The sequence below is a fragment of the Bos indicus genome, chromosome 2 (genome assembly GCF_029378745.1).
Source record: "Bos indicus isolate NIAB-ARS_2022 breed Sahiwal x Tharparkar chromosome 2, NIAB-ARS_B.indTharparkar_mat_pri_1.0, whole genome shotgun sequence".
In the NCBI taxonomy this organism is placed as follows: domain Eukaryota; kingdom Metazoa; phylum Chordata; class Mammalia; order Artiodactyla; family Bovidae; genus Bos; species Bos indicus.
Window position 1 is genome coordinate 118,670,102 of NC_091761.1, and position 72,089 is coordinate 118,742,190.

At 45.6% G+C, this 72,089-nt stretch overlaps 1 protein-coding gene across 5 annotated transcripts; it reads right to left on the reverse strand.

The window, feature by feature from the left end:
• Positions 1 to 567: 567 nt before the first annotated feature.
• GPR55 (G protein-coupled receptor 55) lies at positions 568 to 55,873 on the reverse strand. 5 transcript variants are annotated; one of them, XM_070773803.1, is made up of 3 exons: positions 17,573 to 18,650; positions 7,220 to 15,820; positions 568 to 4,057 (listed from the first exon to the last, which is right to left on the reverse strand). In XM_070773803.1, exon 3 carries the CDS (start codon positions 4,047 to 4,049, stop codon positions 3,003 to 3,005), a length of 1,047 nt encoding a protein of 348 aa, XP_070629904.1. In that variant the 5' UTR covers positions 4,050 to 4,057; positions 7,220 to 15,820; positions 17,573 to 18,650; the 3' UTR covers positions 568 to 3,002. The 5 variants fall into 5 exon arrangements, with proteins under 5 accessions (XP_070629904.1, XP_070629916.1, XP_070629896.1 ...); XM_070773815.1 differs by having other exon boundaries at positions 15,620 to 15,820; positions 17,719 to 18,649; XM_070773795.1 differs by having other exon boundaries at positions 15,620 to 15,820; positions 17,573 to 18,649.
• Between the last annotated feature and the right edge of the window lie 16,216 nt (positions 55,874 to 72,089).

Below are 72,089 nucleotides of genomic sequence, written 5' to 3' on the forward strand. Positions count from 1 at the left end.
CATAACTCCACCCACCCCGGGCTCTGACAGCATCCAGCCCAGTGTCCTGCTGATGCATGTCTGGCTTTCTGAGAGTGGCACAGGTGTGCCTCCGTCCAGGATAGCCATGGGACCATGTAGCCCTAGGCAGGAGGAGCAGTGTTCAGGGCTTGGGGCAGCTGGGCAGTACTCATCTTGGGGTCCACAGAGCCCTGACACTATCTGGCACCCCGTGCAGCCCCGTCTGAGGGCCAGAGTCTCTGGTCCTGGGCATGATCACTGCTCCATTTCTACCCTTTCTTCCTCACCCTTCCCTCCAGCCCCACGGAATGGGACCTGACCACTGACCACAGGGGAGGCAAGAGAAGGCGAGGCTCCTGATCGTCAACTGCTCTCGGTCAAATTGAGGGTTCTCAGGCAGGAAGACACCCTGCCCTCCATCCTTCCTGCCACTCCCACCCCCCACCCCACCCCTCGAAGAACCCCAGCACTTCAAGACTTGGGCAATTACCCAACCTCCCCTCCTCCCCACTCAGGGTTTTATCTAAATCGCCCTCTTCTCCCCCACTGCACTCCCCCCATCCGCTCCCCTCTTACGCTGCAGGTAGAAGGTGGCTTCTTTTCCTCCTAAAGACTTCTTCCCCTCTGTGCACATCGTATCATTCGTCACTTTTCATCCCACTCACTCCATCTTGCAAACCACCCTATAATTTATCCTGATAATCATTTCACTCCCCAGAGCAGCTGAGTCATCTGCAGGCTTTCAGCTGTCACCACAGCACCTTGTCTAGAGCATCAGAGAAGCCCAGTCCAAACCCTGAGTCAATCATTTACAGTTTCCAGCCAGGAACTGCCAGGAGCCCTGTTTCATTGTGATGGGTCTTCCATCCCTGTCCCTGGCTCTCTCATCTTCTCCCTCCCAGCCACAGAACAGGGACAGCTCTGTGAACAGTGCCACCATGGCCAGCTGCCTAGCCAGGACTCTGATGGGCAAGTCAAACACCTTGCTCTTCTCTGGCTGTACCAAATCAAGCCAGATTCCTTCTCATCATTCTCAAGGAAACGAAATCCAACTAAATCTAAAACTAAAACTAAACCAACAACGTCCCAGCCTGTTCAACAGAGCAGGCTGGTCACGTCCGGGAATTTTCTTCTCCCAGGCTTGCCACTACTGCCTCTCCTCCCCGCTGGGCCAGTGCTCAAACTCCACGCAGCAGATGCTCAGATAGCAACGAGGAATGGGCTGTCCACTTCCAGCTCTTGTTCTGTCGCCTACCTTTCCCAGGTATATCCTGTCCCCTCATGGCTCTCAGGTGCCACCAACAGCTTTTCACTCTGTCCCCACTGCTTCCACATAGTGTCCACAGCTTCACACAGCCTGGTCCACACCAGTCCCCCTCAGTCCCTCTGCAGCTTTCTCCTGGGGACAGGAAGGTTTGCGTGACCTCTCAGGCCTTTCCAAGGCCCAAAGAAAACTTGGGGTTCTCTGTGCATACTTGCTCTCCCCAGTCACCCCCTCTGCTGGCATCTCTATGTGGTCATTGGTCAACAGAGCTCCAGAAGAGACCAGAAAGTCCAACCACTCCACCCCGGGATCCCAAACTAAAAAGGAGCTTCATCAGTCCCTCCCACTCCATCTTTCCTCCATGCCCAACCCTCCTGATTCTCTCTCCTAACTCTCTTCCTTCCCAGAATCTTCTAGCCTAACAGAAGGACAGAGGAGAGTTGGAAAACAGCCTTATTCAGATGGTCTCTTTCTCTCAGTTCTTCTGCCTCGTGTGTTTGTTGTTCAGTTGCTGAGTCGTGTCTGACAGTTTGTGACCCCGTAGACTGCAGCACCCTAGGCTTCCCTGTCCTTCAGTAACCCTCAGAGTTTGCTCAAACTCCTGTCCATTGAGTCAGTGATACCATCCAACCATCTCATCCTCTGTCGTCCTCTTCTCCTCCTGCCCTCAATTTTTCCCAGCATTAGGGTCTTTTCCAATGAGGCGGCTTTTCGCATCAGGTGGCCAAAGTATTGGAGCTTCAGCATCAGTCCTTCCAGTGAATATTCAGGGTTGATTTCCTTTAGAATTGAATGGTTTGATCTCCTTGCAGTCCAAGGGACTCTCAAGAGCTACTCCAGTAGCACAATTCAAAAGCGTTAATTCTTCAGCACTCAGCCTACTTCATGGTCCAACTCTCACATCCATGCATGACTACTGGAAAAACCACAGCTTCAACTCTACTGACCTTTGTCGGCAAAGTGATGTCTCTGCTTTTGAATATGCTGTCTAGGTTTGTCATAGCTTTCCTTCCAAGGAGCAAGCAAGCATCTTTTAATTTTGTGACTATAGTCACCATCTACAGTGATTTTGGAGCCCAAGAAGATAAAATCTGTCACTGTTTCCACTTTTCCCCCATCTATTTGCCATGAAGTGGTGGGATCAGATGCCATGACCTTTGTTTTTCAAGTGTTGAGTTTTAGGCCAGGTTTTTCACTCTTCTCTTTCACCCTTATCAAGAGGCTCTTTAGTTCCTTTTTGCTTTCTGCCATTAGGGTGGTATCATCTGTATATCTGAGGTTGTAGATATTTCTTCTAGCAATCTTGATTTCAGTTTGAGCTTCATCCAGTCCAGAATTTTGCAGGATGTACTCTGCATATAAGTTAAACAAGCAGGGTGACAATATACAGCCTTGATGTACTCCTTTCCCAATTTGGAACCAGTTGTTTCATGTCCAGTTCTAATGGCTGCCTCCTGACCTGCATACAGGTTTCTCAGGAGGAAAGTAAGGTGGTCTGGTATTCCCATTTCTTTTAGAATTTACCAGTTTGTTGTGATCCACATAGTCAAAGGCCTCCTGCTTTGGAGACTGAGAAATTGAGAATTCACCTGGGTTCTTCAGAGTTCCCCAGATACTGACACTGAGTGGCTTATGTCAAGTTGTCTGGGTTCAGGGGAAAGGTTTTGGGGCCACAGCGAGCAAAGATGGCATTCAAGTGACCATCAGAGGGAGGGCACACCAGTAAATGCACCACTTGTCAGCCCACCACATCAGGGCCCTGGGAAGGGATATTCACTATGGAATTTAGGTTGAGGTTTCCTTCCTCCAGGCATGACTTTTTTCCCTTAGCCATGGTGGTCAGGGTGTCCTGGTGGACTAGCTGGCTCCTGGAAGGCCGGTGGGCCATGATGTCCATGCGGAATTCTTTGATGACAAAGTAGTAGCAGAAAACATCCAGGCAGCAATTGAAATTGGAGAAACACATGGACAACTGCAGGAACAAGATAATATTCTGCTTGGCTCTGCACTCCACGATGAAGCCATTCCTCACCAGGAACTGCAAGAAGAAACTCAGGTGGACGGGGAGAAAGGAGACCACAAAGACAGCCAAGCTGACTGCAATAGTCCAGATGCAGGCCTTCTGCTGGACCCAGTCCCGGGTGTGGTCCCGACGAGCAACCAGAATGTGAATACTCCTGGAGGAGCAGAAACCAATGATGCTCATGGGCAGAAGGAAGCCAAAGACCTCAAAAGGGAAGAAGACCTTGGCACTCCAGGTGCCATCAGTCATGTTATTGAAGCACGTGTAATTTTCCACTTTGCCATGGAAGCTATAGACAGGAGTGCTCCCGACCCACACCAGCACCCAGATGATACAGCAGATCCCAAAGATCTTCCTGGGAGACCGGATGTGGCTGACCAGGATTGGGTACCGGATGGCCAAGAATCTGTCCAGGCTGATGAAGCAGATAGTGAAGATGCTCCCATACATGCTGATGAAGTAGAGGCACTCCACCAGAGTACAGAAGGGAAGGAAGGAGCCCTGCCTTCGGGACAGGAACATCTTGAATGGGAGGGAGAGCACCAGCAGGAGGTCAAAGACTGCCAGGTTGATCATGTAGATGGAGGTGGCAGTGTAGCAAGGCCACCTCTTCTTCAGGAAGGAGCTAAAGCCTCGGATGGCGAGTACATTGAGGAGCAGACCAAGAATGAAGGTAGGGATGTGGACAGCCAACTGCACAGTTTCCATCAGCTGTTTCACATCGTTGAAGGAGCAGTTTTCGCTGTGGTTCTGCTGGCTCATATTCCTTCCTACAATGTCAACAATAGATGAGATGAAGCTCCTCTTACTCTATAGAACTAATGGAGTCAAACAACTTTGTCGAGACTCATGAACACATCCCCTTTATCACACAGCAATCTATGCTCTCCAAACAACAATTAGAAAACACAGGAAGGAAAATCACCTTCTAATTCTGTTGCCCAGATGTAATCACTGTGATATATATATATATATATATATGTGTGTGTGTGTGTGTGTGTGTGTATATATATAGATAGATAGATAGATATGTACATACTTGTGTGTATGTGTCTTTATCTTTTACAAAAACAGAATATGCATGACCCTTTCTCTGTTCCCTTTTCTCTGATCAGAAGTCTTTCTGTTGAAAGTATCAGCAAGACCATAAGTCCTGACCCAAACTGGTTTCATCAAAGAGAATTTCACAGGACTGGAAACAAGAAAACTAGGGCACTGCTGACTTTAGCTGCAGATTGTACAGCTTCAAATGCTGTTTTCAGAATCCAGTTCCTCTTTGTATGTTGCCCCTCTGCTCCACCTCACCCTCACCCCTAAGGTTGGACAGAGCTGACCCCACCCCTAACTGTCCAGTTGGTGGCAATCAGTGCATCACATTCCCCAGGACACTGTCATTGGTTCATTTATAGGTCCAGGGGTGAATATTTGACCCAGAGCAGATGAAAAGTAATGAACCTCTTGCTTGGGTTTCTAGGAAGGGTGTTGGGGCTTTTTCTTTGGGATTTGAAATTGGGAGGATAAAGCCTGAAGCTGCTAGAGCCTCTTGCTCTCCAAGAAGAAAACCATACAGAGACTGGAAAAACATGGAAGAAAAAACATGCCCAAAGGGAGTGAAGTGAGGGCTTGTGCATGTGTGTGTGCTCAGTCGCTATATCATGTCCAATTCTTTGTGACTCCATGGACTGTAGCCCACTGGGCTCTTCTGTCCATGGGATTTTCCAGACAAGAATACTGGAGTGGGTTGCCATGCCCTCCTCCAGGGGATCTTCCCCATCCAAGGATCGAACCTCCATCTCCTGCATTGCAGGCAGATTCTTCACCACTGAGTCACCGGGAAGTGAAGTGAAGGCTTGAGGTCTCCCTAAGGCAAAGAAAGGCCTTTGAACAGAGAGAAAATTAGAGCTGGCTTCAGGAACAAGAGGTCTGAGGTTGCAGGTGTGGCTGCAGATGGTCGCTGGATACCAGCAGACAGATAGAGATCACAAGCCCTTGGGAAGGCAGCAGTTGAGTATTTTTAAGACCCTGTATAGAATGCCATTCCCAAATCCTCTCTAACTGCTGGCAAAAACAGAAATATATGTGTGTATGTGTATATATATATATATATATATATATATATATATTTAATCTCTCATCCATTGAGCACTATATAGTAAATATATAATATACATTATTTGGTGCCTTTCCAGAAATTCAACACTTTCCTATGTGCTAACTTTTCTTATAGGTTTATGTCATGGAAGATCTAAGAAAATGTACCGACTCATATCAGAAGCTTCAGACTCCTGTGGTCTGTGTGAATGGCACCTCCTGGAGTTGCGCAGTGTAAGTCCCAGGTGGAACTTAACTGCCCCAACCCTAGAAGCCTGGAATAAATTAACTGTAAGCTGGCGGGTTGCCCTCTCCCAGCTGAATATCCCCAACTATGCAACAAGCTTATCTCAAAAAAATAGCTAGAATAGTTTGGAACCAACAAGATAAGTTTCAAAAATGACAAAAAGAACAGAAAAGAACCCAATTTGGATCTAACTGAAAGTGTTGCAGCACCAAAAAGGAAGACTCATTTGGCTAAGAGAAGTCACCTTCAACATCAGAAACAACAGAAAACCAAGAACCACAAAGATAAGAGCAAATACAAGCTTGTGCTTAAAGAGATTCGACAAGACTGCAAAAAAACGGAACCTGGGGCATCCGTTTGGGGCTGGGTCATGCTCACGCAGACTCCATGGGTGAACCCAGCTCATTGCTTCTGATTCAAAGATTAGAACTAAAGTGGCCAAGGAAAAAAAATTAGTGATGTTTAAAGATAAACCCAAATTCAAGCCCAAAACATGGGTGAATTGAACAAATTGATGAAAAACTAACAGAAATGGTAAAAAAAAAAAAAAAAAAAAAATGGTTCTAAGATTCCAGTGCTTGTCTGAATTGACTGTACCAATTATTCGTGTACAAGTATTCCTGTGGAAAAGATAAAAGTCAGCTATCAGTGTCCTCCAGCAGGGAAATCCTAAAGGTCACATTTGAATTGCTGAACGACTTCAAATGTGAGCTTTTCAAATGTTAATTTTTGAAGCTAGAAAAGCACACCATGGATTGGCAATAAGAAACCAGGTTGAAAAAAAATACTTCCAGCTAATGGTAGAGTGAGCAAAGAATCTGAAAAATTAATCCCCTGAATTCCCTCTGAAAGGGAACAATCTTTTTTCTAAAAAGATCAGGAACTTCATTGGAATAAGATTAAAAAAACCTCCAGGCTGCAGCAAGATGTAAAAGTCATTTTTTTTTCCCCCAAAGATGGGCTGCAAATAAAAAGCAATCCACTTGAAGTGGTGGCTAGCAACCTCCCACTCTAGACCTGTTGTCTGGGGCTGTGGATGGCACCTGTTCTGGCCAGCTCTGGGATCCGCTCAAATCAACTGAATCAACTGACTGAATCAACTGTAAGATGGTGCAGGGGGGAGGCCGAGAAGCAAATGCTGAGACAGTTTTAGGCATTTGACAGATATATTAAGGGAAAGGCCAGTGTGATAAAGGGCGAGAGACAAGAGTGTACGGGCTTCCCTGGTGGCTCACTGGTAAAGAACACATCTGTCAATACAGGAGACTGTGGGTTTGATCCCTGGATCAGGGAGATCCCCTGGAGGAGAAAATGGTAACCCACTCCAGCATTCTTGCCCAGAGAATCCCATGGACAGAGGAGCCTGACAGGCTACAGTCCATAGCGTCACAAAAGAGTCGAACAGGACTTAGTGACTAAACAACAACAAAAATAGGAGTGGACAGGAAGAGCCCTCAGACCGCAAAGCAGTCTGACACCTGTGTAAGGAGAGAGAGAAGGAAGAGTTGGGTAGGAAGAACTTCAGACCATAGTGCAGCTCTAAGAATGATGAAGACCTCTTCAGGTCGTCGAAGATACTGGAAGCACAAGTCACCTGTTCAAGTTCCATGTCCAGCAGGAATCTCCCAGGACCAGTGCCTCCTCAGAGCCCCGTCATTGGCTAGAACCAGCCCAAGGTGGGCATGACCCCAGTTGGACTGTCAGTCACCAGGGCCCTGGTCCCAGCTTCATACTAGGAAGGAAATAACATGAATGGGGAAAGGTCATGGATCAAGCAAATTGAGTCTGTGAACAGACCTGAAGGGCCCGAGAGGAACTTTGTTAACCGCAAGCAGCTGATGCCTGAGAGGCAGGCTGAATTACACCACAGAGAAGATGAGAACTTGGATTAGAGGAACCATGTTTTATGCAGTTTTGGGAAAGAAAGCCACTCTCAGATGTCCCACTTACATCTTTGTGCTTAGTCGCTCAGTTGTGTCTGACTCTTTGAGACCCCGTGGACTGTACCCCACCAGGCTCCTCTGTCCATGGGGATTCTCCAGGCAAGAATACTGGAGTGGGTCGCCATGCCCTCCTCCAGTACTTAACATCTTTAAATGTCATTAATATAAAAGCTTACAAACTTTGTGAATAAATAAACCAAGTTTCCTGGAAACCTCTCTGAAAAAAATAACACCAGAAAAGTTTCAAGGGGTTAAATTTGAGCATAAGAACTTCATGCCCAATTGGGTGGCTGTTCAGGTGTGAAGATCATAAAAAGCCAACTAGGTATGTATGGCTTTCAGAGGGGATGGGGGGAAACTGCCTCCAAGAGGCAGAACTTCAGCTCTCCAAGAGATGCCAACAGTAAAAGATGCAAACATCAAGATGGGCAAGTTCAGAGAATCAGAAGCAGGAAACTGGAAAGAGACCAAAGCTATGATGTATATAGTTACAGATTTAGAAGAAAAAAAAAGTAAAAGAGATCTTGCGTGCATGCTAAGTTGTTTCAGTCGTGTCCAACTCAGAGCCACCCTGTGGACGTAGCCCACCAGGCTCCTCTGTCCATGGGATTCTCCAGGCAAGAGTACTGGAGTGGGTTGCCATGCCCTCCTCCAGGGGATCTTCCTGACCCAGGGATTGAACCAGCATCTTTTGTGTCTTCTGCATTGGCAGGTGGGTTCTTTACCAACAGTGTCACCCGGGAAGCCCTAAGAGATCTTCCATGTCTTTAAAAAAGACAAGCTGTAATACCTCAGATAAAGTAATGAAGAAGGAAGATATTCTTGGGTTGCAGAGGGCAAGCATGACAGAGAGTACTGGGACACAGGAAAAGAAAACATTACATAAAAGGGAAATTAAAGGTCATTGTTCTGTCTTCTTTTTTAACTTTGATAGTTACAGAAAGCGTAAGATTTTTTAAACCTTGACCTAACAACTGACTATTAAAAACAGGATGCTTATCCTCAAAATCACTAAAGTTGATAAAGAGAAACAAATCAGACAAAACAGTCAAGGAGTAATAGAATGGGAAAAAGTAACCAAGCATAGAAATTACATCAATAAAATAAATTACATTCTCCAAATAAACTTTGGAGATTTAAAATTTTTTAAATTAACCAATGTTTTCAGTTCAATTACAAAATAAAATGCAATTCTTTATTGCTTGTAAAGGACACACTTACTTAATGACAGAAATACTCAAAGTAAAAGTCCCAGGATGAGATATCGGACAAATATGAGCAAAAGGAAAGTCCGAGTGGCAGTATTCATACCTAGCACTGTAGAATTAAGAATAAAACTACACATCAGGATTAAGAGCTTATTTTATATTAATGAAAGAAAAATTGTGACAAATATAGTAATTTATGCACTAGATGATGTTGTATAAAAGTACATAAAGTAATACTGTTAAAATTCAAGAGCCATTGGCAAAAATATGGCAGTTTCAGATTTTAATGTGGAATAGATTTGAACAGATCAAATTGGTAAAGTGTAAATTAGGATACAGAATTATATAAATAATGTAATGAATATAATTTAATTAATATCTTAGATTTTATTTTAAATAAAGAGTCTGGTTTTTTCTCAAGTATCCGAGAAAAAGTTGTTAAGATAAATTACCTGTCTAGCAAGGACAAAGCTTTCCATTAAAAGAAAAGCAGAAATTTTGTGGGGTATATACTCTGACCACAATACACAGAAGCCTAGGAAATAAACAAAATTGGCTTTTTAAAAACGAAGTAAAGCCAGGATTACAAAACAAAATGCATGGGGCATAGTCAACAATGACAAGAGCTTTCTGGATTGATTGTTTAAAAAAAATTTCACAAGATGCAGCTGGAACTATTCTCAGAGATAAATACATAGCCCAGACAGCTTGAATTTTTTTTTTTTTAAGAAAACTAAATAAATGATTGAAACAGTCAACATGGGCATTTAGGGAAAAAAAGAACACTAAAGTAATAGAGAAATTGAGGAAATTTTTATAAAGATAAAAGTGAAAATAAAAGAATTAGCAAAGAGGAAAATAACCAGAATCTGTAAATTTAATTCTTTGGCAGAGAGAGGGAGGTGAAGAGTAAACTAAACAATACAAACACCTCTAATAATTGTGATCGATAAACAAGATTCAAGCAAAACTAGAAACGAGAAGGTGTTCTAAGACTAATAGAGGAGAGAGAAAAAAATAAAAAGAAATTACCTTATTACTAATCCACTTAAAAACCATGAAGTAGTTGACAATTTAAGGGCAAAACATAACTTACCACAATTAATACAAGAATTAACACAAGTGGTATTGATTAGATCAAAAGCCATGAGTAAAACTGAGAATGTTATCAAAGAATAAATAGATTTTAATATATCTAGAGGTGGGGGGCTCTAGCATATTTTAACTTTCAAGGACCAGATAATTCCCATACTCTATAAATAGTTTCAGATACACAAGATAATGATAATCAAGAATTTGTTATAAAACTAATTTACCCAAACACCAAAACTTGACAAATGTAGCACAAAAGAGGAAAACTGCTCAAATGCATGTATGAAAATAGATGCAAATATCTGAGTTAAAATATTACCAAATAGAACTCAATATACTAAAATTATAACTCATCATTTTACCAAGTCATATTCACCACAGAAATGTAAGACCTTTTTTCAGTGTTAGGAAATTTGCTAATATTGTGCGTTACATCATTAGGACAAAAATGAAAAGCCATCGCATTGTATGATAGTTTTTCCACAAGTCATTTAAATGAAGGAAGAGAAGGATACTTCTTACACCTGATAAAGAGTAACCTGTTCACATTAACGGCCAACTTTGCATTTAATAGTTTAAAAAAAAAAAAAAACCAAAAAGAGGCATTCTTATTGAAACTGGACACTTGCCGACACCCAGAAGTTCCAAACAACATGCTAGACAATTAACAGAAACAATAAGAAGAAATGAGGTATTCCCCTGAATTAATACAAGTGTCCTTTTGAATCATGGTTTTCTCAGACTATGGGTTTCCTTGGTGGCTCAGCAGTAAAGAATCTGCCTGCAGGGTCGACCCCTGGGTCAGGAAGATCTTCTGAAGAAGGAAATGGCAACCCATATTCTTGCCTGGGAAATCCCAAGGACAGAAGAGCCTGCTAGGTTACAGTCCGTGGGGTCTCAAAGAATAGGATACAACTGAAAGACTAAGTCTTAGGGTATATGACCAGTAGTGGGGTTGCTGAGTCATATGGTAACTCCATTTTTAGTTTTTTAAGACACCCCCATACTGTTCTCCACAGTGGCTGTATCAATTCACATTCCTACCAACAGCGCATGAAGTTTCCCTTTTCTCCACATCCTCTCCATCATGTTGATGGGCCTAGAGTCTGTCATACAAAGTGAAGTCAGAAGGAGAAAAACAAATGTCATATATTAATGCATATATGTGGAATCTAGAAAAAATGGTACAAATGAATCTATTTCCAGGGCAGGAGTAGAGACACAGATGTAAAGAATGGACATGTGAACACAGAGGAGGAAGGGGGAAGGTGGGACGAATTGAGAGATTGGGATTGACATATATACACTATTGCTGCTACTGCTGCTAAGTCGCTTCAGTAGTGTCCGACTCTGTGCGATCCCATAGACGGCAGCCCACCAGGCCCACCTGTCCCTGGGATTCTCCAGGCAAGAACACTGGAGTGGGTTGCCATTTCCTTCTCCAGTGCATGAAGGTGAAAAGTGAAAGTGAAGTCACTCAGTCATGTCTGACTCTTTGCGACCCCATGGACTGCAGCCTACCAGGCTCCTCCATCCATGGGATTTTCCAGGCAAGACTGCTGGAGTGGGGTGCCATTGCCTTCTACCATGTATAAAATAGATAGCTAGTGGGAACCTGCTGTATAGCAGAAGGAGCTCAGCTTGGTTCTCTGTGATGACCTAAAAGGATGGGAGGGTGGGGTGGAAGGTCCAAGAGGGAGGGGATATATACATGTATACACACACACACACACACACACACACACACACACATATACATATATACATGTATACAGCTGCTTCATTTCACTGTACAGCAGAGACTAACAGAACATTGTAAAGCAAATAAACGCCAATAAAAATTTTAAAAATCAATCAATAAAAAGGGAAAAGTATAAGAACAATAAATAAAAAATAACTCAAATAGAAAGCTTAGTCAATAAATGATGTTAAGACTATCAGTGAAGAATTTGGGGGCTAAAAACTAACTTTCGAATCCTCATCTCACACCTAGTAGAAAAAGAAATTCCAAATTCATAAGCGAAAAAAACTTCAGGAGATCAAACCATAGTAAAACTACATGAAAACTTAGTGGCCAATTCATAAAAGCCAGTGGAAGGAAGGAAAAGCTCTTTGCAACTTAAAATAATTGAAAAGCAAAAGAATCAGAAAACAGGTAGAACAGGTTTGACTGTACAAAAATTAGAAATTTTCTTTTTGTTTAAAAAAGCTTAACATCTAAGAATATACTGAAGGAAAGCAAATACAACAAATAAGTTAGATAAATGATGTTCCTTTGCTATGAAGAGTGTTAAAAAATGAGTAATATCAAGACACACAATAGATTAACAGAAAAAGACACAAGTGGTTCCCATAAGATTTACGAAGAAATACATTTTTTGCTTATATTATCTAGAGATGCTGACAAGGATTCCATAAAATAATCATCAATATGCTAGTGAGCATACAGATATGTACCCAACTTTGGGAAATTGATAACTTATATTACAAGCCCTAGAAATCTTTTTTAAGGTTTCATTCAGTGATTCTAAAAATTTACCTTAAGTAAATTATGCAAAAAAAAAAAAAGGAAAAAATGTGTACGGAAATATGTTCACTTTAGCATCTTTTTCTCATAGCAAAAAATACATGCATTCACTTAAATGTCAACAAGAGCTCAATTTCACTACGGTAAATCTACTCAATGGAAAATTTTTGCCTGACTATATTATGTCTATGCTGACTACGCTAAATAAAGAACCCACAAACTACAGAACTATACATTCAGAATGATTTCAAATATGATTAAAAAAACCCACACACAAGGAAAAAACCTAGAAAAAAAATTTCCATATGCCAAACACTGGTTGCATTCAAACGGTTAAATGGTGAGTGATTACTAAATCTTTTATCTTTATCTCTCTTTTTCTTCTACGTGTGTGTGTGTATTTTTCTAATTAATAATGAAATGAAAACAATTTTTAAACGGTTTAATGTACTAAATGCTGGGGCAAAAGAAGAAAAATAGCAACAGCTTTTGACTTTCCTTTCAAAGAGGCAACATCTGAGTCTGTGTTGGAGGCACGGCGGGGGTGGAAGGGAGGTTTACACAGAATTTAAAGGAATGCATTGAACTGAAAGATACTCAGCTGATGAGGCATACATCTTGCCAGGTCAAAGATGTCAACATGTAGCATCAGAGGAACTTGAGAACAAAGCATGATATGACAAGGAATTGGACAGGCGAAAAGCCAGTGCCACCTAAGAGACCAGAGAATAGCCACAAGAAACCAATCCATGATAAAAGCAAGGTTTCCTCTGCCTGCATGTCAGTCATCACATCATCAAAATTGTGTGTAACATAAAGGGAAGGACTTCCCTGGTGGCTCAGATGGTAAGGCGTCTGCCTGCAATGCAGGAGACCCGGGTTCGATCCCTGGGTCGGGAAGATGTCCTAGAGAAGGAAATGGCAGCCCACTCCAGTACTCTTGCCTGGAAAATACCTGGACACAGTCCACAGGTTTGCAGATAGAACATGACTAAGCAACTTCACTTTAAGGAGGAAGGAACCATGTGAAAGAGACTCAAACTGCCAGATGATCATTCAAGGGCCAGAGAGTGGGTGAAGAGGAGGGAAGATCTTTAAGCACAATTCTCCCAAAGTTGAGAGAGCTATTAATAGAAATAAATGTAGTCGTTAAACTTGACTATTTTCTAAAGTGGTTATTTAGGCTAAATTATCTTGTCTATTTTAAAGGGACAAAAGGAAGAGAAAATTCACTATAGAAACAAAGTGAAAAAAACTGCAATACCTCAATATAGAGAGCAGAGGGGCAACCCCATGGAAGTTTAGACAAATGTAACAATTACAATCAAATCATAATCAGTTCAGTCAGTTCAGTTCAGTCACTCAGTCGTGTCCGACTCTTTGGCACCCCATGAATTGCAGCACGCCAAGCCTCTCTGTCCATCACCAACTCCCGGAGTTCACTCAAACTCGTGTCCATCGAGTCGGTGATGCCATACTGACTAATAATTATATTAACTGCAATACTCCCTGTCAAGGGGGGAATCTGATCAAAAAAGTTAAAACCCAATCATCTTGTGTTGATAAGAAACACCCCAAAAAAAGGCATAAGCTGAGTAAAATGATGAGATCATCTATGGATTATCAGATACACAGACCACTAGAAAGGAAGGAAATGTGACAGTGTCATTTTTTTTTAATACGGAGACCCTACAAGGTAAATGCTATAATAAACAATTAAAATACAAAATTTATGTTCCATGTACTTCTGTACATGATGGGAACAAGCAGAAATGCAAAACAGTAGAGAAAGAAATACAATTGCAGATAGAGACCCTAATGCTCCCCTCTTAGAATATCATTGATCAAGCAGACAGAGCTGTTTGGAGCTCTGAGCAGCTCAATTAATAATGTAGAACTAATAAATTAGTGAGGACCAAGTCATAAATCGGGGGAATACACTCTGTTATGGAGACGGCAAGTATCTTTCACCAAATTCATCCCATTCCCGGGCCCAGCCAAGGACTCCAAGGCAATGGCAATTTCACCCTTCAATTTTCAGATCGTTTTTCTGCAGACAGTAAGAAAACACAAGTATTTGCTGCAGCACTGACGGTATTAATCATAATATACAATAGGCATTTTCATGCATTCTTGTTAAGGAGTCTCTTAAGTAATGTGTCAGAGATAAAGTCAGAAGTACAGTGCCGAAATATTGGAAAGGAGCAAATATTTACAGATGAAACACCAGTGAAGTCACAGCTGAAAGGAAAATCATTTCTAAGTATTCTTGCAGACAGGAAAGACAGTGAGAAATGAGGTGAACCCAGTTACACACAGACACTCTAGAAGAGGAACATGGGGGACATGTGACAAGTGGCCCTTACACTGCACCCAGGCCCCAGAGGCTGTCAGTCTGCAGGGGCGTCATGTGGAGAGCCTAGGATGCCCCAACACAGGAGGACATAAAGGAAGGACTAGCGTTGCTCATAAGCCATAGAAGTATAGATATTTTTATAGCTATTCTAGAGATGTCATCTGGAGATGCCTCCATCATTCTGGAGATGTTATATCAGCATCTCCAAGGCTCAAGATAGGCTCCACTGTATGACTCCATGGGGCCATAACAGGAAGTTTCAGATGCTGTAGGAAGCAGACCTATCTTCCACTGGAAGTCAGAGAGCAGACCAACTGGCCGTGCAATGAGCTCTCTGTCCCCAGAGATATGCAGGCAGAGGCAGAATATCTGTTTATTTGGAATGTTATATAAAAAAAAATCCACATATGTGAAAGGCTTAAAAAAAAAAAAAGGCTGAGATAGAATATTCTGGCAATATGTGTTTTTCTAATGTTTGGTGAAGAGAGGAAACATCTTGTACATGAAAGAGGATGGGCCTGGGAGCCCTGAGGCCCCTGCTCTGCTTCTGCTTCTCTCTGGCTGTGGGGCCTCTTTCTGGTCTGTCTGGCTTCTCTCATCCACACAGCACCGCCCAGCTCTGGGGACAGGGGCCCATGGTGGCTCTCTGACTGCCAACTCGACCCCACGCTGGGCTGTGATTCTTGCAGCTGTCAGGACCCAGAGCTACCCACACCTTCAAGGACCCAGCACCCCTCTTGGGGCAGCCCTGATCCCATGTCTCCACAGCAAGAGCATCTAAACCCAGCTGTGTGGCTCAGACCAAGCCACACACTTCTGGAAAGTCCTGGCTTTTCCAGAAAACACCAGCAATGGGAAAAAATGCAACCTTAGGTGGTTTGCAGGCTAAGAAGCTTCTCTTGTGCTGCCGTGATCCTTCATCCACACAGAGAGCAGAGGTGTGAGCCAACTCAGAGGTGGGAGGGCCAGCTGGTGGCAGAGCGGCATCAGGACAGCTGAAGGGGTGTCATGGCAGGAGGAGCATCCTCGCCTGAAATTCCAGTTTTCTCTGGGGAGGCAGTGGTGAGCCCTGAAGGCAGAAAATAAGCATTTATTTGAATGCAGTTATCTGCTACTAACACCTCAATGTGAGTAAACTCATCAGTTAACACCTGAGCTGGGCTTCTGGGGATCATGATTAAGAAAGAACAGGACACAGGGGATGGAGCACACAGAATTTCCGGGAGTCCAGAATTTTGCTATAGCTGCACACTAAGCTTGGTGAGGGTGGAGTAGGGGTGGGTGGGGGAGTGCAGAGACGAGCTCAGGGATTTGAGATGTGGCCAGCTCTGTGCTAGGTGCTCTACGGAGGGAACTCAATACGTTCATTCCTGGGATGCTATTATAACTATGCCCATTTTACAGACGAAGACAAGGAGGATCACAGAAACCAAAGCACTCCCCCAAGCTCAAACAGGTAGTGAGGGGCCTCCAATGGACTCACATCCTGGACCTCTCCATCTTTCCTTTACCCCACGCCCACAAGCATCACCAGCAAGTTGTTGTTTCGTCCCTAAATTGTGTCCGACTCTTTTGGGACCCCACGGATTGTAGCCCACCAGGCTCCTCTGTCCATGGGATTTCCCAGGCAAGAATACTGAAGTGGGTTTACTTCTCCAGGGGATCTTCCTGACCCAGGGGTCTAACTTGCATCTCCTTCATTGGCAGGCAGATTCTTTACCACTGAGCCACCTGGAAAACCTATCACCAGCAAGAAGACCTGGTAAATACAGGGGTTTATCCATCTGGTAAACCCCTTTCTCACTCCTTTCAGCAGCTGGCACCACCCAACAGTCTGATCCCCTCAGACTCACCTCCCATCCTAAAAACCCCATCCCTTCCTTCAATCCACTTTCACAAACCACCAGCATCATCTGATGTGATTTCCCTGCTATGGCCGGGTAGGGCCACCTGCCACTGGGGCAAGTCCCTGCTTTCCTCCAACAACCCCAGGACAATGACCATATATCCTTTGCACTTTATACCACCTCATGAGGCAAACGCAAAACAGACCCTCAACAAGGACTTATTCAATGAAAGAGGGGCCGAGTGAATGGCCTGGTCTGCAGCAGCTCCAGGGTGATAGGCGTGCCCTGTGCAGCTGGGATGACTGGCCAGATTCGAGAGCACCAAGCCTTCTGTGGAGTCCAGGGCTGCCCTGAGCACACCTCCACCCCTGTCTCACTGCCCCAGGAGCACACAGCCTATTCCAGGCCAGTCCTACAGACATTCCTTCACCTCCTGTTCTCCGCTTCCACTCGTAAGAAATGCTGTAACTTCCCTTCTAGCTTCTCCAAGAGACACTTGATGAGGGTTGGAGAATAATCTAGTTATAAGATATAACAGTGGCCAAAGCTTGCTGAAAGCTTACGGGTGGGCAGCTGTGGGACAAGCACTTCCATCACTTACTGCTCTCCAGAGCTCTGTGAGGAAGAAATTCTTATTGCTCCCATTCCCCTGAGAGGTACACTGAGACCAGGGAAATTACCCAGCTGGCAAGGGGCTGGCCTGGGCTCCCGAGTGCAGCTCTAGCCTGCCGTGAGCACTTTGCTCAGTGGCTGCAGGGTGATTCCTAGAGCTTGTCATCTTGGCCTCTTGGTGCTTTCCCGGCCCCAATTCCGGGGCAGCAGGCAGCCGACCCGAGGGAGGGAGGTGGGGACACGCAAGTCGAGCTCCCTTGGGGACGGCTCCTGGGCTGCCTACAGCGAGGTTTCCCCACCCAGCCCATGCTGCCACTCTGAGTCAAATCAGGAGGAAGTTGAGGATTCATAGAAAATGTCACCTGCAATCAGGGACAGACCAGTCCTCCCCTGCTGCTGCTGCTGTCACGAAGGCTGCCCGGGGGGGCTGCTGCTGTCCCTGACGTCTAAGACGGCCAGGCGAGTCGGGGCAGTTGCCGATGGAGCCCAGACCCCGAAGGAAAGTCACCTCGCGGTCCCCGAGACCAACGTCAGTGGGTGGATTCCGGGTGCATCGGGTTTTCTGAGCCGCCTGGGGGCTGTTACCTCCTGGGAGTCCAGTGCAGCTGAGCGAGGTGTGAGATGTTATTTCCCAGCATGGTCACCACCTTACTCTGGGGAGAGGCACTTCCCCTTCTGGGGCTGAACTTCCTCGTCTGTGAAATGAGGGGGTGGGATCACATATATCAAACCGTTTTGCATCAGTCTCATCTGGCAGAAGGGCTTCTCCTCTAGGATCTGGAGAGGGGCTCCCTGGGGTGGGGGTGGGAGTTCCTTCCTAAGTATGGCTAGAATGTGGCCTGGGCAGGGGTTGGGGGATGTGGTCAGGAAGAGGCTCTGGGCTCTTGTGCCCTCTCAGAGGGTCTGCATACTCGCTCAGCTTCCAACAAAAGAAAACAAGTCAAGAGCCACTGCCTGAGCCGGGGCGTGAGGAACCTTTGGAAGAGGACACATCACCCACAGCAGAGGTTCAGAGCCTGGTGTCACGCCAGGAGCAGCAAGCTTCTGAAAAAGGGCCCTCGTGGCTTCCAGCACATCTGGGGTTTAGGATTCAGAACTGCTGCCCACAGAAAGGAGGGTGGTGTTGGAAGCCTTCATGTTTAGGACTTGGGGGCTAGGAAGGACAGCCTAGGGGGACACCTTAGCCCCTGCCTGCGTGTCTTCAAGGGACAGGGCACGGCTGCCAGGCTGCTCCCCAGCCCTGGCTTCTCTGGGCCCAGCTTCCACAGGGATTGGGGTCAGCCTGGGGTGATACGGCTCTCAGGAGCCCTGGGAGCAGAGGTCTCTCCAGTGTAGCAAGAGCTGAGATTCACCATTGGGCCCCAGGGTGCTCCCAGCAGGGAACCTCTGCAGATTCCAGAGATGCAGGGAAGTCTGGGCTGAAAGGAGCCTGGCAGATTCCCCTTCTGCCCAGGAGGAACTAGGAATCCCATTAAAGACCAAGGCACAGGTCGATGTTACAGGCCTGGCAGGCCGTCGCTTTCAGACGCCTCCAGGAATAGAAACTCTCCAAAGTGGGCCTTGGTGATCATTCCCACATATGTGGTCTCCAAGTAATCAACAGCTTGTGTGTGACTGTGGGTGAATCACCTGGCCCTCCCCAGCCCGGGCCCCCCCATCATTCAGGGAAGAGCTTGACAGAACCATGACAGCCCTTTAAGCTCTCACTGTCCCCGATCCCATCATAGCGGTGCTTGTGTGATGGGTAGAACCAAGTTCATTCATTGCATTGAGCCATGGTACCCCACGCTGGCTGGCAGGGCATAAGACAGGCCTTCCACAAGCGAGCCCACCCCGGGTCCCTGGCCCCGTCTAAGCAGAGGTGAGGCCCCTCTGAGTGCAGCAGCAGGAGGCCAGGAGTCTTGGGGGAAAGCAGTAAGAAGACAGGCAGGTGTCCAGGACATGGGGCATGGGAGCCCTGAGAAGGGGTCAGCCTTGGGGACCCTGCAGAGAGTGACTCACCACACAGATCCTCCTCAAAGGGAGCCTCACCCATCTCCTGTTCTGGCTTTTTTTTTTTTAATGAGTATCTCTGTGTCTTATTGCTGTGGCTTTTTATTTTTAATTCTGAATGCATACATGTGATTCAAATACATATGTAAACAGAGAGTAAAATGTCTGTGCCCCACCATTGTCCCCCAATCCAGTACTCATCTCCCCTGGGGGGACCCCTGATTGCAGCTTCTTTCAGATTCTCTGCACCAGCATGTATGCATCCGTGTGTCCTTATTTCCTCCCGTTTAACACAAACAAGTTATCTTCCACCTCCTTTCTTGAAGAGTTTTGCTAACGATCCTCATCAAGGGAGTGATGGTTGAGCCCTGGCAGGAGAACGTGTGGTCCAGAGAGATTCAGAGTGTGCTGGCTTGTTAGGGATGGACCAGGCAGAGATTTGTCCAGGGCTGACCCATGGCTCCAGCCTCTCTACCCAGCTCCTCTCCTTCCCTCACCGCAGCCACTGCCCTGGGGAATCAAAGTCAAAACTCTGAAGACTTTTTCTTAGAAGGTTTTGCTAAAAGTCCCAGAACCAGCCCCTCTGGTCCTGCCCCACCTTTCACCACCTGGAACAAATCAGAGGCCTTGGGAGTTCGGGTGGGTCCCTGTTGACCTGCCTGCTGGGGAGCCCAGAGCAGGAGGGCAGTGGAGCTAGAACCTTCACTCTCAGCATGTTCCTGGGCAGCCTCCGAGCTTGGAAGTCACTCCTAGATCAAGGAACAAGCCATTCTGTTTGCCATAGAGCAGCTCACAGCACTGGGGAATCACCACACCCTCTCCCAACGCTGCTTTTTTCTTTCCTTTAGCATCAGAGCCTTTCCTGTGCTCGTGGAGCATCCCCTCCAGGTGAGGAGTGGTCCACGGGGTGGGGGTGGGGGGCATTGCAGGCTGTGAGTGCTGGGTCAGAGGATGCCTCTCAACCCTGCCCAGAGGGGGTTGCTCTGGGAACAGGGGCAAGGACAAGGTTGGGGAGGAAGATACTGGAGGTACAGAGAACAGTCTTAGTGCAGATTCGAGGCGGAGAGGAGCTTGGCATTCTGGGGGATCCAGGGGTTTCTCTGCATAATCGGAGGGCTGGCCAGACAGCAGCAGGGGCAGGGGAGTTTAAGGGGCCCCAAGGAACATATACACTGACTCAAACGTCATACAGGAAGCTGTCCAATAAAACAGAACGGTCTGACATAGTCCAGAGCTTTTCTTCTCACTCCCAGCCAACTCAGGACCAGTTACTGCAGGCTGGGGCAGTTCAGGGACCGGACACAGCACAGACCCTCTCAGGTGACAGGGTCAGGGTGCAGTGAGGGAAACAGCAGTAACAGGAAGGAATCGGGAAGGGAAAGGGATGGTTGGGGGTCTGATAGAAGGGCCACTGGCATCAGAGGCAGCCTAATTCCTAAAGCCTCAGGCCAGCCAGGCTCAGTAGCCACTCCCCATATAAGCCACTTTGCTTCCCTGGTGGCTCAGATGGTAAAGAATCCGCCTGCAATGCAGGGTTTTCAGGAGGTTTGATCCCTGGGTTGGGAAGATCCCTTCGGAAAAGAAATGGCAACCCACTCCAGTATTCTTGCCTGGGAAATCCCATGGACAGAGGAGCCTGGCCCATGCGTATCACTAACTCAATGGACATGAGTTTGAGCAAACTCAGGGAAATAGTAGAGGACAGTGGAGCCTGGCATGCTTCAGTTCACGGGCTTGCAAACAGTTGGACACAATTTAGTGACTGAACAAGATAACCACTTGGCAAACTCGGCTGGCTGCCTAAATTAGGGATCAGATATTCAATCAACAAATGCCTCACCAGGCAGTGATGGTCAAGACAGACAGTAGGACTTGCTTCAGAACACTGTTTTTAGGAGTTGACATGACAGCAGAGGTCAGAGCCCCAGCAAGTATCTGGTACTTGCTGAGACCTCCTGGATGTTATGTCTGCCTCAAGGGTTGCTTAGAAAAAAAGGAAAAATAGCAACAAGGAGAATGAACCCTTCCTGATGGAAGGTTTCCCAGAAATAACAGGCAGGCTCAACGGAGACGTGAAGGCAGGAGAAACTGAGGGTGGGCAGGCAGGGAGACACCCTCAATACCACACCTCCAGGCCCAGCCACACATCTGTCCCCAAACTCGATCTGTGCCTTTAGCCTGCCTGACTCAGTCCACTGCAGCACAGACAAGGCCCTTTTCGGAGGCCTGAACCGAGTCCCTGAGGACTGCTTGCAACAGGCACCCTAGTCGTCTGGCAAAGACAGCTGAACCCTAATAGCACCTGCAGAGACCAACAGTGTCCAGCCACCCGGAAACTCAGCACTCGGGGCAGCTAACAGAATCAAGGTCAAGGCGCTTCACAGCAGGCACAATATGGTGGGGGCGGGCAACAAAGCTTTAGAATTCGACCCTCCCCTCCCACACGCCCCTTCCGGCTGTCTCCGGAAGTACAGCGTGAGGTGAAGGCAGAAAGTTCTGGATGCTCAGATATCTGGGTCTGGGCTCTCCTTTCGGCTCCTGTCATGATCCTGGCCAGCGAGTTATGCAAGTGGGGCCAGCACTTCCAGGGAGTCTGAACGTAAATGCCTCCAAGTTACCACCCCTAGCTTTCTTGTCCAGATGCTTCAAGGCCCTGGGCAGTCTGGCCTTCTAGGGGGACGGTGTCCTGGGCTGGACCATGGAGGGAGCTTCCTGGTCTTTCCTACTGGGGCTTGGCTAACAAGGCCGCAGCCCCTCCTCCTGCCCAGTCCCTGGGAGCTTCTCACCTCCGGCCTCCCAGGCTCGTTGACACCTGCTCCCAGTTACACTGTATGTTTCTTGAGGACTTGGGGAAATAGTGGATCATTTTGGAATACTTTTCTCTTCATGAGGCTTTCCTTTTTTCACTTTCCTGCTGAGTAAAGTGCACTCCTTCTTTAACCCATGTGTCCATTGGGAGTGTAACAATCTCCCACTTTAGTTATTAAATGCCTGTCCTACTTCTCTTTGTGAGTGTCTTCTCCTCACTTCATTCCTTCCCAGCCCTCTCTCACAGACACATATTTTTATCTTTGCTGCATGAAAATGAAAATTGTTAATGGAGATATAATGGTAGGTCCTTTTGTTGCCATGAATTGTCTCGCAACACCTTAATAATGAGCCCATCTTCAGCCCTCTGCCGTTGCAGTAAACAATGTTCATTTCCTTCCTGGAAATCTTTGAATTAATTTTAATTAAAAAAAATTTTTTATCCTGGGTTGGAGGATGAAAAAGCTTCTCCAATACCAAGGGCCTGACAGATCCCTGTAAGGGTGAAGCCAACCCCCTATTTTCATGCAAAAGCCCTTTGACCCCTGGACCCTCTTGCCCCCCAGCTGTGCTGCCCACCGCCCACATCTGCTCCTTACTGTCCTCACATGTCTTCTCAGCCACTCCCCAGTCTTGGCTCCACCTCCACCCCTGGACACCCCACCCCTCAAGGAGACCTCAGGAAGGCTAAGACAGCACCCTCCGCCATTCACAGGGCACGTCTCAAGACTGTGGCCTACACGCTTATAAATAAAATCTGTTCATTCCTCCAAACAAACTGTGAGGCGTCTACTATCGTTAGCCTCATTTACAGATGAGGAAAGTGAGGTACAGCAAGGTCAAGACCAGATTCCCAGCTGCCAGTCGGGGGCACTCAGCACACACCAGCACCACCTCAGGGCATATCTTCACAAACCTCTAAGGGAGGGCCCTTGAGCACCTCCACTTCATGTGTAGAAACGGAGACATGAGAGGTTAAACACCTTGCCCAAGATGACCCAGTTATTAAGAAGCTGAGGTGCAACGCAAACCACGCCTGCCTGACTGCAGAGGCCCCACGGTCACTGGGACTCTAACCGCCTTTTAATTTCCATGTACTGCTCTCACTGTGTGACCTCCTCTCGCCTCCTGCCCCTCCCCCATTCCCCACAGGCACACGTGGCAGCCTCTCAGCCCCTGAAAGCTCCCCTCCCCTTCTAGTCCGCCCTCTACTCCACTGCCCAGTGCCGCCCCAGCCCGGATCGGTCCCCACCCCTGAGCCACTCCACCCCCAGGCCACTGGGACAGCGGGAAACACGCCAAGGGTCAAAGGGAGCCACTCAAAGCAGTGGTCTTGGCGCACCAGCACCCCTTCCTGCGTGCGAGATTAGACCCACCCCAGCCTCTCCCACATCTCCCTCAGCCCTCACCAGGATCCCCACCACCCACAGACACCTCTGCCTCCAACGTCACAGACAAAATCTGGCTTCTCAAGCGTGAACCTCAGGCTCCTTATCCTCAAACCAGCACAGTCTGCACCCAGCCAATTACCACAAAGTGTTTCTGCAGCTTAGAGAAATTCACCTCCCAGCTCCAGCCCACCTCACCTGTCCCCTCAGGGAACCTGCTCCGTCAAGCTGTCACTACTGTTTATAAGGAGTGTCCCTAGGGCACAGAAAAATGTTCGAGGATGTCCGAGAACAAAACTTCATTCCCTACGTGTTGGTGTTGAAGGAAGAAAATGACTCGCAAATTGGATGGGTACTTGTTCTATAATCTAAGGTGACCAGAAGCCTTAATGTAGGTGTGATTGGATTTTTAAAGAGATTTCTGTGAAAGAACATTAACCTCTGTTACATAACTCACACAGTGTTATATGAAGGGAAAGCTATTATGGAAGGAAAAGTTTTCAGTGTTCATTAAAATAATGGATCTACACCTCTTCTAAATGCAAAGAACATGGGTGTGAATATTGATAAGATGAAAGCACAGAGGCCTTGGACTAAACAACATCCTCAAAGTTCTGAACTCAAGAAGGTGTTAATTACATGGACCACCTCCACAGGGGTGGAGGTGGGTGGGGGGTTGTTCCCCAGGCACTGATCTAGCCCAGATGCTTCTGCCCTCTGGATTTCCTGCTTAGCTCTACCCTCCATCCCAGGCCAGGACTTCTCACCCAGTTGAGTCCCTGTTCCCATCATTTCCCAGCCTCCTGCAGAAAAAGCACAAGCATTCCCTCTGACAGCCTCCTTTAAGGTCTCGGCTTCCTCATCTCTACTCTGGGCACAGTTGTGCAACAGCTTGCGCAAGCTCTCTCTCTAGGATTATCTGATTCTATTGTCAGCTCAGTTGGTAAAGAATCTGCCTGCAATGCAGGAGACCCTGGTTTGATTCCTGGATCGGGAAGATCCTCTGGAGAAGTCTTCTTGGGCTTCCCTAATGGCTCAGATGGTAAAGAATCTGCCTGCAGTGAGGGAGACCTGGGTTTGAGCCCTAGGTTGGGAAGATCCCCTGGAGAAGGGAATAGCTACCCATTCCAGTATCCTGGCCTGGAGAATTCCATGGACTACACAGTCCGTGGGGTTGCAAAGAGTCAGACTGAGCAACTTTCACTTTCACTAATGTCCGAGGAGACAGAAGCAAACAGAACCCCAGGGTCCAACTCTCACCTTGTTCATTGGCAGCAAGGAAGAAAAAGCAGACTTACTGTTACTCTGCTGCCCCCCAGTCTGTTTCCTTCCCCTCCCTCTTTCCCCTTACCTGCTCCCCCCATCCCTACCTTCTGTAGGCCCCTACTCTTGGCCTCAGCCTGACCCTCCTCCTACTTACCTACCCTCCCAGCCAGGGTCCCATCTCTCACCAGCAGCAGCACCGCCCCCCTCGCCCCCATTAGTATGGAGCCTGCAAGGCCGCTTCCACTGGTCCCCTGGGAGTACCCTGCTTCCCCTGCCCTGCCAGCCCCCCTGCCCCTGCCCTCTCCCCTGGCCTCCTGGCCCGTCTCTGCCTTTCATTCCTCCTTTGCCCTGAACCCTGCTTTTGGCCCTTCTCTGACCTCCAGCCACCTGAAAAGACTGCTCCTCTGTCCACACAACTTTCCTACCCAGTCTCCTCCACCTTCCATCTCCCTACCTGTGAGCCATCCTGCAAACCATCCCAGGAGCCGTATGCCCCTGCCAGTGGGCACCTGGGTCACTTGGAGCTTCATGAGTTGGCTATCTCCTGGGCTCAGGGAGTCTGGTGGGCCCGCCAGTGCTTCAGGAAGCCCCCCCTACAGTCAGTTTTGGGGGACTGGCCTGTGTCACCTGGTGGCTGCCCCTCCTTGGGATCAGTCCACAGAGGGTAAACAAGCTCCCCTGTGTCTACTCTAGGGCCCCTCACGGCTCTCCAAGCCGTCAATGGAAGGGGATGGCTGGACTCAGTGGATTCAGAACATCTTTTCCCACAAGGTCCTTCTTTTCCAGGTCGCCGGGCACTGACCACCTCATTCAGGAGCAGCTGTCCCTGTGCCTAGTACATAACCCATGCCCCAAACCAGCCTCCAGGGGACAGCACTGGGCATCCCTTTGGCAGAGCAAAGGCTGCCTAAGTAGGGGCGGCTATGGCAGCAGGAGGAGGGGTGATGCCAGGCTATAACATACTGGGGCATAAAAGCCTGCAGGAAGCAGGCAGGGACGGGGGTCAGCCCTGCCCTACCCCGGCTTGGCCTCAGAAGAACCTGACTTAGGTTTCTGAGGTCACAGCTAACCCACCATACAGCATCCTGCCACCCCAGAGATGCTGGGCCAGACTCTGGTCAGCCCTTCTCACCCCCAACCACCTCAGCTGTCCAAATTGCCATGGGGGGTCATGTGCTTTCCTGGCCCATCTTGTAAAGGCTCCCTTCTGGAGCTAATAACTTGATTGCCTCCATGGGGCTGTGTGCTGTGTTTAGTCCCTCAGTTGTGTCTGACTCTTTGGGACCCCATGGATTGTGACCCGCCAGGCTCCTCTCTCCATGGGGATTCTCCTGGCAAGAATACTGGGGTGCGTTGCCATGCCCTCCTCCAGGGGGTCTTCCCAACCCGGGACTGAACCCAGCTTTCCCACATTGCAGGTGGACTTTTTATTGTCTGAGCCACCAGGGGAGCCCTCAATTGCCTGCATGGGGTACTGGCCACCAAAGTCACCCCGTTTGTGGGACCCCTCTGTGCCCTGCTGCTTCTCCTTTGCACCCTTAACACCAAAGACTGATTTCATCCCCCCTCCCATGAGAGAACTTGGTGGTTTCTAACCCAGCTCTGGTTCTACAATCACAAAACCTCAGTTTGCATGAGGGCCAGGACCTCTCTGACCCTCTCCCTCTCTTGGCAGTGGCAATGGAATGTACTCGAATTAAACTCTTATGGGTCCCCAGGCACACTCCCAATCCCCTTGCTCTGTTGGCTTTTTCTGTCCCAGGACCTCAGGCAGGTAAGTCTGGAGATCAAATGTGAGCTGACCAACAACTCTAAACAGCGTAAATCTCCATTGAAAGCCTCCAATCTGAGCTTTTCATTTCAGGGAAGGTAGACATGGCTGGAAGCAGTGGGAAAATCCAGTGGGTGAACAAGATGCTTAGACTGACCCTGGTCCCCGGTCCCTATACCCATCCTCAGGGGTCCGAATTATTTCTTGGGCAAGAGGCAGCTTCCCCTCTGGGGACGCTAGTTTGCACCCTGGGGGTTCAGGTGGCTGACTGTTCTGGTGGCCCAGGGCTTTGGGGTTCGTGGGACACTGAGCTTCAAGTGGAGGAGGCACCACAGCCGGGCAGGGAGGGAGTTCTGGGGACTGGCCTCTCAGCAGTCTGAGGGGCCCTCTCCCCAACTCCACTCCCCAGGGAAGGACACTGTCCTGCTGGGTTTTGGCCCAGGGTCCTTGTTTCCACTGACTGTGCCCAGGACACTCGGATCCTCTTTGGCTCTTGAGATGCATTGAAAAAGACCCTGACGCTGGGAAAGACTGAGGGCAGGAGGAGAAGGAGGAGACAGGGGACGAGATGGTTGGACGGCATCACCAACTCAATGGACGTGAATTTGAGCAAACTCTGAGACAGTGAAGGACAGGGAAGCCTGGTATGCTGCAGTCCATGAGGTCGCAAAGAGATGTACATGACTGAGCAACTGAGCAACAACAACCCTCCAGCCTGGACACACGAGCACACACAGGCCCCTTCACTGCAGAGTCGCTGGGCCTCACGGCAAACACCTGGGGGTGGGGTGGGTATTTCCCTCTCTCCCTCAAACCCGGCTGGCAGGCACCCCAGTTTCAACACCACAGTGACCACATTTCCAAGAAGAGGCTCCCAGAGCCACAGTCAGACAAAGGAGCTGTGTTACCTCGGGCCATGCTTGCTGCCAGCACACGGGAACGTCTGGAACGTATCAGACAAGGGCTTCAGGTTACATGAAGCAGCCGGGTCTCAGAAACTAGAGTGTGTGGTCCTGGACCCAGCGGCCACCCCCAGCCCAGCTCAGCCTCCTGTCTGGATGAGAGGCCCAGGCAGCAAAAGTCGGCAGGATTCCACACGTCTGTTCATTATTTTCTCCATCAGGAAGTCTTTCCTTCTTAACTGACCCTCAAAGAGGTAACAGACCACCTTGCTATAGAGGAGGCTTTGCCCAGTTAGTCTGTCCCAGAGTCCAAATTATTCGTGCGGTGTGCAACCATCTTTCCTCAGACCTTCACAGGCTCACAACCGGAATTATACACATCCACCCTAAGAGGTACACACACCCAGAGGCACACTGGTGTATGGACATGTCCACACACACAAATACACACCCAGAGACATGCCCTAACCTGGAAACACACACACTCACACACAAACTCATCCAAAGATACACACACTGAGGCACAAACACTCCCACATACACATACCCAAGGACACCCACACGTTCCTCTGTTCCCGCACACACACACACAGACTCACTCACACCTGAAGACATAGATACGTGTCAAATTACAACAAATCTCAATCAGACAAGTCAAACAAATGTGTAAGGAGACCTAAAGTCAGAAAAATACACATACACACTTACACAGCTACACACTCTCAAACAGGCACACCCCTGAACCATGCACAGATTGGCCACAGCGCCATTACCTCCTAGCTGGTTCATGACTGCCTCTGCCTCCTCAAGGCTGCAGTCCTGGCTTCCCAAGCCTTCCTTACCCAGAGTCCTGAGCAGGAGACAAGACAGCAGGTCATTCGAGACTTGAGAGGGAGTGGAGTCAGGGTACCAGCAAACTCGGCCTGAGCCAGTGACCCTGACACACAAGAGCATCACCCTCCTGTAACACATATTCATGGTCACCCGTGGGCCAGGGTGAAACCCCAGAGCTCCCCACCACCTCAAGATGCAATTGGAGAAGAATTTGAAAATATTCTTGCAATAAATCCTAAGAGTTTTCATTGTAAGGAAAAATATTTTTTCCCTTTCTTTAATTTTGTATCCATACAAGATGATGGATGTTCACCGAACTTATTGTGAAAATCATTTCATGATGAATATCAGTCAAATAATTATTCTCTACACCTTAAACTTATACAGTGCTGTGTGGCAAGTATAAAACTGGAAATAAGCAAAAAAGAAAATATTCTTACAGTTTGCATTTGGAGAGTCATTAACCCAAAAGTTTCTTGAAGAGTCCCAAACTCAATAAAACAACTAAAGAATGAATTCTATGGAGAATAATATATGAGAAATGAAAAATGTACTGCTTATGAAAGTGAAACATTTAGTTTATTATGCTATATCTCACACAAAAGAACCGTATTAGATTTTTAATTCTGTGGAGTAATACATAAGCTAGAATATAACTTTAAGAAAATAAATTTGCCTGTGTCATTCAAAAAACGTCATGTGACAAAGTCTCATCTAGGAGAAAAGTGAAAGTGAAGTTGCTCAGTCGTGTCCGACTCTTTGCGACCCCATGAATGGTAGCGTACCCGGCTCCTCCGTCCATGGGATTTTCCAGGCAAAAGTACTGGAGTGGGGTGCCATTTCCTTCTCCAGGGGATCTTCCTGACGCAGGGATCAAACCTGGGTCTCCCGCACTGCAGGCAGACGCTTTACTGCCTGAGCTACTAGGGAAGTCCATCTAGGAGAAAGTTAATGCCAATTTCTCAAAATCTGTAAACTATGCAGCACAGATGCTGTTGAAATTACCGAATAGAATAGAGAAGATTGGGAATTCCCTGGCTGTCCGGTGGTTACGACCCTCTGCTTCCATTACAGGGGGCATGGGTTTGATTCCTGGTCAGGGAATTAAGATCTCATATGCCGTGATGTGGCAAAAAAAAAAAAGCATAGAGAAAATTTACTGAGGAGTGAGGAGAGCTTGGGCTTCCAAGGGCTTCATACAGAATTGATTTTCTTTACAAAAGAAGATGTTATGTCATTTGTTCCTAAAATGTGTAAGAAGTACAATCAAGGGTCTCTTTCTGTAACCAGATGACTGAAAAATGGTTGAGCCAGCCTTGCATACTCTGATCTTTTGTCATTTCTCTGTGGCCAGAAAAAAATTAAAAGGTTTTAACAAATACTTTTTATATGGCTTTGAGAAATATTTGCTCTTTACAGATAGAATCTCACTTGAAAGAAAAATTAGGGCAGCTTGACTGGTGCTGGGGACACTGGAATCAGGAGAGTGAATGAAGCTTCCTGATCCTCTTTCGTCTGAATTCTGCCATCTCTGGACAATGAGAAACTCTCCAGGAACTCCAAGCAGAGGACAAAGAGCAGGGCTTGGACCCGGCTCACAGCCACCCTCTGTGGCTTTCCTGGTGGCTCAGTGATAAAGAATCCATCTGCCAATGCGGGAGACCTGGGTTTGATTCCTGGGTTGGGAAGATAACCCCGGAGTAGGGAATGGCAACTCACTCCAGTATTCTTGCCTGGAAAATCCCATGACACAGGAGGCTTGTGGGCTACAGTCCACGGGGTCACAAAGAATCAGACATGACTGAGTGACTGCATACAAACGAACAAACACTAGAGGAGGAAAGTCAGCTTTGAAATGGTTCCCACCTCCCACCTTGGGGTGGGAAGCATCATGAATGAGGACTCCCCTAGAGAACAAGCTTCCGAGATAGAGAGCTATGGGGAGTGGGCAAACATGGGCGCCCCCCCCACCCCCTCCACCCTGGGACTGGGCAGAGTCTCCAGAACCCATTGCTTACCCTTGCCCTGGGGAAAAGAGGGCTAGGGGTTTCTAGGGCCAGGGCTCCTTTCCAGTGGTTCCAAGGGACTGAGTCATTGGTTTCCTTACTTGGCTGGACATTTCAGTCTCTGTCTTTGGTTGGTCCTGTCTGAAGTGCTGGGACCTGGGGGGAGCTGGGAGGTGTCACAGGTCAAGGAGAGAAAGGAGGGTCCTCGGGAGTGGGGTGATTTGGAGCCTGGAAATGATGGGAATCAGACGTTTCCCAGAGAAATTCCCAATCCAAAAAGAGTGGGGGTGGTCTGAAGTGGTGTTCACAGAAGCAGTCCAGTTCTGCTGCCCCAAGAAGACTGTATCCTCTTGGCTGCCTGCCCCCAGGGCTGCAGCAGTCTGGGCCTCAGACCACTGGCTCCATAGACACGCGTAGGGGTACCTTCTTGGACGCCTGAGCAGGTGGCCATGTGGCCCTGGGACCCCCAAAGTAAAGTTTTCTGTTGGTCTTGGGCAATGACAGGGGCTAAAGGTGTCCACTGAACTCATTCACAAGAGGGAGGGACCCATTACAGACCAGTGAGTGGTCTGAAGTGAACAAAGAGGTCCCCATATCTGATTTGGAGAACTGCTGTGTGTGTGTGTGTGTGTGTGTGTGTGTGTGTGTGTGTGTGTGTGGTGTGAGAGAGAGAAAGGACAGGAGGAACTTGGGGGTCAGGGGTCAGGTGAAGGAGTGTGTGTGGAAGCTGAACATGGCCTGGGCCCAGGCACAGTGCACAGGGCAGAATCTTGTTCTGAATGTGGGGTCGGTGCCATGATTCCTCCCCCACCAGGTGGCCAACAGGCTGCAGCAACGAGGCAGCCCATCCACTGGAAAGACATCGTGGGGTAGGGGAAATTCAAGGAGAGGCTACCACTCCCCGCTCCCCAGTCATCTCCCTGGCCTGCCACCCCCACCCCCAGCAGACCCAGGCCCAAAGTGTCCTGCTGGACTCCGCGAAGAGCCAGTCCCTCCATCCTGTCTGGATGGCACCCCTGGTGTCCTGCCACGCCATGCCTACAAGGATACAAACAGCCTGGGAAGCTAGAGCCTGAGCAGCAGTTTCTTTCCTGGCTGTTTGGCCAGTGCCTGGACCAGGGCTCAGCAGAAACTCTACTTGGGGGTAGGACCTACTCCTGGAGCAGATGGATCAAGAGGGGAAGGGGGTAACTACTCCGGAAGGGGCTTGTGGAGGGTTCCTCAAACTCCCATCTCCCCACTTGGCCTTGGTATTAAAATTCAGAGCTTAGAGTTACAGTTTCATGGTACTACATTCACTTCATAACTATTAGCAAACTTGAGGCCATTAGCAGGCAGAGATCTCAGCCTCCCTGGTCCATGAATCCTGGAGAATAGGCACTGATCAGGGGGTCTGTCTTCACAGCAAGAGCTCTTGTCCAACAGGAAGGCGGTTGTCAAGACTGAGAAGTGTACAGGGGCCAAAAGAAAGCATAGTTCTGGACGCTGACCACACCGCACTGTGCCCTCCGAATGGGGCAGGGAGACTGCACTCTGTGTCTGGGCTCTCGGGGGTCACCCCTCCCTGCTCCGTCAGCGGTCCAGCACTCACCTTCCTGGCGGGGACATGCCACCACCTTCTGGCTGCCCCAGCTGGAGCTGTCTGGCTCGGCTGGGCAGACAGAACAGTATAAACATGGATGCCCCCGTTTCTGGCTGGTCCAGCCTTTCCTTGCTTTTGTCCTGAATGGGAAACAGGAGGAGCCCATGGGAAGGGAATTTAGGAAAGGGTGCGTGGGCTTTCCAGGTGGCAGTAGTGGTAAAGAACCCACCTGCCAATGCAGGAGACTCAAGAGACGCAGGTTGGATCCCTGGGAAAGGAAGACCCCCTGGAGAAGGGCTTGGCAACCCTCTCCAATATTCTTGCCAGGAGAACCCCATGGACAGAGGAGCCTGGTGGGCTACAGTCCATTGAGTTGCAAAGAGTCACACATGACTGAAGCGACTTAGCACACATGACTTAGCACTCACGCAGGGAGGTCCCCCTCCAAAGCCCGAAGCCCGGGAGCCTCCAGGCTCAGAAAGGGCACCCATGCTCCCCACCCCGATGCTGGTCCAGCTGGAGCTCTCGCCCCCAGGGGGCTGAGAACTCACTGTGAAGAGGGGGCTTCCTGGAGTGCTGGAGGCCTGCCAGCCTGCCCCAGAGCCTCCCCGACGGCTGCTCCCTGCGCCTGGCAGGCTCCTGGCTCACAGAGGTCCAGGGAAGTCCACTGGCAGGGGCACGAGGCCCCTGGGCCAGTTTGCAAAAGGCAGGGAGATGGTGGGAGGCGGTGACTGGGTAGGAAAATTGTAGGGACAGGACAGCAGACTGCTTGGGTGGCTGAAGGCCAGAGACAGGCCAGAAGGGGTGTCCATGGCAAAGGAGCAGTACAGAGCAGAAAGGGAGGCCAGGCGAAGAGGCCAGGCGACAAGGGAGGACGGTGGGGGGAGGGGGCTAGCCCTCCCAGGGGCTGGAGATTCCCAGGGGCTGGTGGAAGCTTGGGCCTTGGGGGCTCCAAAGTGGGGAGGGAGCCTGCTAATGAGGGGTGGGAGCCTGGCTGGGCAGGGTAGGTGAGGAGGAGGAGGGCCAGACCAGGGCTGAGAGTGGGAGCCTGTGGAAGGCAGGGGTAGGAGGAAGCTGGTAAGGGGTAAGAGGCAAGGGAAGGAGGAGGGGGAGGGGCAGGCTGGGGCAGCAGAGGAACAGTAGGGTTGGTTGTTGCCAGTGAACAAGGCAAGTGCTGGACCCTGGGGTTCTGGAATCTGCCTCTCTTCCCTTAGACTTGTTCTTGTCACCTTGGTGGTGGTGGTGGTTTAGTTGCTAAGTCGTGTCCGACTCTTGTGATCCCATGGACTGTAGCCTGCCAGGCTCCTCTGTCCATGGGATTCTCCAGGTGAGAATACTGGAGTGGGTGGCCATTTCCTTCTCCAGAGGATCTTCCCAACCTAGGAATCAAACCTGGGTCTCCTGCATTGTAGGCAGATTCTTTACCAACTGAGCTATGAGGGAACTTAGAAGTGGAGAATTCTAGAGAGAGAGAGAAGAGCCCTGCCTGCACCACAACTGTGCCCACTGTAGAGATGAGGAGACTGAGGTCCACATGGAGACCATCAGAGACAGCACCTAGGCTGGAACCGGTTGTGTTTCTCCTGGGGCAAGTCCCCTCTCCAACCTGAGCCAGCCCGTGTCAGGCCCCATTTGGGGGCTTATGAGACAGACTCCTGGCTCCCCCTCGCCCCTTGGAGAGAAGCCTGAGAACCTGGCTGGCTGGTATTCCAGAGCGGCCCCTCCCTCCTAGGCACATCACCCCTCTCCCATGGCAGGCTCAAGGGGCTTGGGTGCCTGGGAGATGTTGGGCTGAGGAATTTCCTAGAGCAAACAGAGATCCCCATATTTGTCTCTGAGCATCCCTGACCCAGAGGGGCCCGGGCAGCAAAGGCAGCCACAGAGGTTGGTCAAAAACCATGGAGTCCCCCCGGGGCTGTGTGCTGGGACACAGTGAGCCAGGCTCTGCCCCCGTTCTCCCTGGAGTCAGGACCAGTGAGAATTGTCAGGTAAGAAACCTCTCCGTGGAGACATCTTCCACCTGTCTTCCATCATTCACACAGTTGGATCCCTCTGCTCTCTGAATCCCAGGAAGGACTTCAAGGAGACCTCCCAGGACAGTGACAGAAATCATCCAAGACTGGACACTGGATCGGGCACACTTGATCTCTCCCATGTGTGACTGACTGATTTCTCCTAGAACTTCCTTCCAACAACAAGGACCAAAGAACCTGGGTTCTGGAGACTAAGTGGCCTCTCCTTGCAACTCCAGGTGACCCTCATGCCTTTCCCTCTAGATGCTTCAGTCTTCAAGCAAATGGGCAAGAAATCTTGAACCCCATCAAGCCACTCCCCATGTCATATCCTATCATACCCCCTCCCTCATCTTCATTTCATCTCTGAGCTCCCTTCGAATGATTCTCCAGAGCCAGGACCACCATCCTTCACTCTATCAGCTCTTTGCCATCCTCCACTCCCCTCTGGTCTTCACCAGTGCTCATTACAATGGCTACTTGCCAACACCCCAAGATGCTGGCAGGTTGCTGAGAAGGACTTCTGCTTCTCACAGTGAGGCAGGCAAGGGGAGGGTACGACAAGGTCCCAGACTGGATGTAGGGATCAGAAAATGAGGGTAATGATGCCATCCCCCTGCCCAGCTGGAGACTGAGACCAAGGCAGTGTGCCTAACCACCCCCTACCCTCTGCCAGAGACCCCCATGGCTCAGCCTGGTGTGGGATCACTGGTCTGATCCCTGCACACCTAAGAGTGGAAACCACATCCAGTCAGCTCCGGGGGGTTCTACACCAGGAGCCATGGAATGATTCCCTGAGCCTGGGAAGAGTCTGAAACAGGTGAGCATCCCATTAGGGAGAGACATGGGCAGGTAAGCATACCTGCAAGAGCTGATGGCCAGGGCTCCTGGGTGATATTGGTCAGCGTGGCCCAGAGAAGTCCCTAGGGACTGGTGCTGACCTGCCCCCACCCCCTGTAGCGGAACCCCCACCCTCGTGAGATCCTGGGGAAAGAGGAGGAGAATCCTGAGTTAACCAAGACTAGGGGCTCTCAAAACAGAAATCAAGTCCTGAAAGAAAGGAAGATACTCTGGCCCCATCACATGTGAATTTATGAAGTGAGACATGAACAGCCCCAACAGCATGGAGGCTCAGATCCTGGGGCAAACCCCGCAGGTTTGGAAGAAAGCTCGTGGAGGGGGCCTGGATTCCAGGAACCGTGGCTGTTCTGAGGGAAGGTTCCGTGGTGAGACGATTGATAACAGCACGAGAGCGAATTCTCAGAGTGAAAACGAGAATGCCGTGTGTGTGTGTGGGAGCCCCGAGAGTGACTCAGCTCTGATGTCGCACGGGATGTTCTGCTACAGCTAGAGTTGAAGACGCTTTCAGTTGTTGAAAAGAGCACAACCGAAAACCCTGTCACAAATTGGCATGGAGCTCGTTGTCATAACTCCACAGAGGCAGACCCCGGTCTCAAAGAGGACAAAGCAGGACCACTGCCTGTGCTCACGATAAAGGATGCTTCCGGACGCCCTGCACACATCAGGCACTGCGCTCAGCCCTGCAGATGCCATGATGAAGTAATACACGTCCCCATCCCAGGCTATCTGAACACATGTCACAGTGCCCCACACCCCTCCTTGTGAAACAGGAGTGGGTGTTCTCACTGCATTGTTCTCACTGTGCTGTTGGGACTTCATTCCTCATCCCCCAACCCCCACGCAGGCTCTAAGGGGACCAGAGTGTACCTGCTGGCCCACGACTCTGGCTGTCTTTTGTGATAACAAACCCTGCTCATGGATAAAGAAGTCAGGAGGCTCGGGTGATCTGTGCGAAAGGACGGTGTGGCTGGGAGAGCAAAGACCTGCAGACCAGCCTAGGGGGAGGTGGGCTTGGGTGGTTAAGACTGAAGAGAGAAAAAGGCTGAAGAAGAGGGAGTCCCAGGAGGCAGCTGCCTTCTGTAAGAAGCAGATTTCAAGGCTGAGTAATGGAAAGAGGTTTTCACTTATTTGCTGAGCATTAAGAATGTACTCCCAGACATGTGACTCAGTTTCCTCCGAAAAACAATGACATGGAAAAAAAAAAAAAGAGAGAGTTAGGAAGAGGAAAGAGAATGCATGCAATGTGTGCCCACATTTGGGTCCTGACCTGATTCTAATAAACTAGTTGTAAAAAGATACTCTTGAGACAATTGGGGAAATCTGAGTACAGATTGGGTGGTAAATGATTTTAAAGACTAACTTTTAATTTTTTTTTAAGCTAAGATGGGTGGTGGTTGCATTAAAAGGTGTTCTCAAGACTTCTGGTTGCTAAGGGAGGGGAAGAGGGAGAAGGATGAACTGAGAGCTTGGGGTTAATAGATGTAAACTATTACATTTAGAATGGATAAACAACAAAGTCCGACCATATAGCATGGGCTTCCCAGGTGGCACAGTGGTAAAGAAACTGCCTGCCAGTGCAGGAGACACAAGAGATTCAGGTTCAACGGCAGGTTCGATCCCTGGGTTGGGAAGATACCCAGGAAGAGGGAATGGCAACCCACTCCAGTATTCTTGCCTGGAAAATTCAATGGACAGAGGAGCCTGGCAGGTTATAGTCCATGGACTTGCAAAGAGTCAAACATGACTGAGCACGCGTGAACGTTTGTAAACACACACACACACACACACACACACAAACTTTACAGCACAGAGAACTGTATCCAATCTCCTAGGATAAACCATAACGGAAAATAATATTTTTTAAATGTATATATTAGTATGTGTATAACTGAGTTCACTTTGCAATACAGCAGAAAAATAGCACAGCATTGTAAATCAACTATTACTACACGGAAATTTTAAAAAGTGTCCTCAACAGAAGTGATGTCCCCTGATGTGTTAGGCTGACATATTGTGAGGTCAGTGGGATAAATGAGGGAGGGAATCCATGCAGGAATTTTGGCAGAAGTTTGTTGTTGTTGTTGCTGGGTGGGGAGTCCCAGTAGGGCAAGGTGAGTTCCTGCTGGGGCTGAGTTTCTGCTCCAGTGGTGAAAGAAGAAAGCAGGACTTGCCCACTGAATCCTTGAGGACCTCTGAGGCCTATCAGGGCCATGGCAGGTGGGTGCCCAGGTGTGGTTCTTTAGGACTCTACTAGGATTCTTTGACACACTGCCCCAAACTGGAGATCAGAATGTCTTAGGCACATCCATATTCTAGTGAACCCCCCAAAGCAAATAAGACTTGTCATAGGTTCATGCTGGACCTTGGTCAACCTAAGCCATTGTCCACATTCCCATGTTTGACTTTGGTGTATTCAACTTTCCAACAGCCCCATCACCCTTGGCCACAGTTCAGACCGACACTCTCTACCCCTTTCACACACCCAACCCAAAGAGATCTGTGTATGGGTTTGTGCTCAGTCATGTCTGACTCTTTGTGACCCCATGGACTGTAGCCCACCAGGCTCCTCTGGTCACGGAAATTTCCAGGCAAAAATACTGGAGTAGGTTGTCGTTTTCTACTCCAGGGGATCTTCCCAACCCAAGGGTTGAACCTGTATCTCTGTGTCTCCTGAATTGGCAGACAGACTCTTTACTACTACACCACCTGGGAAGACTCCCAAAGAGATCTATTGGCTATTTGTGTTTTTTTTTTTCCTTTGATCAGGTCTTTATTCAAGATTAGTTGTCCAACACAAGAGCTATGGCCTGGAGCATCTGTCTGGTAACCCACAGCTGTTTGTGCATCTGCCTCTCTTGGTCTGTGTATTACCCTAGTTTTGCCGTTCATGGGATTTTTCCTGAGGTTAATCCTTATAGTTTATGATGGTGAGTGGAAAATGGAAAAATGAAAGTGCTGATGCTAGTGCTGGGAAATGACCTTAATACAGGTGAGGTGAAGACGGAAATCATGAGATGTGGTGAAGCAACCAACTTTGGCCTCAGTCAGCTGCATTTGGATGTAAGCCTGCCACAGCATGCCGCAGTATGAAGGGCAAGAATACAGTCAAAGAGCGTGTGCATAGTCGTGGCCATAGAAGGTTGCATTTAGGCTGCAAGGTGCAATTAAAGGTTTGGTTGAATTTTCAGTTGGGGGTGGGGAATAGGACCCATTCCATACTCCCTGTCCTTTCCAGCTAGCTCTGAGTCTGTTGCTAGACTTAACATCCTCAGCGCTGTCTTTTAAGCACCACTGTGCTCAGCTTCAACTAGTCTCCCCAAGTCTCTCACAGCCTACACACAGCTACCAGTGAGGGCTTCCTAAAACCCAGACCTGTCCCTGGTCCTGCCTAGGTGGAGTCTCTGCGTCCCAGCTCTCCAGCCCAAGGACTCTTTTTGTTTCCATACAAATTTTAGCATATTTTGTCCTAGTTCAGTTAAAAAAATGCCGCTGGTATTTTGATTGAGACTACACTGAATCTCTAGATTGCCTTGTGTGATATGGTCATCTTAACAATATTAATTCTTTGGATCTGTGAGCATGGTGTATCTTTCCATTTGTTTGTGTCATCTTCAATATCTTGTATTAAGTTCTTATAGCTTTCCAAGTAAAGGTCTTTTATCTTCTTGGTCGATTTATTCCTAAGTATTTTATTCTTTTTGATGCAGTTACAAATGGGGTTGTTTCCCTAATTTCTCTTTCTGATAGTTTGCTGTCCATGTACAGTGGCACAACAGATTTCTGTATATTAATTTTGTAACTTACAACTTCACTCAATTCATTTATTAATTCTGATAGCTTTTTTGTGGCATCTTTAAGATTTTTGTCTATAATATCATATCATCTGCAAACGTTTACAGTTTAACTTTTTCCTTTCCAATTTGAATTCTTATATTTCTTTTATGTGCCTTATTTTCTAGGACTTGCAATACTACATTGAATAAAAGTTGTAAGAGTGCGCATCCTTCTCTTGTTCCTGATCTTAGAGGAAATTCTTTCAGCTTTCCACCATGGTTTATGATGTTAGATGTAGGTTTATCTTATATGGGCTTTATTTTATGGAAGTATGGTCCCTCTATACCCACTGTGTTGAGAGTTTTTATCATAAGCAAATGTCAACATCTGTCAAAAGCTTTTGCTGCATCTCTTGAGATGATCATATAGGTTTTATTCTTTATGCTGACTCATTTGTAGATATTGAACCTTCCTTGCATCTCTGGGGTAATTCCCCCTCCATTGTGGTGTATGATTTTTTTTTTGACCCAATTTTATTTTATTTTATTTTATTTTTAATTTTATTTTAATGTATTGTTGAATTGGTTTGCTAATGATTTGTGGAGATTTTTTTTTTGCCACTACATTCATCAGTGATATTGGCCAGTCATTTCCTTTTGGGGCCTTTGTCTGATATCATTCTATGCTGGCCTCAGAGAATGAGTTTGGACATGTTCCTGCCTCTTCACTTTGGGGGATAGCTTGAGAATGATAGGTGTTAACTCTACTGTAAATACTTGGTAGAATTCATGTGAAGCCATCATGCTCTGAACTTCTGTTTATTAGTAGTTTTCTTTCTTTTTTTTTTAGCTGATTCAATTTCACTACTGGTAATTATTCTCTTCATATTTTCTATTTCTTTCTGATTCATTCTCAGGAGATTGTACATTTTAGATATTTGCTCATTTCTCCTAGGCTGTCGATTTTATTGGCATATAGTTCTTTGTAGTATTCTCTAATAATCCTTTATATTTCTGGCATGTCAGTAATAGCTTCTTTCTTATTTCTGATTTATTTATTTGAGCCCTATTTCCTTTTCTATTGTTTTTTGACTCTATTCCTTTATTTCTATTCTAATCTTTATGATTTCTTTCCTTTGGGTTTTTTTGTTCTTCCTCTAGTTGATTTAGGTGTAAGTTTAGGTTGCTTATTTGATAATTTTCTTGTTTCCTGAGGTAGGCTTTTTTTTTGCTATAAACTTCTATCTTAAAACTGCTTTTGATGTGTCCTCTAGATTTTCAATCATTGTCTCCATGTATTTCATTTCCTCTTTGGTTTATTCGGTGACCCATTGGTTTAGCCTCCACATATTTGTGTTTTTTGCAGCTTTTTCTTGTAGTTAATGTCTAGTCTCATAGCATTGTGGTTGGAAAAGATGCGATTACAATCTTCTTAAATTTACTGAGACTTATTTTGTGGCCTACCACGTGATCTATCCTGGAGAATGTTTTACGTGCCTTTGAAAAGAATGTTTTTTTCTGCTGCTCTGGGAGAGAATGTTGTATATGTATCTTTTAAGTCCATCATTTCTAAGGTAAAACCAGTGCTTCCTTACTGATTTTCTGTCTCTATGATCTATCCTTGATGTAAGTGGGGTGTTGAAGTTCCTTGCTATTATTGTGCTACTATCAATATCTCCTTTTATGTTTGTTAATAGTTGCTTTATGTATTTAAGTGCTTCTATGTTCATTGCGTGTATATTTACAAGTGTTGTATCTTCTTGTTGAATCTATCCCTTTATTATTTTGCAATGTCCTTCTTTGTCTCTTGTTATAGTCTTTGTTTTAAAGTATATGTTTCTGATATAAGTATTGCTTTTCTCTTTGTTTCCATTTTCCATTCCCTCACTTTGAGGCTGTGTGTGTCTTTAGATCTAAAGTGTGTCTCTTGTAGGCAGTATATAGACCTTACTCTTTTAATCTACTCAGTTACTCTGTCTCTTGATGGGAGTATTTAGTCCATTTACATTTAAAGTAATTATTAGGAAATTACTTAATTTCCTAAAAAAACCTAAAAAAAACCACTGGCCATCCAGTGGTTAGAAGTCCATGCTTTCACTACCAAGGGTATGGTTCAATTGCTAGTTGGGGAACTAAGATCCTGCAGGCCATGGGGCATGGCCAAAAATTAAAATTAAGAAAACAAAGTGATTACTCATACGTGTATTGCCATTTTGTTGTTTTTGAGTTTTTGTAGTTCTTTTTTGTTCCATTCTTCTTTTGCTCTTTAGTGATGACTATCTTTAGTATTATGTTTGGATTCCTTTGTCTTTTTCACATGTGTATCTAGTATATATTTTTGGTTTGTGGTTACCATGAGGAATATATATAGCAACATATAGATAGATAGATAGATAGATAGCAATGTATATTGTGGTGTTGTTCAGTCACAACAACTCAGTTGTTGCAACTCAGTCATGTCTGACTCTGCAACCCCCATGGACTGCAGCATTCCAAGCTTCCCTGTCCTTCACCATCTCCCGGAGTTTGCTCCAACTCATGTCCATTGAGTCGGTGATGCCATCCAACCATCTCATCCTCTGTTGCCCCCTTATCCTCCTGCCCTCAATCTTTCCCAGCATCAGGGTCTTTTCCAATGAGCTAGCTCTTCACATCAAGTGGCAAAAATATTGGAAGTTCAGCTTCAGCATCAATCCTTCCAATGAATATTCAGGACTGATTTCCTTTAGGATTGACTGATTTGATCTCCTTGCTCCCCAAGGGACTCTTAAGAGTCTTCTCCAGCACCACAGTTGGAAGACATCAATTCTTCAGTGCTCAGCCTTTTTTATGGTCCAGCTCTTACATCTGTACATGACTACTAGAAAAACCGTAGTTTTGACTATACGGACCTTTGTCAGCAAAGTGATGTCTCTGCTTTTTAATACACTGTCTAGGTTTGTTATTGCTTTTCTTCCAAGGAGCAAATACCTTTTAATTTCAATATAAATATATATATATATATATATGATTAAGTTGATAATCTCTTAAGTTCTAATGATTCTAACAACCCTAAATTTTTATACCCCCACTACATTTAATATTTTTATCATATTTTACATCTTTTTGGTTTGTGCATCCTTTAGTTATCTATCATTTGGTTATAGATGATTTTGTTACTTTTGTTTTTTAACATTCCTACTAGTTTTTTAAGTGATTGCTCTACTACTTTTACTGTATATTTTTCCTTACCGATGTGATTTTTCCTCTCATAATTTTCATATTTCTAGTTGTGGTCTCTTCTTTTCCACTTAGAGAAATCCCTTTAACATTTTTTGTAAAGCCTATATAGTGGTGCTGAACTTTTGGCTTTTGCTTGTCTGCAAAACTCTTTATCTCTCTCCAAAACACCCAAACTCTTTATCTGTCCTTCAAATCAGAATTATAACCTCGCTAGGTAGAGTATTTTGGGCTGTAGGCTTTTTTTGTTTCATCATGTTAAATATATCATGCCTCTCCCTTCTGCTGAAAAGTCTGCTGATGATCTTATGGACTTTCCTTTGTATTTAATGTGCTATTTTTCCCTTATTGCTTTTAAGATTCTCTCTTTAACTTTAATTTTTGTCATTTTAACTACAATGTGTCTTGGTGTGAATGTCTTTGGGTTCATCTTATTTGGGACTTTGTGCTTCCTGGACCAGGATGTCTATTTCCTTTCCCAGGTCAGGGAAGTTAATGGCAACCCACTCCAGTAATCTTGCCTGGAGAATTCCAAGGACAGAGGAGCCTGGCAGGCTACAGTCCATAGGGTTGCAAAGAGTCAAGCATGACTGAGCAACTGTCACTCATCTTATGATAAGGTCTCTGCCCCTTTCCCTCTCTTCTTTCCTTCTGGGACCTCTATAATGTCAATATTAGTAGTGTGCTTAATGGTGTCCTAGAGGTCTCTTGAACTTGTGCTTGTTTTTAAAAATTCTTTTGTCTGTTCAGCTTGGTTGATTTTCACTACTCTGTCTTCCCGATCACTGATCCATTCCAATGTATCATCTAGTCTATTGTTGATTCCTTCTAGTGTTTTTTGTTGTTGTTTTCAGCTTTTGTGTTCAACTCTGATTCTTAATCATTAAACTTCTCATTATGTTCATCTATTCTTCCCCTGAGTTCACTGAGCTCTAGTATTATCATTACCTTTAATTATTGGGTAGATTGCTTGTTTTCACTCTTCTTAGTTCTTCTTCTGGGGTTTTATCTTGTTCTTTTATTTGGAACATATTCCTCTGTCACCTAATTTTGCCTAATTCTCTATTTTTATTTTTACATACTAGGTGGGTTGGTTATGTTTCCCAGTCTTGGAGAAGTGACCTTATGTAGGAGATGCTCTTTGAGGCCCAGCAGCACACTCCCCTCTGGTCAGCAGAGCTATATGCTCTAGAGGTGTCCTCTGTGTGGACTGTGCAGGCCCATCCGTTGTGGCAGGACTGACTACAATGAGCCTGCCGGCAGTTGGGACCGGCTCCAAGCCCAGTTGGCTCCCAGGCCTTACCTCAAGTGGAGGCTGCCTGTCGATGGTGGGTTGCTGGGTTGAGCCCTGGTGCAGCTGGTTGTGGGATCTGGAGCAGGTCTTGGGGCAGCTGGCCTGCTAGTGGGTGGAGCCAGGTCCTGGGGCAGCTGGCTAAGGGGCTGGGGGTGGGGACAGTCCACAGCTGGTACAGTCCTACTGGTGGGTGAGGCTAGATCTCCATGAGACTGGCTGGCTGGGCAGGGGACATCCCAGGACTGGGACCAGCTGACTGATGGGCAGGTAAGCCACCAGTGGTAATAGGCTTAAGGAAAGACCTCAAAATGGCCCTTTGCACTAACATCCTCATAATAGATTGAGCTCTAGAAATGGCTGCTGCCAGCATCTATATGGCTAAGGGGAGTGAGTCCCAGTCCCAGTTGCTTTCTGCTTCTCCAAGATCAACAAGTGAGTGTGATCCAGACTCCTTTCAAACTACTGCCTCTGCTGGGTCTCAGAGTATGTGGGATTTTGTATGTACTCTTTAAGAGCAGAATCTGTTTCCTCTAGCCTCCCAGCTCTCCCATACCCAATCCCTGCTAGCCAAAAAGTCAGAAATTCTGGGGCCTCATCTTCCCAATTCAGGACCTCCAGGCTGGGGAGCTTGATGTGTGACTTGAATGCCTCACTCCTTGAGGAGAACCTCTGCAATTGTAATTACCTTCCTGTGTGTGGTTCACCTAGCTGGGGATATGAGTCTTGACTTTACCATGTCTCTGCTCCTCCTACTCATCTCGTGTTGGTTCCTTCTTTATATCTCTAGTCGTGGAAAATCTTCATCATTCTAACTGATACTTGCTCTGGAAGTAGTGATCATTTTGGTGTGCCTGTGGGAGGAGATGAGCTCAAGATCTTCCTACTCCACCATCTTGGCCACTCCCTCCATAATGATATATATATTTTTTCCTTTTTTATTTTTGGCCATACCACCACACATCATGCTAGATCTTAGTTCCCTGACCAGGGATGGAACCTGGGCCCCCTGCAGTGGAGATGCAGAATCCTAACCACTGAACAGCCAGCGAATTCTCAATGATTGTCATTTTTGAACCACTAAGTATCCTACCAAGTGGATATACCAGCATTTATTTAACCATTCTCCAGTTGTAAATCATTTGGGCAATTTTCCTTCTTTGGGGATTATTGTTTAGTCCTTATCCAATATCCATTTTAAATATAGCAGTGTGTACATGTCCATCCCAAAGGCATTAATATTTTTATGGCCTTTGATATATATTTTTAGATATCCCTTTCTGGGGAAGGAGGAGTAGGCTTGTATCAGTCCGTGCTGTCTGGATCAGCGGTTCTCAAAGCGTGGTCCAGACACCCCTGGGGGAGAGAGATCCTGGGAAACTTCCAGGGAACTCACAAAATCATAACCATTTTTATAATATTACTAAGATGTTATTAGCTTTTTCCATACACTTCCTCTCGTGAGTGTATAGTAGAGTTTTCCAGAGAAAACAAGATATGTGATATCACAACAGATTAAACACAGAGCAGAAAGGAAAAGTCAATCATCTTATTAAGTCAGATATTAGACAGATTTAGGAACCTGTAAAAATAATGCCTCTCCTCACTAATATTTTTGTTTTGGAAAATAAAATTGTTTTTCATAAAAATGTTATGTAAACATTTAAATTTTAAATTTCTAATATAAATACTGATAGATACAGTCTACATAAATGAAAGCTTTGGAGGGTCCTTAATAACTTTTTTTTTTGCCATAAAATTTATCTTTATTAAACATTACAGTTGATTCTTCAATAAACAGGAGTAACAGAGTGACAATATACAGCCTTGACATACTCCTTTCCCAATTTTGAACCAGTCTGTTTTCCCTGTCCGGTTCTTTTTTTTTTTTAATTTCTATTTTTTAATTAAAAAAAAATTTTTTTTTTAAATTTAATTTTTTTTAATTTACAATATTGTATTGGTTTTGCCAAATATTGAAATGAATCTGCCACAGGTATACATGTGTTCCCCATCCTGAACCCTCCTCCCTCCTCCCTCCCCATACCATCCCTCTGGGTCGTCCCAGTGCACCAGCCCCAAGCATCCAGTATCGTGCATCGAACCTGGACTGGCGACTCGTTTCATACATGACATTATACATGTTTCAATGTCATTCTCCCAGATCTTCCCACCCTTTCCCTCTCCCACAGAGTCCAAAAGACTGTTCTATACATCAGTGTCTCTTTTGCTGTCTCGTATACAGGGTTATTGTTACCATCTTTCTAAATTCCATATATATGCGTTAGTATACTGTATTGGTGTTTTTCTTTCTGGCTTACTTCACTCTGTATAATAGGCTCCAGTTTCATCCACCTCATTAGAACTGATTCAAATGTATTCTTTTTAATGGCTGAGTAATACTCCATTGTGTATATGTACCACTGCTTTCTTATCCATTCATCTGCTGATGGGCATCTAGGTTGCTTCCATGTCCTGGCTATTATAAACAGTGCTGCGATGAACAGTGGGGTACACGTGTCTCTTTCAATTCTGGTTTCCTCAGTGTGTATGCCCAGCAGTGGGATTGCTGGATCATAAGGCAGTTCTATTTCCAGTTTTTTAAGGAATCTCCACACTGTTCTCCATAGTGGCTGTACTAGTTTGCATTCCCACCAACAGTGTAAGAGGGTTCCCTTTTCTCCACACCCTCTCCAGCATTTATTGCTTGTAGACTTTTGGATCGCAGCCATTCTGACTGGCATGAAATGGTACCTCATTGTGGTTTTGATTTGCATTTCTCTGATAATGAGTGATGTTGAGCATCTTTTCATGTGTTTGTTAGCCATCTGTATGTCTTCTTTGGAGAAATGTCTATTAGTTCTTTGGCCCATTTTTTGATTGTGTCATTTATTTTTCTGGAATTGAGCTGTAGGAGTTGCTTGTATATTTTTGAGATTAGTTGTTTGTCAGTTGCTTCATTTGCTATTATTTTCTCCCATTCTGAAGGCTGTCTTTTCACCTTGCTTATAGTTTCCTTTGATGTGCAGAAGCTTTTAAGTTTAATTAGGTCCCATTTGTTTATTTTTGCTTCTTAATAACTTTTTAATAGTGTAAAGTGTTCCTAAGGTCATAGTTTGAGAACCACTGGCCTGGACACGATGTGGCAGAGTTCAGGGTCAGCTGAGTGGGACTCATTTAACCACCTCCTACTAGCCTATCTCCCTTACAAGGCACCTGGAACAACATGCAAATAAATGCTATATTTTAAAAAAATCTCATCTTCACAACTTTTACTCCTTCTCCCCTTGCCTTTTCATTTTACCCTGCTTTTTGCTTTTTTTCTCCTTTCCTCTTGCCTGAGTGCATGCTAAGTCGCTTCAGTTGCGTCTGACTCTGCTATTCCATGGACTGTAGCCTGCCAGGCTCTTCTGTCCATGGGATTCTCCAGGCAAGAATACTGGAGTGGTTGCCATGTCTTCCTCCAGGGGATCTTCCTGATCCGGGGATCGAACCACGTCTCCTGCATTGGCAGACAGGTTCTTTACCACTGGCGCCACCTGGGAAGCCCTCTCCTTCCCCCTTATGCCAACTCAATTCCCATAACTAAAAGTTGCACATCTAATGACACCACCCCTTCTCCATATGAACTGAAATTTTTTCTGACATCTAAAGATTTAGTGACATTTGAAATGGGCTTTGCATTATTACTCATCCCAGTCAAAAGAAGTAATGTGTATATTTTTAAAACACCTCTTCACATGTAGTCAAAGAACTGAAACCAAAAATGAGATTTTTTTCCCTATCAAATTGGCAGAGGTTTATTAAATGGCAGTTCTTAGCGCTGGCAGAAGTCCAGGGAGGAAGGACATTTTCATTCAGTTTCTAAAATGCAAAGTGGCCATACTGATCAAGAGTCCTAAAAATAGCCTACATTTTGACCCAGAACATAATGTTTATCAGGTCAGCTTTGTGTCACTTGCAATTTGGAATTGAGAACTAAGAGCAAGAAGGTATTTTTTCCCCTTTTATTCAACCCAGAGAAGATTAAATTGGGGAGGGAGGGGTTACCATACTTTAGGCAGAAAAAACATGGAAGTGAAAGTGTTAGTCACTCAGTCGTGTCCAACTCTTTGCAACCCCGTGGACTGTAGCCCACCAGGCTCCTCTGTCCATGGAATTCTCCAGGCCAGAATACTGGAGTGGGTAGCCATCTCCTTCTCCAGGGGATCTTCTCCACCCAGGGATCAAACCCGAGTCTCCTGCATTGCAGGCAGATTCTTTACCATCTGAGCTGTCAGGGAAGCCCAGAAACAACATGGCCAAAGGCAAATTCTCCGGAGTGCAGGGTCTGCAGAAAACAGGGAGCCCGAGGGAGGCACCACTTGGGTGCCAGCTGCTGGCAAACCTGGTGATCACTTTGAATGCGTATCTGAACACTCCTGTTACTCTTAAACCATTAAGGCAATGGCACCCCACTCCAGTACTTTTGCCTAGAATATCCCATGGAAGGAGGAGCCTGGTAGGCTGCAGTCCATGGGGTCGCTAGAGTCAGACATGACTGAGCGACTTCACTTTCACTTTTCACTTTCATGCATTGGAAAGGAAATGGCAACCCACTCCAGTGTTCTTGCCTGGAGAATCCCAGGGACGGGGAAGCCTGGTGGGCTGCCGTCTATGGGGTCGCATAGAGTCAGACACGACTGAAGCGACTTAGCAGCAGCAGCAGCAGCAACGTGATTAAAAGCTACAGCTGGGCTTAGGTATGAGATCCAGGAGTCAGCTGGAATCTCACCCTGCTTCGAGCTCTTGATGAGATTGGCTCACCTGGGCTTCAAGGAGCTGAGGAAGGACAAAGTACCCTGACTCTGTCCCCGGGATGTCCTGTTCATGGATGAAGGATAGCTAAAATGCTCCCAAGTTTGCTGGGAGCACCCTGGGCAGGGCTTGCTGACGTCTCCACCACACCCTCTGGCCACCTTGCTGTCAGTCTCTTCCTAGAGCTCCAACAAGCCTCCCTGCCCCCGGGTAATCAGGAATCTCTGGGGATTTTTTTTTTTTTTAACTTTTTATTTTGTATTAGGATATAGCCGATTAACAAACAACGTTGTGATAGTGTCAGGTTGGTGAATGGTGGAGGGGCCCAGTCATACATACATATGTATCATTCTCTCTGGGGAGTTCTTTAGATTTGGGGGCTGCAAGGAGACTACAGAGTTCATGTCACAAAGCACAAATTTCAGTTTATCCACAACTAATAGGGCCCACAGTAACCCTGTCGTGGGGGAATGGCCTCAGGCTTGCCCCTACATGGCAGGCTCTTTTGCCCAGCCTCTTTTTGGCAGGCTCCTCTCACAGCCTTCTCAACTTTCTCTCTCTCTCCACCCCAACCTCCCACAGCACTTGAAGCCTCTGTGTTGTGGCTCAAGTTCCTGCTGACACCCACACCCTTAAGTCCCACCTTCTGCCCCAACAGTTGTTGAGATGGTTCCTTGGCCAAGAGGACTTCTTGTGTCAGCTGTTACAATGACTTCTTTATCCTGTTTCAACTGGGCTTTGGGGAATTAGGGCAATGCCTGGGTCCACACTTGCAGGGCAGTGGCTCAGGGAGAATGCTCACCCCAGAGAAGCTAGTTCTGAGGTGGCCAGAGGTGAAGAAGGAGAGATGCTGGCTAAGGAACCAGCAGCAACCAGGAAGGTTTTGTGGGACCTGGAGCCTTCCTCAGGCCTCCTAGAGTCGGCTAGATCATGGCTGCCACAGTGATGTCCACGTCCTAATTCCCAGAACTTGTGAACGTTAGGGGGACATGGCAAGGGGAATTAAGGTTACTGATGAATTGAGGGCTTCCCAGGCGGCAAAGTAGTTAAAACAAAACAAAACAAAACCTGTCTGCCAACACAGGAGACTCGAGACACAGGTTTGATCCCTGGGCTGGAAAGATCCCCTGGAGAAGGAAATGGCAAACCACTCCAATATTCTTGCCTGGAAAATTTCATGGAAAAGGAGCCTGGTGGGCTACTGTCCACGGGGCACCAAGAGTCGGACACAACGGAAGACAAATGCACACATGGGATTAAGGCTGCTGACCAACGGCCCCCAAAACTGGGAGATTATCCTAGATTTTCCAGGTGCGCACGATAAAATTTTTACAAGAGTTCGTAAAAGTAGAAGGAAAAGACAGGAGAGAAAGCCAGGGGTGGGGGCAGTGACAGGAGAGGGGCCCAACACACTGTTGCCGGCTTTGACGATGAAGGGGCGGGCCAAGGAGCCCAGGCCTTGGGCAGAGTAGCCTTGAGAAGCTGCAAAAGTCAAGTAAAGAGGCTGTCCCTGGAGCCTCCAAAAGGAATGCAGCCCTGCCAGTCTCTTGCGTTCAGCCCAGTGAGACCTGTGTTGCACTTCTAGCCTACAGACCTGCAAGATAATCAGTGTGTGTTGTTAGGAATTCCCTGGTGGTCCAGTGGCAAGGACTGAGTGCTCTCACTGCTGGGCCCCCAGTTTGATCCCTGATCAGGGAACTAAGATTCCACGAGCCATGTGACATAGCAAAAAAAAAAAAAAAAAAAAGTGTGCTGCTTTAAACCACTCAATACATGGTCATTTGTTACAGCTGTCACAGGAAGCTAATATAGCTTCCAGACAGTATAGGGAGAAGGGAACCTGCGCACAGCCTGGGCCCCTGGGGTTGTAATAGGGCATTAAGGGGCAGGATTAGCCAGGAAAACCTAGAGGCTGGAAACCTCTGGGATACATAGAACAGACCTCATCAAAGACCACGAGCCTGGAAAGTGTGAATCTGTGCGCAACCAGAAAGAGCAGGCTGGCAGGCCCCCAGGCCTCCTGGAACCACTCGCAGCTGTTCACTCAGTCATGCCTGACTCTTTCCGACCCCATGGACTGCAGCATTCCAGGCTTCCCTGTCCTTCACCATCTCCTGGAGTTTGCTCAAACTCATGTCTGTTGAGTCAGTGACGCCATCCAGCCATCTCTCATCCTCTGTCATCCCCTTCTCCTCTTGCTCTCAACCTTTCCCAGTACCAGGGTCTTTTCCAATGAGTTGGCTCTTCGCATGAAGTTGCCAAAGTATTGGAGCTTCAGCTTCAACATCAGTCCTTCCAGTGAATTTTCAGGGTTGATTTCCTTTAGCACTGACTGGTTTGATCACTCAATACATGGTCTTTTGTTACAGCAGCCACAGGAAACTACCAGCTTCCAGACACTATCCAGACAACTTACTGTTGGTAATAGTCTGCACAGCCTGAGTCCCTGGGATTATAATAGGGCATAAAGAAGCAGGGTTAGCCAGGAATCGGGGAGGCTGGAAACATCCAGGATACAGATACTCTGAACAGACCTCATCAAAGACCATGAGCCTGGAAAGTGAATCTGCACACAGCCAGGAAGGACAGGTTGGCAGTCCCCCAGGTCTCCTGGAACCACTTCCCCCCGGGGAATTCCCAGCACAGGTCCTTGGTCTTGGAGGCTATTGGGTGGGTTGGACATGACTTAGCGACTGAACAAGAAGAACAGGGAGTGCACTTACATTAGCCAAGCTCATTTTTAGAACCACAGCTCCTGAGGCAGCAGGCCACTAGCTGCAGATTATCTGGATCCTATCTCTCTCGAACCACGATACGCTGAAAGCCAGATCATAACCAGAAGGCTTCTGAGCAAACTGAGTCAAATGTTTCACAGCCCCTGCTACACAGCCCCACGTCGCATGCACAGTAGCTGCCCCCTGTGCCACGTGGGCTGTGTGTATCCTCGGGCCTGGTGCCCTCAATCCTACCCCCTGACAGTGTTGCTGGCACTGCCAAGGCCTCAGCCTTCAGCCTTAACAGTTCTTTTTCAGTGTTTCTGCAATGACAACTCAAGCCCTTGCTCTGGCTCAGGAGCCCTTTGGACTTGGCTTAACTCTCTCATGGTCCATTATCTATTGATTTTACAACTTAGCGTTCACGGGAATTCCCTGGTGGTCCAGTAATTAGGACTTCACGCTTTCACTGCCAAGTGAAAGTGTTAGTTGCTCAGTCATGTCTGACTCTTTGTGACCCCACGGGTTGTAGCACACCAGGCTCCTCCGTCCATGAGATTCTCCAGGCAAGAACACTGGAGTGGGTTGCCATTCCCTTTTCTAGGGGATCTTCCTGGCCCAGGGATTGAACCTGAGTCTCCCACATTGCAGGCAGATTCTTTACCATCTGAGCCACCAGCAAAGCCCTCTGCCAAGGGCCTGGGTTTGGTCCCTGGTTGGAGAACTAAGATCCCCTAAGCCACAAGAGGCAGCATACCCCTGGGTATGAGGAGCTGGGCAACTGCAGTCTGCTGGGATAGAGAGGAGAACCCAAAGCCTGCCTCCCAGATGGATACCCAGAGCCATCTTAGGCTCCAGGCTAGCAACAGGAGCACCCCTGGCTCCAAGGATTTTTTTTTGTGTGTCAATTACATTGATGTAAATTGAAGAAATAAAACTTAGCTTTTAGATAACAGTTTTCTCTTCTTTCCACATCATTGGCAGAAACTTCCTGATAGTTTCTATGCACAGACAACATCTCTCAACCTATTTGTTCTTGACACACACACAAAAAATTGTTGGAGATGGGGTGCATCTGTGGCTGGCCTGGACCCTAAGAGTCAGACACAGTTAGTAGCATCACTACTCATGGGCCCGTTAAATGTCAGATCAGTGGAAATTTTCTCACAGCTATAAAGCAAAACTGAATACAAAGCAAGCTTCAATTGTGTCTGACTCTTTGCAACTCTGTGGACTGTAGCCAGTCAGGCTTCTATGTCCATGTGAATTCTCCAGGCAAGAATACTGGAGTGGGTTGCCATGCATTCTTCCAGGGGATCTTCCAGAGATCAAACCCATGTCTCTTAGGTCTCCTGCATTGGCAGGTGGGTTTTTTTTCTTAACACTAGCACCACCTGGGAAGCCCATGGGAATGATAATGATCTAAAGTATTTAGATCATCAAATGGTGAGGATTAAATGAGTTAATCCATACAAAGCACCTAGATTCCTGTCTGGCCCATTGTAAGTGCTTAACATTGACTATTATTATAATCATTACTTTAATAAATGCTTTTTTGAAGACTTTATGTTTTTCAAGCATCCAATTTAGTTTGTGATGAGAATTCAAAGACAGCAAATGTGATATGCATACCATTACACCCTTACAAAAAATCACAACAGAGACATCATTAATCAATTACTGCCTTCTTCTCCCTAAATCAGGAATCTTTCTTAGCACAGACCTCTGTGCAGTCCACATCAAACAATTGGTATCGGCAGGTGAAGAGAAACTTATGGGCCATCCCCTGATGCAACTGCAAATTAGTGACGATTTCATTTTTTGAAATTCCCCCACTATTCTTGGGCTTCCCAGATGGTGCTAGTGTTAAAGAATCCGCCTGCCAATGCAGGAGATGCAAGAGACTCAGGTTCAATCGCTGCTTCTATCCCTGGATTGGGAAGATCCCCTGGAGGAGGGCATGGCAACCCACTTTAGTACTCTTGCCTGGAGAATCCCATGGACAGAGGAGCTCAGCAGGCTACAGTCCATAGGGTAGCAAAGAGTCAAAGCAACTTAGCATGCATGCACACGCACCAGTATTCTTATCCATTTACCATGTGACAGTAATTTCCTCTCTCCCCAAGAGCTGGCATCCCAACTCATATTTATCGTCTTTGTGCAATAATAATCTCCACGTGCTTTGAGAGGCAAAGAAAAGACTAGTTCACAGTCCCCTATTGAAATTATATAAAACGATTCAAACCACACTGCACTGGAAGTTGATTACTTGTTATTTCTTTGGGGATCACCTGGTAAAAAGGTCTTAACATTCTATTTTCTATGTTTCCCTGATGTGATGACAGGTCTCAGTTCTTGTCATGAGCACGTGTAACAATGGATCAGATGTTTTTAGAAAAGAAAGTGGTTTCCATACAGACTCCTGTTCTCCTCAGAAAACTGCAAAATCCCCAAACCTAAACACAGGCTCTTTCTCACTGTACTTTCTTTTGGGCTTATTCAAGACAGTCCTATCTAAATTTAGTACCACATTAGTAGTATCACTACTCATGGGCCTGTTAAATGTCAGATCAGTGGAAATTTTCTTACAGCTATAACTGAATACAAAGCAAAACTGAATACAAAGCAAGCATAAGAGAATGATTACACATCCCCTTGGTAGACCAGATGTCCATAAAGGAGGTGTATATAGTAAAATGCAGCCAGAAAAACATACCAGTGTCTTTAAGCCAGCAGATCTCTAATTCTCCTTATGAGGGAGTTCCAGTGTCTAGGCTGGTGGGAGATCGTGTTCTAGCATTCGTCTGAAAGCTGGGTTTTACACCAATTTTTATTTTTTAAAAGATCAAACTTGCAGAAAAGTTGAAAGACAAATAATTACCCATTTACCCTTTAACAATTATATATATATATAATATGTATCTATTTGTGTATGTAACTCTACTTACATACATATATGGGCTTTCCTGGTGGCTCAGACGGTAAAGAATCTGCCTGCAATGCAGGAGACCTGGGTTCAATCACCGGGTTGGGAGATCCTCTGGAGAAGGGAATGGCTACCCATTACAGTATTCTTGCCCGGAGAATTCCATGGACAGTGGAGCCTGGCAGGCTACAGTCCATGAGGCCACAAAGAGTTGGAGCAACTGAGCAACACACATACACACGCATACACACACACACACATATATGTACACACATAAACACATATTTGTACATATATACAACTTTTTGCTGAACCACTTGAAAGTAAGTTGCAAACATAAGGTCAGTTTTACCCCTAAATATTTCACCTGCATCTATTAACAGAGGATATTCTCTTATATAACCATGATACCATCATCACACTTAAGAAATTTAACATGGACACAATAATTTTCTCTAATCCACATTTCTTATTCAAATTTTCCCAATCATTTCCAAAATGTTTTTATATCTAGTTTAAAAAATTATTATCCTACATCCATTCAAGTTTCTCACATTGCATTTGACTGTTTAATAAATATTTTCATCTAAAGCTGTCCCTTGACCTTTCTCATCTTTCATGACACTGACATTTTTTTAAGAGCCTTTTGAACTGTTCCCCAGTTTGCTTCCTTAGTATGTAATTCAGATTAACTATTTTTGGCAAGAATGTCTCTCCACTGTAATCAACAGAAAATCTGTAAAGTAATACTCTGTACTATGCAACTATCCTGTACTCCACAGCCCTTTACCTAATGACTTTAGCATCTACTGATGATATTAATTGGATTGGTTATTACAGAGGTCTTGGCAAAATGGTGATTATCTAATTCTATCATCCTTTATTTATTAGCCAGCATTTTTCTGTGAAGACAAGCTGGAATATAGATCTATCTGTGATAAATCACATTTAAAACAGCAGGTAATCTTCCACTGGAAGCACAATGGTGAATTCAATATACTGTTTCCTCGACACAACTCCACTTCCATTTTCTCACCCTCACCCTTCTTTCCCTCCAATTCCTCTACTTGCTGAAGACCTGTTCCCAGTACTGTGTTAAGTGTTTTAGGTACATTGATCATTTAATCACTCCCAAGGAACCTCGAAGGTAGATGGTATTAGTTTCATTTTGCAGATGAGGAAACTGAAACACAAAGAAGCAATTTACCCAAGGTGATAGGACTGGGCTTTGCACTAAACACAATGACTGAAAAGCTATGTTCCTGCCCATTCTCACTCCTAAACCATTGTTATCCTTTTTTGTATACATATATGACAATCACAGCAATGGTGATCCTTGATTTTTGTTGATTCCTAGGGCACTCATCTTCCTTACCCCTGATTGTTAGCACTGTGTAGTAAAAAGGCCAGAGCAATCATACCAAAATAATGACCACAGGATTATAGGTCATTTTTATTTTCCTCTTTGTGCTTAGTTGTATTTCCCAAGTTTTCTATAATGAACATCTTTGATGAGTTGGGCAAATTTCTAGCTGTCAAATTCATAAAAGCTCTTCCTGGGGGTCATCTGTCCCTTATACAGCCAGGCTCATGGGGTGGGCACATGAGTGCACTCGTCGGCATATGTGCTAGTAAGAGGTCATTGAACCCATGACTCACTCGACACCAAACCAGCTGGCGGAAAGAATCCAGTTCAACTAAGGGTACACTTTCCCAGAGTCCTAATCACAGACTGGCTTTGTGCAAGACTGCAGGCAGCTATCAAAGACAGAGAAGACTGAGCCTTGGACCTCAAATTGTCTACAAAGTAACAGCAAGACAAGGAAACACACAAGAAACCATTTTTGAGAAGGACAAGATAAGAAAAGTTTGGCAGCAGAAAAGAGCAGTGATCAGCCACCAAGGTCAGATGCAGGAGAAGTAACTTAGGTTTCAAGAAATTTCTAGAAGAGAAGTCAGAATCACAGACCAGAAAGTCATCGCTCTTTATAAGATTCTAGACCTACCTAACTTTCTCAGGTTTTTTATTTTTGTTGTTCCATATCTGTTTCTTTAGAGTCTTCAGTGGGGGAGTGGGGAGGAGGATGCTTTTAAAAAGGCAAAAAGAAGAATTAGTAGGAGATTGAATCACAATACTAAAACGTGTACAAGTCTGAATAACAAAAAGCCACCATAACACAGCTCTTAATATGTAAAGACTTGAAAGTCTTTCCTCCATCCTCACATGATAAAAAATTGAACAAACTAAAAATCAACGACTTTTCTTAGATTCATTGGAGAACTGAGATCACAGGATAAACCACCAAGCTGAAATCTGGAGATACCAGGGAAAGAAGAGACTCACAACTTACCAGGAGCAGAAGCTGCCACAGGAACCAGCAACTGGCAGGAACACAAATGATTTGATGAATTCCTGGAGGCTGAGTGTGGACCAGCTTGAGAGTTAAAAACTGTTGGGGTTCCAGTCTTAAGGAAGGGTTCCACACTTTCCTGGGGTTTATCTCTAGGAGCCCCGCCAGTTTCGCCGCTGTGAAAGTAGGGAAAGAATCCACGTGCTTAAGGAAGGGGAGGAGAAAAGTAACCATTTAAAATACACTCAGGGGGAATGTAACCAATTTGAAAGCCCAGAGCATTCTGTTCTCCTTAAGAAAGATCCTCCATCAAGGAATACTGCTTTACCAGAGCATTTTCTGCCCTGGAAGAAGCTCAATGAGACAGCTCCAGCCTCCTCCAAACTTCTAGTCTCATATAAGAGGAAAGAAAGAAAAGCCAAGATATGCTTCTGAAAGTCAAGTCTAGAAACTCCAGACCACTGAGATTTAATCATAAGATTATAGAATATTTCCCTTCTCCCAATACCTTAGTATATTAATTTCCTAGGAGTGCCATAACAAAGTCCCACAAATTGAGTAGTGTAAACAATGTACCTGGAAACTCAGACTTACATAAAGGAAAAATGTCAGAGAAGGAAAAAATAAAAGTAAAATAAAATTATTTTTCTTAATCTAAATTGAACTAATGGATAATTGTTCAGAGCAATGATAACAACAATACATTGGGTGGTTACAGCTTATGGATAAGTAAAATGATTAACAACAATATTATAAGAGACAGGAGAGAGGACCTGGGAACCCTCCATTATAAGCAACTGCACTACCAGTGAATTTATATAGTACTAATTGAAAGTGGACTTGGATTTGTTGTAAATGTCTGTTGCAATCTGTAGGACAACCACGGAGAGAAGTGTAATTGAGGGACTTCCCTAGTGGTCCAGTGGCTAAAACTCCATGCACCCAAAGCAGGGAGCCCAGTTTTGATCCCTGGTCAGGGAAATAGATCCCAAATGCCACAACTAAAAAAGATCCCCTGTGCTGAAACAAATCCTGGCACAGCCAAACAAATTAAAAAAAAAAAAAAGTATAATTGATACACTGAGAGGAGAAAAAATGAAATAATTTAAAATATTCAAAGCCAGAGAAGGTAGAAAAATAGCATAGAGTTTTAAAAAGAAACAAAGAACAAGTGCAATGAATAGAAAACGATTACAAACATGGCAGATAGCAATACAATTTATCAATAATTACTTAAATGTGAATGGTCTAGATAGATCTAATAAAAGACAGAGATGGTCATAGTGGATACAAAAGCAAGACCCAACTCAGTTCAGTTCAATTCAGTCGCTTAGTCGTGTCTGACTCTTTGCGACCCCATGAATCACAGCACGCCAGGCCTCCCTGTCCATCACCAACTCCCGAAGTTCACTCAGACTCACGTCCATCGAGTCAGTGATGCCATCCAGCCATCTCATCCTCTGTTGTTTCCTTCTCCTCCTGCCCCCAATCCCTCCCAGCATCAGAGTCTTTTCCAATGAGTCAACTCTTCTCATGAGGTGGCCAAAGTACTGGAGTTTCAGCTTTAGCATCAGTCCTTCCAAAGAAATCCCAAGGCTGATCTCCTTCAGAATGGACTGGTTGGATCTCCTTGCAGTCCAAGGGACTCTCAAGAGTCTTCTCCAACACCACAGTTCAAAAGCATCAATTCTTCGGTGCTCAGCCTTCTTCACAGTCCAACTCTCACATCCATACATGACCACAGGAAAAACCATAGCCTTGACTAGATGGACCTTTGTTGGCAAAGTAATATCTCTGCTTTTCAATATGCTGTCTAGGTTGGTCATAACCTTCCTTCCAAGGAGTAAGCGTCTTTTAATTTCATGGCTGCAGTCACCATCTGCAGTGATTTTGGAGCCCAGAAAAATAAAGTTCAACACTGTTTCCCCATCTATTTCCCATGAAGTGATGGGACCGGATGCCATGATCTTCGTTTTCTGAATGTTGAGCTTTAAGCCAACTTTTTCACTCTCCTCTTTCACTCTCATCAAGAGGCTTTTGAGTTCCTCTTCACTTTCTGCCATAAGGGTGGTGTCATCTGCATATCTGAGGTTATTGATATTTCTCCCGGCAATCTTGATTCCAGTTTGTGTTTCTTCCAGTCCAGCGTTTCTCATGATGTACTTTGCATATAAGTTAAATAAGCAGGGTGACAATATACAGCCTTGATGTACTCCTTTTCCTATTTGGAACCAGTCTGTTGTTCCATGTCCAGTTCTAACTGTTGCTTCCTGACCTGCATACAGATTTCTCAAGAGGCAGGTCAGGTGGTCTGGTATTCCCATCTCTTTCTGAATTTTCCACAGTTTATTGTGATCCACACAGTCAAAGGCTTTGGCATAGTCAATAAAGCAGAAATAGATGTTTTTCTGGAATTCCCTTGCTTTTTTGATGATCCGGCGGATGTTGGCTATTTGATCTCTGGTTCCTCTGCCTTTTCTAAAACCAGCTTGAACATCAGGAAGTTCACGGTTCACGTATTGCTGAAGCCTGGCTTGGAGAATTTTGAGCATTACTTTACTAGCATGTGAGATGAGTGCAATTTTGCAGTAGTTTGAGCATTCTTTGGCATTGCCTTTCTTTGGGATTGGAATGAAAACTGAAGACCCAACTATATATTATCTAAAAATTTTTTTCAATATAAAGATACAGATAAATTAAAGCTAAAGAGATGGAAGCCTTTAAAAAGATGGAAATTCTGACATATGCTAAGACAGGAATGAACTTTAAGGACATGCTCAGTGAAATAGGCCAGTCACAAAAAGAGTTAAATACGGTAGCTGAGGATTTTAACACTCTTCTATCCATAGTTGACAAATTCAGCAGGCAAAAAAAAAAAAAAAAAATCAGTGAGCACTGTTACTGAATTCAACTCAATTGTTGAATTGAATTCAAAAGTTCAGTTCAACTGTTGAACTAAACAGCACCACTCAACTACATCTAACTGGCATTTGTAGAATACTTCATCCAACAACAGCAGAATACACATTATTTTCAAACTCACATGGAAAATTTACCAAAACAGATCACGTTCTGGGCCATAAAACAGATCTAAAGAAGTTTAAAAGGATAGAAATTATGTAAGTTATATTCTCAGACCATAATGGATTGAAACTAGAAGTTAATACAATTGCTAAAAATTAACAGAAAGATGGCTGCAGAATTCCCAAATATTGAAGCTTTTTTAAATGACATAAGAATCAAAGAAGTTGCAAAGAAAAAATTATTTTGAAAATATTTTTTAAATATTTTAAGTGAATATGAAAATAAAAGATCAAAATTGGTGGGATGCAGCAAAAACAGTGCTTTGAGGGGAATTTACAGCATTGAATGCATGTATTAGAAGAGAAAAAAGATCTAAAATTAATCATCTAAGCCTCCACCTGAAGAAACTACAGGAAAAAATGAGCAATATAAATCTCAAGTAAGCAAAAGAAAAGAAAATGATAAAAATTTGGAACAGAAATCAATGAAATTGAAAACAGGAATTTGAGGATTCCTTGGCGATTCAGTGGAAAAGGACTCCATTCTTTCCCTGCTGAGGACCTGGGTTCAAACCCTGGTCAGAGAACTAAGATCCCACAAGCCACTTGGCACGGCCAAAAAAAAAAAAAATTCAAGAAAATCAACAAAACCAAAAGCTTGTTTGGGAGGAAATATTTAGTAAAACTGGTAAACTTCTAGCCAGGATAACCAAAGAGAGAAGATAAAAATCACTAGTGATCCCATGCACATTAAAAGGATAATAAAGGAATATATGAGCAGCTCTATGCCCACAGATTTGATAATTTAGGGAAATGGGCCAATTCCTTCAAGGGCACAATCTACCAAAACTGGCAGAAAGAGAAGTAGATAATCTGCATAGGTCTATTCAAAGAAATTGAGTCAATAATTAATAAGGTTTCAAAACAAAGAAAGCAGTAGGCCCAAACGATTCACTGATGAGTTTTACCAAATACTTAAGGGGAAAAAATTATACCAATTGCAGGAGTAAAATGCTGCAAGAATTAATGATGATTATGAAAGGCATTTTTTTAAATCTAACAAAATAGTTATTAAGAGCTTTCCAATAGATAAATCAGGAAGTAAATTGATGGTTAAGAGGGAATGTGTTAGCCAGATAAATTTAAGAAAAATAATGGATCCTTTATAATATAACATGTAATATAAAGATTTAAGGGAGACTATTTAAGCAGAATAATAGAGATTAGATTTTACCATAATTCTAATCTTTGTAAAAATGATGTACTACCATTTGTAACATTAAACTAAATAACTTTTAAGTTGGCATTCTAAATTGTAGTTATGCAATTGAATTATATGTTTAGACTATGAGTCATTCAAGTACAAACCGAATTTGGGGATTCTATGTTCCAAAATCATATAAAGCAAAATCCATGACATATAAAATAAGAGATTAATATCCAGAGTATACAAAGAACTCCTAAAACTCAAAAAATAGAAATAAAAAATAAACAACCCAATTTTATTTACTTTTAAATGAGTATTTATTAGAGTATACTTGCTTTTCAATGTTGTGTTAGTTTCTACTGTACAGCAAAATGAATCAGCTACACATATATCCCCTCTCTTTTGAACTTCCTTTTAATAACCTGATTTTTTTTTTTTTTTTGGCATTTCACAGGGTACTTTACTGTTTAAATTTGTTTTATTTCCAACTTTTTGGGGTACCTTAAATTATAACTTCCAAGAACCTGCTTCCACTATGGGTTGCTGTTGTTCAGTCACTCAAGTCGTGTCCGACTCTTTGGACTGCAGCACGCTAGGCTTCCCTGTCCTTCAGTATCTCCCAAAGCTTGCTCAAACTCATGTCCATTGATTCGGTGATGGCATCCAACCATCTCATTCTCTGTTACCCCTTTCTCCTCCTGACCTCAGTCTTTTCCAGCATCAGGGTCTCTTCCAGTGAGTCAGTTCTTTGCATTAGGTGGCCAGAGTATTGGAGCTTCAGCTTCAGCATCAGTGAATACTCAGAGCTGATTTCCTTTGGGATTGACTGGGTTGATCTCCTTGCTGTCCAGGAGCTCTCAAGAGTCTTTTCCTTCTCAGCCTTGTTTATGGTCCAACTCTTGCATCCATACAGTACTATGGACGGGTAGGCAAGCTGATTTTAACTCTATTAACTTTCATTTGTGCAGTTCTTCATCAGCATGCAAAAATAAGGCCCCATCAAGTGGGAAATTTTATAAATAAACCTTTAAATTAAAAAAAAAACCTTTACTGTTTTCTAATCCCTATTCTTAGGTTTCCTTTATTGTGTGCTATAGAATTTTTCTTCTTTCTTATCCCTATGTATCATTTATACAAAACAATCAGATCTTAAAATGGATACCAGACAGCTACCATCCATCCATTGGCTTCAATTTTGAAACATGGAGATTGTATGCAAACATGAGTAAAAGCTCATGGATGGCACAGGAATTTCATAAACTCTAAAATAAAACCTGAAACCAGCAAAAAAAAAAAAAATGGGTAAAAGACTTGAATAGACATTTCTCCAAAGAAGGTGTACAACTGGCCAAAAAGCATATGAAAAGATGCTCAACAGCACTCATCAATAGGAAAATGCAATCGATTTCATTTGCACTGAGATAGTCACTTCACGCTCAGTAGGATGACTATGATTTAAAAACAAAAACAGAGAATAACTAGAGTTGGTGAGGATATGGAGAAACTGGAACAGCTGTTGACTGCTGGTAAAATGGTGCAGTCACTATTGGAAGCAGTATCGCAATTCCTCAAAGAATTAGACACAGAAAAAATCATATGATCCAGCAATCCCACTTCTGGAGTTGCACAGAATTGAAAGCAGAGACACAACAGACATTTGAACACCCACTTTCATAGCAGCATTATTTAGAAGAGCCAAAAGATGCAACTTGAACATCCATCTACGTGTGAGTAAATGGATAAACAAAATGTAGTATATGTATCATAGACAATGAAAGATTTATTATTCAGCCTTTAAAAGGAAGGAAACTCTGACACACACTAGAACATGGATGAATCTTGAAAAGTATTATGCCGAGAATTCCCTATCCAGTGGTGAGGGCTTTGCCTTTCTATAGCAGGGACACAGGTTTGATCTCTAGTCAGCGAATTAAGATCCCACAAGCCAAGCAGCTTGGGCAAAAAGAAAGAAAATACGTTACGCTAAGTGAAACAAGCCAGTCACAAAAAGACAAACACTACGTGATTACAGTTATGTGAGATGCCTAGTATAGTCAAATTCATAGAGAGAAAGTAGAATGGTGGTTGCCTGGGGCTGGCGGGGAGTGAGAAATCGGGAGTAAATATTTAATGAACAAAGAGTTTCAGTTTTGCAAGATGAAAAAAGTTCTGGAGGTGGATGGTAGTAATGATTACAAAACAGTGAGAATATATTTAAGGCCACTGAACTGTACACTTAAAACTTTATGTTGTGTGTATTTCACCACATTTTAAAAAATTAATAGTAGTAATAATCCATGATAAATAGAGTGCCGATATCATGTCCAAACTGGGACATTTGGGGCTGTGAGAGTACATGCTTTTAATAACTACATCTGGACCCTAAGGTGAACGTAACTTTCCTGGGTAACCCAGCTACTAAAACACCCTGCTTCTATCTAAGTTGAAATTGACTGTGTTTTCAGTCTGGCAAATATTCAGGAGAGTTAACTATGGAAGAAATCTTACAGCTCACAGTGCTAAGAAATAATTATGCCTGTTCCATAACCTCCAGCTTTTTACATTTGGCCACTAAACTTTTAAAATAAAATTGCCACAATTACTTTTGGGTACATTTCTGATTTGTGGTTTTATTCCAGAAGCCCATTCTGCTCTGGGACACTCACCTCGGGCTCCAGGCTCAGCCATCAGGACATGTATGTGGGACACCCCTGGACCTTTCTGCCTCTGTCCCCACCCTTTCTCCCCATGTCTTCTTCCATCCCAATCCCACCCATCTTTAAAGTAGGCTTCCCACAAATGCCCCCTCATCTGTCCAGGCTTTTCTGACCCATCAGATGGAATCTCTCCGCTTCCAAACTTCGTGGTACTTTACTTGACGTGAGGATAACATGAGCTAAGACCTAGACTACTGAATGAATGTTATTGACATCTGCTTGGCTGACAACCCCGAGAAATAGTCATGAGTAAATTCATTTATGAGCCATAGGAAAACTACCTTGGACCTCCCCTATGTACATTCCTTGGGCAGGCACCTTGTTTTTTTCAGGAGTTTGTCAAGGGCGTGGAGGAAGAATCTGATTGATTCATGGCGATGGTAGGAACTGACATTCTCCTGAGTCTTCTTCATATAAAGGAAGTGGTAATGCTAACACTCCCCAGTCTCGGGCTCTGACTCACAGGGGTCCCCCAGACCCAGAGCCTGGCCTCCATGTCACTAAGGTTCTGAGCAGCACAGTAGATGTCTGGCTGAAAAACTCCCCTGGGGTAGCTGGTCGTGAGAAGGTTATTCCCCTATTCATGTGGTTTTATCAAGATGCCTGGATACTGCAGGCCTGGGCCAGGTGACCTTGCTCACACATTATCACTGTAGATTTTAAACGAGTCCTAAAGGTCGCCTGTCTCTGTGAAGTATTTCACACCCTTCCCCCCCAAGTTAATAAAATGATTTCTGTTTTACTGTAGCACATTGTGAGCGTGGCAATATGCTATGAAAAGTTGGTTTCTTCAATTTTCTTTTTTTTTTTTTGCAAACATTAAGCTAACATCATGTTTGTGGTGGTTTAGTCACTAAGTCGTCCGACTCTAGAGACCCCCATAGACTGTGGCCCACCAGACTCCTCTGTCCATGGCAAGAATACTGGAGTGGGTTGTCATTTCCTTCTTCAGGGGATCTTCCTGACCCAGGGATGGAACCTGGGTCTCCTGCTTTGCAGGTACATTCTTTACAGACTGAGCCACAAGAGAAGTCTGACATCAGGCTTAATATATACTAAGATTCTTCTCCGATGGCTGTGAATCCCTGCGATCACCAACTTAATATACGGGTAACAAAGACTAATATTACTTACAGGAAAATGGAAGCTGTAAACAGCCTCATGAAACTAAAGGGTAACATTAACACATAAAGTGACATCTCAAGCTTCTGTCAAAAAGTGTCTACTTGGGCTGCTTCACACCCACTAGGGTCACTAGAATCAAGAACACAGAAATTGACAAGTGTTGGGAAGGATTCGGAGAAACTGGAAGCCTCATACAGCTTTGATCTCACTGCTGCTAGAATGTAGAATAGAGCAGCTGTGGCAGAAGATAGCATGGTGATTCCTCAAAGAATTAGAAACAGAGTTTACTACATGGCCCAGCAATTCTATTCCTTGGAATGTACCCAAAAGAATTGAAAACAGAGGTTCAGAGACTTGTATAAGAATATTCATACCAGCACTGTTCACAATGGCCGAAAGGTAGAAGCAGTGACGATTTTGTTGTTGTTCAGTCACTAAGTCAAGTCTGACTCTTTTGCAACCTTATGGACCGTAGCCCTTCAGGCTTCTCTGTCCATAGGATTTCCCGGGCAAGAATACTGGACTGAGTTGCCATTTTCTTCTCCAGGGTATCTTCCCAGACCCAGGGATCAAACCCATATCTCCTGCATTGCAGGCACATTCTTTACCATTGAGCCACCAGGGAAGTCCACTTATCAGCTGATAAGCAGCTAGTGGGCTGTAGTATATCTATATGACAACTTGTCAATGGAAAAAAAAAAAAAATACGCAGCCAAGTTGAAAATTATGGGGGGTTTTTGGCAGACAAACCCAAGGACTTAAGCCAGGGACATGGCATCTCAGATAGCTCGGAGGGACTGCTCCAAATGGGTAAGGGAAGAGTTGAGATATACAGGAGCTTTTGCAATAAAGACCAGGTAGTCAGAACTTCAAAAGGTAATTAAAGAAAATCAGACATCTTAAGGAATTTAGCACTTTTCTATGTATGGACTTCCTTGGTGGCTCAGACAGTAAAGAATCTGACTGCAATGCAAGAGATCAGGGTTTGATCCCTGTGTCAGGAAGATCCCCTGGAGAAGGGAAGGGCAACTCACTCCAGTATACTTGCCTGGGAAATCCTATGGACAGAGGGGCCTGGAGGTTTACAGTCCATGGGGTCGCAAAGAGTCAGACACGAGTGAGCGACTAACACTATGTATGGGAAGATGCAAGAGCCTGGGCTCACTGAAACTATTCCTTTGGTATGCACCCTAGCCATCCTAGGCCAGTGTCCTGTTCTGCCCGGCCTACACCCCCTCAGGGTACACCAACGGAGGGGGCTGCAGTGGCTGAGGGCTTGGCAGGGCATGGCTGTCAGTCTCCACCCTGAGTTCCCTAAGCGCTCACCACTGGGGAGGGGGAGAAACGGGGGCCTTTAATGGCTTGATGGTTGCCACATCCTTTGTTTACTGATTTAGCAGGCAAGACTTTTCTTTCACAAACTATTTAGTCATAAAAAAAGAATAAATTACTGAAACATCTGCGACACAGATGAAACTTGAAAACATGCAACGTAAAAGAAGCCAGACACGAAGGGCATATATTTTATGATTCCATTTACCTGAAATGTCAAGAATAGGCAAGTTATCCATAGAGACAGAAGGCAAATTAATGATCTCGCCAGATGCTATGGGGGAAGGCAGACAGGGAGTGACTGCTAAATGGGTAGGAGGTTTCCTCTGGGGGTGATGAAAATGTGGTTACGAAGCACTGTGGATGTTCTGAAAGCCACTAGATGTGCACTTTGAAATGGTTAACGTGTTGAATTTTATGTTGTGACATTTACCTCAGTTTTTTGTGGGGGCACGTTGACTAAGGCAAGTGTTTTTCACAAAAGCTGCTTCTCTCCCCACAACTCTAGTGTTAGAGACCCTCCTCCCCACCCAGTCCCAAAGCCAGCCACCTCTCAAGAGACACTTGAGGACTGGATGCTGGAGAGGAGAGGTCAGCGTGACATTTGCCCTCCTGCCTTCGCGGCAGTCTCAGTAGCTGGAGGCCGTGCCAGCCCCAGGAGATTGCAGGCATTCCCATGCCCTGGCATCAAGGGTATCACATTTGGTCCTCCCGCATATCCAACATCAACAGATGAGACAAAAATCAACACTCCAAGGATTCCACGTGAGGCAGAATATTCCAAAACCGGAAGAAATTACAGGGAACACCAGAGGTCTGTTTAAATGGGTAACAAAACTCAGGGTAATATGAAAAAAGAGGAGATATATATTATACTGTCTTTTGTATAAGGAAAAGGAGAGAATAAGACTCTGTTTTATTTTCGTGTAAGAAACACAGGTAGTATAACAGAAACTAACGAAAAGGGATAACGATGGAGGTGGGAGGGGGCAATGTAGCAGGACTGGGGATGGCAGTGAGAATTGTCTTATATACCTTTTCATATCATTTGAACTTTGAACCATATAAATGTTTTACGTAGTCTAAAAATTAACTTTAAAAGGATGGGATAAAGCAATTCTATCATGGACTGCAAACAGGAACAAACTGATATGGCCACACAAAAGGAATTGATTCAAGTACTCTAATTGTTCTAAGAAGAAAAGCAAAGGCAGAAAAATTCTTGTACAGCTATCCCTTGAACACCATGGGTTTGAACTACATGGGTCCACCAGCATACAGATTTTTTTCACTGAGTATTATCGCAGTACTACACAATCCTCGGTCCCTTGAATCTACAGATGCAGAAACATAGCACAGAGGCTGACAACAAGTTATACACGGATTTGGGGCAGAGAGTGGGTGTCCCTAACTGCCATGTTGTTCAAGGGTCAACTTTACTTAGTAGGTGTATGGTTAGTTGTCATACTAGTCTTGTAGCTCTGAAACTTTTATGAGTTACATAGTATTAAACAAATACATATTTTACTGTAAGAGAGAAAAGATACTAATAATAAGTAAAAGAAGTTAAAGGCGGACTTTCCTAGCGGCACAGTGGATAGGAATCTGCCTGCCAAGGCAAGGGACGCGAGTTGGATCCCTGGTCCGGGAAGATTCCACATGCTGCGAAGCAACTGAGCTCGGTGCCACAACTACCAAGCCCTAGAGTCTCTAGAGTCCCCGAGCCACAGCTACTGAAACCCTCGAGCCTAGATGCTGTGCTCCACAGAAGTCACTGCAACAAGAGAAGCCACAGCAATGAGAAGTCCGTTCACTACAGGAAAGAACAGCCCGCCATCGCTGCAGCTAGAGAAAGCCCACACGCAGCAACAAAGACCCAGGGCAAACAAAAATAAATAAATATAAATTTTTTAAAAAAAGAAGTTAAAGAAAAACCATATGAGATTAAATTTGGGGTGGAAACATCAGTTTGAACTCATGTTGTTCTTGATTTTTGTTTTTTTTTAACTTTTCCTGGATCGTTCACTATTGGGCCCAGAAGTGACTGCACTCCTGTAGCAGTGAACACACATAACACTAAGTTCTTGTTTCCTATGTATCATTCACTACTGAGGGAACCAGGAACAAGGACTCTTTGAAGAAATGGTTCATTCTAAGTCTGGGGTTGAAAATGTACAATGTGAGCCTGGAATATCTTGCCATGCCAGAAAGCAAAAAAAAGTACACAAGATAAATGTGATTGTGTCAAAAGGATTCAGGCTCTGACCTAGAGGCTGTGTGGGACAATGTGAACATCAAAATGAATAACAATATTATTGAATTATAACACTGTTTTAAAAATCCGCAGTGATGTTTAGAAGAAAAAAGTAAAAGGCAGGTGGGTGGTGGGGCGGTGGGGTGGGGGAAGGGGAAGGATTCTTACAGAAAAATGCCAGCTAATAAATATAGAATTAATAAAAGAATGAAAACCCAGCACTTTTGTTTGTAGTACTCGATTCAGGCAAGTCTCATCAACGATTGCTAAACTACTGGGTGAACTAGATATTCAGTTGATCCTCTGCCCATGTGACAATCCCATAAATCACTTACTAATTACAAAGTGGAGAGAGGCTTGGTGATCAAATTCAGCACCACCAAGAGTGCTCGACACGACGATGTTTGCCCACCAATGTGATGGAATGAGAAATGTGATGATCACTGAGGTAGTATTCCTGCCCCAAATACTAAACCTGAATCTAACCACAAGTAAATCACCAGATTAATCCACCATGTGGCACATCCGACAAGACAACTGGCTGAGACTCTCCAGAAAAACCAATGTCACAAAGACAAATAGCAGTAAAACAGCTGGAAGTGGAGAGACTGTTTTAGATTAAGAGAGACTAAAGGGACATAACCAAATATCATATGTGAACTTTGATTGGATCCTGGATAGGGAAAAAAAATCCAGCTATAAAAGACATTTGTTGTGAGGTTCCCTGGGGTCCAGTGGCCAAGACTCCACGCTCTAAATGCAGGAAGCATGGGTTCAATCCCTAATCAGGGAACTAGATCTCACGTGCCACAGCTAAGAGTTTGTGCACCTCAGCTAAGAAGTTCACAGGGCACATCTAAAGATCTCGAATGCTGAAACTAAGACCTGGTGCAGCCAAATATGTCACAATTTTTTTAAACTGCTGTTGGTAGACAACTCTAGAGATCTGAATACGGATGGTATACTGGATGCTGTTACAGTGATGATAATAGTATTGTGGTTTCGTGGGAGAACATCCTTATTAGGAGATGTTGAGATATTCAGAAGTGAAGTGTCAAAAAGTCAGCAACTTACTTTCAAATTGTTCAGCAAAATAAAAGTACATAAGATAAACAGAGAAGGGGAGAAAGAGAAAGCAAATATAGCAAAACATTAACCGTTGGAGAATCCAGGGGATGGTATAAGGCTGTTCACGATACTCGACTTGTCTGTAGATTTGACAATTTCAAAATAAAATGTTGGGGTCAGGGGGGAATTGCAGAGCAGACAGAGAAGGCTGTGATCAAGCTTGCTGCCAGACCCAAGGGGGTCTGCCACCCACACAGTTTAGAAAGGCTTCCTAAATTACGATAGACTAACCCTCTTATACCTTCCTAAAAGATGGAAGGGTCTGTATTTCACGTTCCTTGAACACCCTCGGCCCCACTAAGCACCTGGTAAAACTCTCACCATTTACAGACACCATGAACCCAGCATTCAGTGGAAAAGTTTCAGTTCAGTTCAGTAGCTCAGTTGTGTTTGACTCTTTGCGACCCCATGGACTGCAGCACACCAGGCCTCCCTGTCCATCACCAACTCCCAGAATTTACTCAAACTCATGTCCATTGAGTCAGTGATACCATCCAACTATCTCATCCTCTGTCTTCCCCTTCTCCTCCTGCCTTCAATCTTTCCCAGCATCAGGGTCTTTTCAAATGAGTCAGTTCTTCGAATCAGGGGGCCAAAGCATTGAAGCTTCAGCTTCAGCATCAGTCCTTCCAATGAATATTCAGGACTGATTTCCTTTAGGATGGACTGGTTGGATCTCCTTGCAGTCCAGGGGATTCTCAAGAGTGAGTAGCAGAGTGACAATATACAGCCTTGATGTACTCCTGGAAAAGTTTAATGAATGGAAAACATACCTGGCAAATACAGGTGGAAGAGCCCTGGGATGGAGAGACCCACCCTGCAAGCACCAGGGCCTGTGAGGCCTCTGGCTGGTCCCAGCTCTGAGCATGGGTGGGAGAGGAGGTCCCCCTACCACACCAGGGGTTCTCCCCTTTCTTTTCACCTAGGACCCTGGGGCTCTTCCTAAGTAGACTTCAGGCTGTGCTAGGGCAGGAGCCCTGGCCTTTCCAGCCCTCTTTTGGCTCAAAACTGTGTTTGTTCCTTCATTCACTCAATTATTTGACAAGTATTTCCTGAGCACCAGGCACTATTTGGGGCACTAGGGACACCCCGATGAAAGAGCAGCCATGGTCCCAGCCCTCCCAAAGTTCACAGGCAAACTGCAACCACCACAAATGCCTTGAGCGGGAGGAACACGGTGCTGGCAGAGTTGGCAATGGGGGAACTGCCCGGGTGACAGTCGAGTGACAAGCAGGAGCTACAACTGGCAGGCTCTGGGGATGGGGTGGATTTGGGGAACGATGAGCAGGAGAGTTGGCTTGTATAAGCGGATAGACGGTGGTGGCCCTCACAGGACATCCAGGAGCGGCCCCAGTGGAGGGAGGTGCACGACAGCCACACGGAAGAGAGGCCTAGCTGTGCTCTGGGTCTGTGTGGAGTCACGGAAGCCGTGTGTGGCCAGAGCCTGCCCCGCTCCTCCAGAAACCTCGGCCACTCCTCGAAGAACACAGAAGAACAAGTCTTGAGTTCTGTGCAGGCTCCTGTTTCTCCGCTCTCCTTTGTCCTCAGAATCAGATTCTGGGCAGCATCCCTCATTCCAGGGGACAAGCCCTTGGCTCACTAGCCAGAAGGGTGCCTTGCCTTTCTCTCCTGGAAACTAGGATGGGGACAGGAGAACCGCTCAATACAAATACAACAGGCAAATACAAACTCTGTTTCATACACACATAAACACACACACGGTCATAGACACGATTCTGCCTCTGAGGCCTGGCCACCGCAGAGATGTTATGATTTGCTTTGCAAAGGTTAGAGATCATTTTATTTACCCAGGATCACCCTGGAGACTGGAACCTTCCTCTGCTACCCTCCTTTCCCCAACCCCATAACCGACAGTTTCCTAAAAACAAGAAACTCTTCGTGCAAGTGCCCTGTTACTCGGAATGAAACAAAGGGACTAAGCCTCACTTCCAGGTGGACATGGAACAAAACAGGGCAAAACACGGCAAAACAAGCAAGCGTGGGCGAAGCATCCTAGAAATACAAACCCTCTGGAATGAGCAGGAACTGTGGGGTTGGAATCTGTTTTCATTTCCTGGGGCTCCTGCAACAAATTGCCATGGAGTCAGTGGCTCAAAACTACGGAAATGTATGCTCTCACCAGAAAGCCAGAATCAAGGTGCCAGCAGGGCCACACTCCCTCCAAAAACGCTAAGGCTGTTTGTGTTCCTGCGTCCTCCAGCCTCTGGGGACTCTAGGCAACCCCTGGCCCGTGGCAGCAACCCTCCAATCTCAGCCTCTGTCTTCCCACGCCTTCTCTGCTGCGTGTCTGTCCTCTGTGTGTCTCTAATAAAGACACTTGGCGTCGGATTTACGGTCCATCAAGATAAGGCTCCCACAGGTCTCTTCATCTCAAGATCTTCAATTATGTCTGCAAGGTCCCTTTTCCCAAATAAGGTCATATTTACGGGTCCCCAGAATTATAAGGTGGATGTCTCTTTGAGGGCCCCCATTCAACCCACAGCGGCGTGAGACTTTCACAGAAGATGGGAGAGGAGAGGCAGTGGTTTGCCTCGCTTTCTTTCTGACTTGGCTCTGGGGCCTTGTGGTGAGGACCACTCATACTACAACTGCGCTGAGAAACCCATAACTCCCTCAGGGTCTCACCGCTTGTCAAGAAGAAAACAGAAGGCATTCTGGGAAGTGCTGGTGGGCCCCAAGCCCCTTCCCAGCACGCAGACGGAACTCTCTTCAGGCCTGCCTCCAAACCCCCCTGCCTTGAGGTCTCTCTGCTGGCCACCCCAGGCCCCAGCTGTGTCGCCTTCCATCAGACTCCACGAGCTTGGGAATCGATCTTGTTTAAACCCCTTGACAAACATTTGCTGGTTGCCTACTCTGTGCCAGACCCCAGGCTTAGGAGAAAACTCATCTGGCCATTAATCCTGCTGAGGGCTTCTCACACAAGCCTTGAACTGGTTCTGTGACGTCCCGGATTCCTGTGGCTGGGGTGGGGGGGTGGGGGTGGTATGAGTGCAAAGTTCAAAAGTCAGAGCAAGAAGCTTAAATCCTTGTAGCCAAAATCACCCTTGAAGATCCCTTTTTTAAACCACCAAGAGCCAGAACTTGAAGCTCGAAAGCAAAAACCAACTTGTCCCCTTGCACTGTAGGCAGAATTGCGCTTGCCCTGGGGGTGGATCTGATTTGAAAATGGGAGTGGGAAGAGGGACATGAATTAACAAGACTTTTTAAAAATTTCTTCATCCCGATCTTTTCAGTTGGATTTCCTAAGTTATGGGCATGTGTGTGGCAACTCACTGGATGTTATTCCCACAAATGTCAGTTCAGTTCAGTCACTCAGTTGTGTCCGACTCTTTGCGACCGCATGGACTGCAGCACTTCAGGCCTCCCTGTCCATCACCAACTCCTGGGAGCTTGCTCAAACTCCCATCCATTGAGTCAGTGTTGCCATCCAACCATCTCATGAGCCACCCTGAATACAAGCTCCCTGACAGCGGGTAGAAATCTCCTCTCCTCTAGAATGGGTCAGGGCCTGTGCAAGGCTGGGCAGGTCAGGGGCTGGATCAAGATGCTGAGGGAGAAATGCAAGGAGGGCAGTGGTGT

Excerpts from the sequence above, each read along its gene's own strand:
- GPR55 (XM_070773826.1), bottom strand. The coding sequence starts at position 4,049 with ATGAGCCAGCAGAACCACAGCGAAAACTGCTCCTTCAACGATGTGAAA.